The sequence below is a fragment of the Pleurodeles waltl genome, chromosome 10 (genome assembly GCF_031143425.1).
Source record: "Pleurodeles waltl isolate 20211129_DDA chromosome 10, aPleWal1.hap1.20221129, whole genome shotgun sequence".
Taxonomy (NCBI): domain Eukaryota; kingdom Metazoa; phylum Chordata; class Amphibia; order Caudata; family Salamandridae; genus Pleurodeles; species Pleurodeles waltl.
In genome coordinates, this window is record NC_090449.1 from 911,469,576 (window position 1) to 911,541,664 (window position 72,089).

The window sequence follows — 72,089 nt, forward strand, 5'->3', positions numbered from 1 at the left end:
CCAATGAGGAAGAGTGCAGGTGTCTAATGGATTGGTGGAGGTGTAGACGATGATTGATGTAATCCGGTCCTTGATTGTCTAGGGCTTTGAATACATATATGAGGAACTTGAAAATGACATCACTTCTGGATGGGGAGTCTGTGGAAGTTTCTGAGGTGGGGGTGTTGTGTGTGCACCTGGGAAGGTCCAGGATGTGTCTGGTGGCAGTGTTCTGTATTGTCAGGAGTTTCTTTAGGACCTGGGAAGACATGCCGGCAGAAAGAACATTGCCATAGTTAAGGCGCCTGGTGATGAGGACCTTGGTTACGGTTTTCCTTGTGTTGACTGGGATCCATCCAGAAGGTGTGGAAGTAGGAGGAGGTGGCTGCTTTGATCTGCTGCTTCATGGTCAGCTCACTGTGAAGAATGGTGCCAAGGTTGCGAACTTGGGCCCATATTTATACTTTTTTTTGCGCCGCATTTGCGTCACTTTTTGACGCAAAAGCGTCGCAAACCTACAAAATATTATTGTATTTTGTATGTTTGCACCGTATTTGTGGCAAAAAGTGGCGCAAAAAAATGTGGGCCTTGGTCTGTAGGCGTGGAAGTGGGTCCTAGTTCGGCTGGCCACCAGATATGGTCCTAAATGGAGATGTTTTTCCTTAAGATCAGGAATTCGGAAGTTGAGCTTCAGGCAGTTGGTTTTCAGCTACAGTGGCTATGGCTCTGGTAGTGGAGGAGTCTTCAGTAAGTGAGAGGATCAGTTGAGTGTCATCTGCGTAGGAGATAATGTTGAGTCTGTGGGATCTAACAATGTTGGCCAGGGAGGTCATGTAGGTATTGAACAGAGTGAGGCTGATGGGATGAAACTTGGGATATGCCGCAAATGATGCTCTTTGGTGCGGGGGTGAAAGGGGGTAGTAGGACGATCTGAGTGCGTCCTGTCAGGAAAGAGGCAATCCATTTGAGGGTGTTGTTTTGTATTCCGATGCTGTGGAGTCTGTTGATTGGGGTGTGGTGGGTGTTGATGTCAAATGCAGCTGAGACGTCGAGGAGGATCAGGGTGGCGGGATTGCTCTGATGTTGTCAGTGGCAGCAATGAGTGCAGTCTCATTGCTGTGGTTGGAACGGAAACCTGATTTGGAGGTGTTCGTTAGTTTGTTTTCTTCCAGTTAGCTGGTGAGCTGCTGATTGATGGCCTTCCTGAGAACTTTGACCAGGTAGGTGAGTAGAGAGATGGATCGGTAATTCATGTGTTCGTTGGGGTCGGTGGAGGGCTTTTTCAGGAGCGTTCTGATTTTCATGTGTTTCCATTTGATTGGAAAAACTGCTGAGGTGTTGGAAGTGTTGAGGATTACCGGTGAGTTCAGTGCTAATGGGGTTGGTTCCTAGGTTGAACAGCTGGTGGGGGCATGGGTCGGTGAAAATGTGACACTTTATGGCTTTAGTAGGAAAAGTGTTTCACGGAATCACTGCATCAACTTCAAAGCATCAAAAAATTCCCTATTGCAATGTGTTGTGTCTAACTTGCACCTTGCCTTTTTCACTAGCGATGCATCAAAAAATCAATGCTTTTGATGAAAAAGTGGCGCTTTAGGTAGAAACATGACACATCTACACAGGAAGTGATGCAATGGCTCAGCCATGCTGTAAACCAGAAACTGTGATTTGACTTGCATTGACAACTTTTATTGTCTGTGCTGGTTGTTGGAGATATTTGGAGTCTGCTCTTGAGGAGTGGTCTGTTTTTTGGTCTTGTTGGTGTCTCTGCTGTCCCTATAGTGTTTGTAAACTGACCTTTGTGTAACGTATATTGTATAGTTGTGTGTACTGGATTGTTGGGTCTGTTCATTTAGGGGTGCTGTAGTTTAGGGGTTGGAGAAAGGTTAGTTTATTTTTTGGGTGTGTTTATGGTGGATAGTTTGGGTGCTGGGGTGTCGGGCAGGGGCAGAGTGAGAAACATGTTGGAGGATGAGTTTGGTGGCCTGCAGAGGTTGTTGGAAAATTACTTGCCCAACATGGTCATGACACTCATGAGGAGGGATAGGGTGAAGTAAGGCGTTACCAAATTGATTGTGCCTTCAATGTCCAGCGGAGCATCCACCAACTGAAGCACCATTAGGTGAATGTTGTAAGCTATGAGGCCAATCTCCTGGATCACATGGGGATTGAAGTTGGTGACCCGACCAGTAAGTCCATATATACCATGAACTTGATGCTGTGTGTCATTTGTACACGTTTGATATTTCATCTTAATATGTAGGCTCATATATGTTATTCTGACAGTTTGGCTGTTAGAAATTGGGTCTCTAGTTTACACCTTGTCCAAGAAGGGGGCGCTATTGTAGTCAGAGTAAGTCACAACACAACCTAAATTATCCTATGCCCACCGTTCGGTAGCTTGGCACGGAACAGGCAGGCTTAACTTAAAAGGCAATGTGTAAAGTATTTGTGCAATAATGCATAGAGGAAAACAGTGAAAACACCACAAACCCTCCTCCACACAAGGTTAGAACAATAGATTTGTCTGAATGAAACAAGACTAAAATGAGAAAAATACAATATACACAAGTCAAGATATCACTTTTTAGAGGTTTCGGTAAGTCCTAATTCATAGGAATCTTTGGATGTGTCTCTTTAGCACAATGTACCTGGGAATGCATAAAAAATAAGATGCTTCAGGCCACAGAGGAGATGAGGCATCAGAAAGTAAAGTGGTGTGTCGATTTTTCCAGTGCAGGGGAGGTGATGAGTTGATTCTTTTCTTGCAGGAAGGGCAATGCGCTGAATTCTTGGTTCTTTAGTGCAGTGTGGGGTTTGATGACAAATTGATACCCAGGGACGATGCGTGGAAAATCCAAATGCCCTGTGCTGATGAATCAGGCACTATGTCGAGTCTAAAGGGGCTGTATAGGTTCTGTAGGCATTGCGTCAATTTTTCCAGTGCAGTAGATTTTCTCTCTTAGGTGAAGTCTTTCAAGACCCTGAGACTTCTTAACAGGAGGCAAGCTGACAAGCCATTGGAGATCACTTGTGAGGGTGAGACAAAGTCCTTCCAGCAAAGTCAGGGAGCAGCAGGCAGCCTGGCAACAAGCAGGAGGGCAGTCCTTCGTGAAAAGCCTTCCAGATGAGTGATTTGGGCAGCACTGTAGTCCTTATGACAGAGTCCATTTGTAGGTCCAGAAGTGTCTGATTGTTAGGGGGTCACAGACCCAGTATATATACCTGAGTGTGCCTTTGAAGTGAAGGAGACATTAAGGAGTGGTTTTGAAGTGCACCAGTTCCCCTTTCAACCCAGTACTGTCTGCCATAAAATATGTGGGGGTTATCAGTTCTTTGTGTGGGGGCAGGCTACTAACCTTTGAAGTATAAGTGAGAGCCCATCCACCCTTCCTGCCCAGGAAGACCCATCAGAATGCAGTTGAAAGCAGATGCAGCTGAGTGTTCTGTGTTTATGGATGTCTGGGTGGAAAGCACAAGGGAAGTTGTCAACCAGCACAGAAAAGACGTGGATTAGAGTCAGGCTGTAAGGCACAGAGATCGTTAAGTGCAGAGAAATGCCTACTTTCTGCAAGTGGCATCTCTAAAAGAGAAGTGTTAAATCCAACTTCACCAGTAAGTAGGATTTCTTACTACCATTCCAACCATAACAAACATGACAATGCCACACCTGTCAGGTCAGATCAGAAATTACCACTTAAAAGTATATAAAGGAATTTCCATGCTGGCCTGTGAGAGGGGCAGGATTCCGAATAGTGAAAAACTCCCAAAAACGTACAGGTACATGTCCTGCCTAATACTTACATAGCACCCTGCCCTATGGGCTACCTAGGGGTTACCTTAAGGTTGATCTAGATGTAATAAAAGGGGAATTTAAGGCTTAGCTAGTAGATTTAAATGCCAAGTCAAAGTGGCAGTGAAACTGCACAAACAGGCCTTGCAATGGCAGGCCTGAGACTTGTTTGAGGATCTTCTTATGTAGGTGGCGCAATCAGTGCTGCAGGCCCACTAGTAGCCTTTAATTTACAGGCCCTGGGCACATCTGGTGTATTTTACTAGGAGCTAATAGTTAAATTAAATATCTCAATTGGGTAGGAGCCAATCTTCCCATGTTTAGGGGAGAAAGCACAAGCACTTTAGCACTGGTCAGCAGTGGTAAAGTGTGCAGAGTCCTAAAATGAGCAAAACCGAGATCAGAAAAATGGAGGGAGGTAGGCAAAGACTTGGGGAAGACCACCCTAAGGCTGTCAGGTCTAACAATGGCCTACCTTTGGGCAGCACACTAAGATGAACAGTGAAAGCTGCAGGAGCCTTTTTACAGTGGCATGACCAGTGTAGAAACAGGCCATGCTGTGCCAGCCAGACCTATAGGTGCTGTTTGACCCATCCATTATTATGTATGGAGTAATGTCACTCAGCATGCTAAGTCATTACTGACTCTAAACTGTGTGGGCCACTTGGCATGTACGTTGCAGCAGAGTGCATTCATGTATCATCAGGTAACCGGTTAAGCTAGGTATTTGCTTTAACACCCATAATATTACAAATAAGTGTGCATTGGGACAAATGGTCCTGATACCTTGATGAGCCTGTGCAACTCTTGAAAGCTCATTGTAAAATTCCAGTACACTTGTTACATGTAAAGAACTTGGGGCCAGATGTAGAAAGCATTTTGCATGGCGCAAACTGGGAAATTCGCAGTTTGCGCCATGCAGAATGCGCATCGCGATGCACATTCAATCAATCAATCAATCATTGGATTTATAAAGCGCACTACATACCCGTGTGGGTTTCAAGGCGCTGGTGGGGGGGGAGCTGGAGTTACTGCTCGAAGAGCCAGGTCTTGAGGAGTCTTCTGAAGGTGAGTAGGTCTTGGGTCTGTCGCAGGTTGGTGGGGAGGGTGTTCCAGGTTTAGGCCGCGTGGTATGAGAAGGATCTGCCACCGGAGGTCTTTCTTCCGATGCGGGGGACGACGGCGAGGTTAGAGGAGCGGAGCTGACGGGTTGGGGTATAGAAGCTGAGTCTGTTGTTTAAGTAGGCTGGTCCGGTATCGTGGAGCGCTTTGTGAGCATGGGTAAGAAGCTTGAAAGTGATCCTTTTGTCCACGGGGAGCCAGTGAAGGTTTCTCAGGTGGTGGGAGATGTGGCTGTGGCAGGGTACGTTGAGGATTAGTCGTGCGGAGGCGTTTTTGGATGCGTTGGAGGCGTGGTAGGTCTTTCGCTGGGATGTCTGTGTAGAGTGCGTTGCCGTAGTCCAGCCTGCTGCTGACGAGGGCCTGTGTCACTGTTCTTCTTGTTTCTGTCGGGATCCATTTGTAGATTCTGCGGAGCATGCAGAGTGTGTTGTAGCAGGAGGAGGAAACTGCGTTGACCTGTTTAGACAAGGTGAGGGAGGAGTCGAGGATGAAGCCCAGGTTGCGAGCATGGTCGGTCGGTGTCGGTGGGGTTCCTAGTGCGGTGGGCCACCAGGAGTCGTTCTCGGCGGACGGGGTGGATCCGAGGATGAGGACCTCTGTCTTGTCCGAGTTTAGTTTTAGACGGCTGATTCTCATCCATTCGTCGATGGATTTCATCCCCTCGTGGAGGTTGGTTTTGGCGGTGCGCTGGTCTTTGGTGAGTGAGAGGATGAGCTGGGTATCGTCGGAGTAGGTGAGAATGTTGAGGTTGTGTTGTCGGGCCACTTGTGCGAGGGGGGCCATGTAGATGTTGAACAGCGTCGGGCTGAGGGATGAGCCTTGGGGGACGCCACAGATGATGTTGGTGGCTTCGGAGAGGAAGGGGGGGAGGCGGACTCTCTGGGTTCTGCCGGAAATGAATGAGATGATCCAGTCGAGGGCTTTTCCTTGAATTCCGGTTTCGTGGAGGCGTGATTCCAGGGTGCGGTGGCAGACTGTGTCGAAGGAGGCAGATAGGTCCAGGAGGATGAGGGCTGATGTTTCGCCATTGTCCATTTGGCGTCTGATGTCGTATGTGGCGGTTTGAAGGGCGGTTTCGGTGCTGTGGTTTCGTCTGAAGCCGGACTGGGAGGGGTCTAGGATGCCGTTGTCTTCGAGGTGGCTAGTTAGTTGTGTGTTGACGATTTTTTCAATCACCCGTGTTGGAAAGGGGAGAAGGGAGATGGGTCGGAAGTTTTTGAGGTCGTTGGGGTCTGCTTTGGGTTTCTTGAGGAGGGTGCAGATTTCGGCGTGTTTCCAATTTTCAGGGAATGTCGCTGTTTCTAAGGAGATGTTGATGACCTTCTGTAGTTGGGGGGCAATGGTGGCGTCAGCTTTGTTGTATACGTGGTGTGGGCAGGGGTCTGACGGAGATCCTGAGTGGATGGAGTTCATGATCTTACGTGTCTCTGTGTCGCTACGTTGGTCCAGGAGGTCAGGTGGTTTGCACAGGTGGAGTGGGGTCTGGCGTGGGAGTGGCGTCAAAACTGTTGTGGATTTCGTTGATCTTCTGGTGGAAGAAGGTGGACAGTGCGTTGCAGAGTTCTTGGGATGGAGAGATGTCGTTGACGTTGGCGCTGGGGTTGGAGAGTTCTTTCACGATGCTGAAAAGCTCTTTGCTGTCGTGTGCATTGTTGTCCAAGCAGTCTTTGAAGTGGGATCGTTTGGCTTGTCTGATGAGTTGGTGGTGCTTGCGGGTGGCGCCCTTGTGGGCTGTGAGGCTGTCAGGTGTGCGTTTGAGGAGACATTCCTTTTTTAGCTTCCGGCAGTCGAGTTTGGAATTTAGCAGCTCGTCGGTGAACCAGGTGGCTTTTATTCTGGCTTGGTTGTTGGTGGGTTTTTTGAGTGGCGTGAGGGTGTTGGCGCAGTCGTTGATCCACTGGGTGAGGTTGTTGGCGGCGGTGTCTGGGTCAGTGGAGTCGGGGTGGGTTCTGGACGAGGACGTTGGAAAGCTGGTCTTCCGTAACTTTGTTCCAGCATCGGCGGGGTGGTTGTTGGGTGCGATGGTACTCAGTATGTTTTTTGTAGGTGAAGTGGATGCAGTGGTGGTCGGTCCAGTGGAGTACGGTGGTATGGTTGAAGGTGATGTGGGCGCTTGAGGAGAAGATGGGATCAAGCATGTGGCCGGCGATGTGGGTTGGTGTGTTGACGAGTTGTCTGAGGCCGTGGTTGGCGAGGTTGTCAATCAGAGTAGTGGAGTTGGTGTTGTTGTTGTTCTCCAGGTGGAAATTTAGGTCTCTGGGGAGGATGTAATCCGTTGAGGTGAGTGCGTGGGTGCTGGTGAGGTCGGCGAGGGATTCGCTGAATGGTGCTCGTGGTCAGGGGGGTCTGTAGATGAGCGTTACTCTGAGAGTGGTGTTGGGCTCGGTGTGGATGCGGAAGTGTAGGTGTTCAGCGGTCTTGAGGGAGTCGTCGGTGTGGGTGTCGACTTTGAGGGAGGATTTGCGGGCGATGGCTATGCCTCCTCCGGTTCCATTGTTGCGGTCCCTACGGATGATCTTGTAGCCGTCCGGGATGGCTATTGCGATGTCAGGCACCTTTGAGTCGTTCCACAAGGTTTCGGTCAGGAAGGCTACGTCTGGGGCGGTGGAGTCGAGCAGGTCACAGAGCTCAATGGCATGCTTGCGTGCGGAGCTGGTGTTGAGGAGTATGCAGTGGAGATGGTTTGTTCCGGTCTTTGTAGGATTCCTTGTTCTGTCGCAGGCGAATTTGCAGGCGTGGCAGGCGAAGGGTCCGTGGGTGGTCCTTGGTGAGGACTTGGAGCATGCTGTGGTGCAGCCGGGGTAGAGGGCGTTGAGTTGGTTGGCCGTGTAGCAGAGTCTGGAGGCGTGGGGTCTCGCAGACCAGGGGTGGTGGCGCTGGGAGCGGACGGGTGCAGATGGCCTTGCCTTTGGCACGCCTTTGGCTGCCATAAGAGGAGGGGAGGGTGGGAGTGGCAGTTGGGAGGCGGGAGGGTTCATCCAATGAGAAGGCTGGGGGGTGGGGCTGCAGGGGACACAGCGGCAGGGAAAGGGAAGCGAAAACGGTGAGAGAACGAGGGGGGAGGCGGGAGGGGCCTCAGGGGACGCAGCGGCGGGAAAAGAAGAGGGAAACAAAAGAGAACGGCAAAGGTGGTGGTGACGCAGTGGGCAAAAGCAGGGAGCGACCTACCTGCAAGCAGGGTCAAAGGTCGCCATTCCCATTTTGCGAGTCAGTACCAACTCGCAAAATGGGAATGTGACTCGCAAAGAGGAAGGGGTGTTCCCTTCCTTTTTGCGATTCTCACCACGATGCAGAATTGCTTTGTCACTGCGAGCGCAGTCGCAAAGCAAGTCGCAGTTAGCACCCATGTCAAGTGGGTGCTAACTCATTAGCAAAAGGGAAGGGGTCCCCATTGGACTCCTTCCCCTTTGTGAATGTCGCCAAAAATATTATTTCAGAGCAGGCAGTGGTCCAATGGACCACTACTTACTCTGAATAAATGAAACCAAATGGTTTAATTTTTTTCTTTTGTATTACAACTCGTTTTTCCTTTAAGGAAAACGGGCTGCAATACAAAAAAAAAACTACTTTATTAAAAAAGCAGTCACAGACATGGTGGTCTGCTGTCTCCAGCAGGCCACCATCCCTGTGAGTGCAGGGAATCGCAAGGGGGTCCCAAATTGCGACCCACCTCATTAATAGTAATGAGGTGGGTCTTTGCGACCCCCTTGCGATTGACAGAAGGTGTCTGAGACACCATTCTGCGTATGATTTTGCGACTCGGAAATTGCGAGTCGCACCGACTCGCAATTTCCGAGTCGCAAAATCGTATCTTGCTACATCTGGCCCTAAGTGAACAATATAAGTAAGCATGGCTACTTTCAGATGTGTGTATCTTTGTGAAGAACAGGTATTTACATGAGCAGTTGCCAGAATTTTCTCTCAATGCAGTGTTGTCAGTCAAATTCGACTGTTCACATATCCATCAAATCAAGACAACCTTGAGCCGTGTAGAAACTAATGTTGGTCTTGTGCCTTGTCTGCAGTCTGTGCAACTCAAACGTGAAATGCCTGGTATCACTTGACTGCATTGCAACATGGCAGACATATGTCCATCATTAGGACATTCCAGCTTTGCCTCATGCTACACGTCCAATATAAAGACAATAACAGACAATTGTGAAGTCAATGTACTGTGCTTTGCATGTACACAGCGTACATGTTTATCTGAAACAGAGAAATTTACCATGTTCTTGTCTTCTAGGTGGCCCGACCTATACACATGTGGCGAAGTGGACAGCTTCTGTGATCAAAATGCTACCAGTGAATGTCACCTGATGGGTTCTTTAAGGATTGTGTGTGGCCATGTATGTAACTTGCAGTGAGATATATAAGTGGGCAAATAAAGCAGTCAAAATATTCCTGGCATGTAGATCCGCAACAGCAGTAGGATGTTTGAAGTAGAATAAAGCTGATGGTATGAAGGATGTTGTAATGGAAGTGAATGTGAACATCGAAATGGGGGAGCAAACTTATGTCTGTCTGTCTGATACACATTGCTAGTGTAAGCCTCTAGATGGCAACATAAGGCCAACCTAAGTGAGTCGACCACACAAGCTATGTTGATTCCTAGCTCACTGCAGACAGTATTGTCATGAGTTGATATTGGATAGGTCGCCATCCCTCACATGCCAATGCTGTTACATGGCTGACTTATGCCCTCATATATTAAAACCCCCACAAAAGTCAAATATTCATACCCTTGTAGTGTTTATTGCGGAATAAAGGCAATGGGTTCAGTAGCACAGGCACACTGTTGTCTGCATACAGTCCATTTCACAGTCGACCTACAGATGTTTTGCCGATACTGCCTCCCCATGAATTGTCCCCATCAAACCTATTCAAGAAATTACCTGCAATGTACAAGACAACATTCTCATAGATATAAGATGCAGAGCATTCATGCACACACGCATCACATGGCATAAGTATGAGTTGATGCGCATCTAGGTTTTATTCCATAGCAAAATGTATGGACATACACTTGACCATGTAAAAGATCACATGCAATATTTAGAATGCCATTACTTGAGCTCAGTCAGATTATTCCAGATACATCCATGAGTCAACACTGGAGGGGTGAAAAACATGTCTGTTGATTTGGAGTTAGCTAGCCACACTCCACCAATGTTTCAACTACCTGCCATTGAGTCATGCTTTTCTGCAATGTGTGTTGCCTTGTGTTCTTGCCAGATCAGTGAAGCATTGCTGAGGCACAATATGTGTACTAGCTAAACATTACTCTTTTCAAAGAGATGTTTGGCCATATTTCATACCACAATTGCATGCTGCCTGCTAATCCTCAGAGAGTACCTAGATGAACATTCCATGTGAACACAACATCATTGTTCCCAATCTGTCATTAATGTTTATATGTGTATATGTTTATGATGCCAGAAACAGCCATTTCATGTACCCTACAAGGGCAAGACATTAGATCTTTAGCATTGTAACTGTAGGAAAGGAAGATGTCTCTAATGATAGCTGGTCATGCTTGATGCAATGGATGTACATTGTATTGGTGGAACATGCCACTTGTGCCTCTAACACTTGTTCATGCATGTAATTATTGCTATATTTGATGACTTAAGCCTGGTCTGATATTTATGTCTTTCCTCTACAATAGCCAACATGAACCTGGAACATGAAAACACGAAGGCAGCCGGGACATGGTAATCATCACCCTGAGGCACATAAGTATAGGAAAGGCCGAGCACAAGGGCTGAGGGTTCACAAAAAGTTGATCTTGAGCCAGTAGTGGGACCTTCTAAGTACGCCCAGCACTTTCACCACCACCAGTCACCACAACACCAGGCCCAAGGACTGAAATTCAGCAGCAGACTCTGAAAGACAATGCAGAGGTATTTTAGCATAGCTTAGTTTTTAGAATAGGAATAATGTAGGTTATTTTTAGTAGTATTGTAGATGTTAATGTTTTGTAGTTGTTATTTGGGGATATGGGTGGGAAGGTCAATTAGTGGGTGGAGGGGTCAATGTTTATGTTCTGAATGAAAATATCAAAAAATAGGAAATTATATATATATATATATATATATATATATATATATATATATATATATATATATATACATATATATATCTATATCTATATTTCTACATATCTATCTATCTATCTATACATATTATATATTTAGCAAGAAATTTGAACTCCTATTTGCGTGATACAGGAGACTTATTGTTGCAACTGGAAGGCATACCCTGGCAGGATACCTACAAATTAGTAACGATGGATGTGGTCTCACTCTACACAAATATTGAACATCATGTAGGGATCCAGGCATGCAAATTTTTCTTTGACCAAAGGAATATACGTTTTTATCAACATAATGAGATGCTGTTGGAAATGATCAACATTTGTTTAACGAATAATTATTTCCTGTTTAATCAACAACTATACCTGCAAATAAAGGGCACTGCAATGGGTTTTTCTTTCTCCCCAAACTTTGCTAATTTGACAATGGGTTGGTTTAAACAGCGAATAGCTTGGGCAGAAGAGAATGAGACTTATCAACAAAAAGTAGTGACCTGGCTGAGGTTCATTGATGACCTTTTTCTGATCTGGGATGGCACTGAGCTACAATTTGATGAATATTTTAAGATTTTGAATTCTAATGTAGCAAAATTGAATTTCACCTATGACATCAGTGCAAAACGTGTGACTTTCCTTGATACAGAAATTTATGTCAAAGAGGGGACAATTCAAACCTCATTACATAGAAAAATAACAGCCACGAATTCTATACTACATGCTAATAGTTTTCACCCACCACGAACGAAGTGGAATATTCCTTATGGTGAATTCTTACAAATAAAGAAAATCTGTTCAGAACAAAAAGATTGTGAGGAGCACTTAAAATTATCGGAGGAGAGATTCCTGGCAAGACAATACCCGAACAAATGTTTAGCTGTAGCGAAGAAACGTTTGAAACAATCATCAAGAGAACAACTAATGCATGGTGGTAACCAAGGGCCAGATGTAGCAAGGCATTAGCGCCTCGCAAACGGCGAAAAACGCCGTTTGCGAGGCGCTAATGCCTGTGCGCGATGCAGAAACACATTTTGCGAGTCGGAACCGACTCGCAAAATGTGTTTCCGACTTGCAAATAGGAAGGGGTGTTCCCTTCCTATTTGCAACTCGCACCGCGATGTAAGTTGATTTGTGACCGCAAAAGCGGTCACAAATCAACTCGCAGTTACCATCCACTTGAAGTGGATGGTAACTCATTCGCAAACGGGAAGGGGTCCCCATGGGACCCCTTCCCCTTTGTGAATGATCACAAAAATAATTTTTCAGAGCAGACAGTGGTCCAATGGACCACTACCTGCCCTGAAAAATACCGAAACAAAAGGTTTCGGTTTATTTTTCAAAGTGCAGCTCGTTTTCCTTTAAGGAAAACGGGTTGCACTTTGAAAAAAAAAACCTGCTTTATTGAAAAGCAGTCGCAAACATGGAGGTCTGCTGAGGACAGCAGGCCTCCATGTTTGCGAGTGCCCATAGTCGGTATGGGGCCGCAATTTGCGACCCACCTCATTAATATTAATGAGGTGGGTCATTGCGACCCCATACCGACTCGCAGAAGGTGTCTGAGACACCTTTCTGCATGTGGTTTTGCGAGTTGCAATTTGCGAGTCTCTATGACTCGCAAATTGCAACTCGCAAAACCATACTTACCTACATCTGGCCCCAAGTTACTAAACATTCCAAACAACAGCAGTTGAGGTTTATAACTACATACTCTCAGAGTGCCACACAAGTTCGAAAAATGTTTGAGAGTCACTGGGCAATTTTACTTATGGACCCTACAGTTGGAGAAATTATGGGACAATACCCACAAATGACTTTTAGAAGAACAGCAAATCTAAGGGACAAATTAACACACAATCATTTCCAAATAAGAAAAACAAACTGGTTACAGAAACCTGTTTTTTGGAAATGCAGTAGCTGTAAGGCATGTAAAATTGGTGTGAACAAGAAAGAGTACTCTACAAATACTGGCATGGAAAGAGTGATACGCAAACATTTGAATTGTAAAAGTCGTTTCACAGTATATGTGATTGAGTGCCCTTGTGGGCTGAAATATATTGGCAGTACTATATGTGAAACTAAAAAGCGAATTTTAGAACACATTCGAGCAACTATCAATACAGATAGGAGCTATGCAACGGCGAGACACATGGAACAAAAACATGATAGCAAGTGGGAACTCATGACATTTTATGCAATTGATCAGGTACCAAAACTGGAGCGCGGTGGTGATAGAGAAAAGAAATTACGCCAGCTGGAATCCAGATATATACTGGATATCCGATCTCTCACTCCGTTATGTTTAAACCAGGATGAAGAGTTATTTGTACACCTATAAGGGTTAAAAAGCTTGCCATTTATCTAACTGAATTTCATCATTTTTAAGATGCTTCTCCTTGGGGGGTTTGTTTTGGCCTATATGTTAGTAAAGAGAAAAGAGAAGAAAACATTTTTCCATTTTTTTATTGCTGAGGGAAGAATTATAGGTTTTTGCTTCACCCTTCATTTTCCCTTCACTTTCCCACCCGTCATACTCTCCTCCTCTCCCTCTCCCCCTCCCTCCCTCCCCTTGTTCTTTATTTCTCACCTCCTCTCTCTGTCTTTCTTAGTTATTATTATGATGGACATATACATATTTTTGGCGCCAAAAATAGAAGTTTATTGCAGTAATAACATCAAAATAGACTGACATCAGAGGTGTAGGATTAAGTGTGGGCCATTGTTAAAATAGATTTTTGGGGATTGTGCTATTATAGGCAAGAAATGAATATGATCCTTATTCTATTAATAAAAAATTAATGAGGCTCCATGCAGTATGTTAAAACACCTCTAGAACTGCTCTAATATTGTTTTTCAATCAATTTAAGAAACAAAATTTTAAATAATGCATGTTAAAATAATTTAATTTATTTGACGAGATGTTATAAACTACATCTACCAGAAGACATAGCAAATGGGAAATTGAGGAGACAAACATCTCGGATTTTTGTAACAATATTATTGTTGGTTGAAGAACATTAGTAAAAAAAATAAAATAAAAAAAAAGTTTTTGTTTTTTCTTGCTAAAGTGTATATATTTTGTGATGTTAAGGAGCATTTTTTGAATTTTTGGATGTTTGGGTGCAATTTTAGTAGTATTTTTTCTGTTGAGTCTAGGTAGTTTATTTAAAGCGCCAAATGAGTACACAGGAAACACCTGTGAACAAGGTCCGGTGTGACCGAAACGCGTCAGGGGATTCCTGTCTTGTTTGTTTGTAATCCCACGAATGGAATAAAAGTTTAATTATTAATTGCACAACGACGGAGTGCGGTTCTTTTCTCTTGACAAAGTGAAAGAGAAATCCCCTTCTTTTGAAATACGGACGTCCTGCCTTCAATCAGCACCACCGGTGAAATAAGTGCGCCACAACACGCTTGTCAGGACATTTCTCCTCTTTATATATATATATATATATATATATGTATATATATATATATATATATATATATATTTGTGTATTTTTAAATGTTTATTTAGTTTATTTATAGGTGTCCTGTATATTTGCCTCTCTTTCCTAATGTGTATTAAGGGGGGTAGGGGCTGACGTTTAGGATGTCTGATGTGAAATATGTGTAGAGTTGGATAAGTTAAGGTTAGGCAGGTTAGGTTAGTTGTAAGCTAAGGTATAGGTCCATTCCTAACATTGGCAATAGGCACGCAAGTGGGGTAGCATTTTTATCTGGACAAGTGGGGAAACACTGAGTGGTAGGAATTTTGTGGATTCTTGCACATTCCTGTAGTTTATGTCACAGAAATGCAAGGAGAAATAGTGTTTGTATTCAATGTTTCACCTTTTCAGGTTATTCTGGGTAAGACAATTTTGGGGAATTCACACACGTCACACCTCTGTGGACTTCTCTGGGTGTCTAGTTTTCAGAAATGTCTGGTTTTGGTAGGTTTCCCTATATGGCCGCTGACTCCAGAACCAAAACTACAGGTGCCCACCTTACAAAACCAGGTTGTTTTGTGATAGATAAGATAATTTTGATATCTTTGGGCTCTTCCCTGTCGCAACCACTTGCCCACCCACACAAGTGATGCACTATTTTTCTCTGGAGACTTAGGGGAATGCTGGGTGTAGGGCATGTGTCGCTGACTGCAGATTTAAGTTCTTCCCCTCACTGAAATGCAAAACAATTTGCTTTTTAGGCAAAGTTTGAGCCAAGTAAGTCATGCACTACTGAACTCCCCTGGTTGTCTGTTTTTCAAAAATATGCAGGTTTGCCTAGGCCCCAGCTGAGCTAGGGCCCAAAATCCACAGCTACCCACAACGACATAAAAAACAAGGAGTTCATAGTAAGGACCATTTTACATCCACAGGTATAAATCTGGTACTAGTTTGTTAAAATGAATCCACAATTGATACTTCTTGGTTTTAGATGCCAGAAATTCTAGTTTGAAAGCCTAAATACTCATCAAAGTATCTGAATATTGAAACCAAGCCTTCTGTATGTGTGCCATTTAGCCTCTTGATAGTACCAACCGCATTATGGTCCATTCACATGCCCATTCATGCACAACATACAACACTTTCATACAGCAGGCCATGGGCCCAATCCAACAGATCAGTGCACTCACATCAACTTTCCACTGCAGACAAGGGCCCATCGCATTTATCTGCCATAGGATGGAATCAGTTTGGCTACATTTTACGACTTTCCAAGTAATCGCCTTATTCTTTCGAAACATTACTGAACGCACGCATAGAGATCCTTTACTAATGGCTCTCATGACAGCCATGTGGTGCTCAGGAAGACATGTCTTTCATGCGCCTTTAGCACACTCACTGTGCTAAATCCAACTTGTTCCATTTTGTGGGTGCAAGCTGGGGGTGTTTAAAGATTCCTTGGGAAGCTAAGGCAGACATGCTGGGGAATTTACATGAAGTTTCCTAAAGAGAATGTCATAAACTATGAAGAAGGGTAGTGTTTGGCACACAGGGAAGTCCGTGAGAACTAGCATATGTCCCACCCACCGTTATGTGGAGGTCCGTGACTACAATGCAGATATCATATAGTAAACGAACAGAGAATTAACATGGCAAGAAGGTCAAACATTGACCCATACATGTCATAGTAATTCAATGTGAGCACAGATAATGTCATGGCATGTGTATCTTTACTACCTTTAATATCTGCCTTCTACCTATGCAATATTCCTGGGAAAGCACACCTACTGTAAGCTATTCTTACCTGTTCATGACTCTGTCCCCATCAGAGTCCTAGCTAATCCTGTATGATTGCCATAGGAACCTATACTTATGCCTATGTCCCTAGCTACTTGAAACTCAAGAAAACATGTCTTTCATGCATCATCAGTGCACTTAGGCCCTGATTTATACTTTTTTTGCGCTGCATTAGCGTAATTATTTTACACATAAGCGGCTCAAACTTACAAAATACAATTGTATTTTGTACGTTTGCACCGCTTTTGCAGCAAAAAAACGTATAAATCAGGGTCTTACTGTGCTAAATCTAACTCCTTCCAGTTTGTGGATGCAAGTTGAGTGTGCCCGAGTATGCCATTCAATGCCTATTCCTCACTCTGAGTGCGCATATCTACCATTGAAACTAAGGTAGACATACTGGTGAGTACTGCCTAAGATGTCTAAAGTAAAAATCAAACAAATATACTGTGGGACTCATTCACTGACACTTCTCCTTGTGCTTTGAAAATGAAGCTACAAATTGAGCTTGCACACTTTCAAAGCAAGTAGAAATGTTGTTCGTTATGTCCCACGGGCATTTGTTTGACTTATTTCACGTATTCTGGTTCTCGTTGGCAATCAGGGTGGTCCTTATGCAGCATGTGTAAGTTCCCTAACAAGCATTTTAAATTTCAGCCACACCTTTAACATTTTGCCATACAGCGTACTCTGTTCCAATGTGGCATATGTTCTGTTCACTAGTATGTGCAGTTTGGGGACTATAATGCACATTATTAATCATCGAACAGAACATCTAAGACCTTCTGATGGTAGATGAAGGTGTGGAGCAGGTTGTGAGGAAGTCCATGATTTCCTGAAGTAGATGAACTAAACTTCAGTGGCTGTTTGCCTAACAAAGAAGTGGCCCATGGACGTTAGGTATCCATGCACAGCCAATGAAAGGTTATCCAATGGCAGCTCCACCTCAGTCAATTTCCCAGACATTTATTATAGTATGATACAACATAAAGCAAGTAGGAAAACACAGTCCTGGCTGAGAAGGGCCATGGAGACAGTAATAATAACACTCCTGCCACTTTCATGCATCAACACACACTTTACAATGACAACATGTCGATCCTTTTTGGGTATTTTAGGAATGCGATCAGCAAAGAGTCACTCCTGCAACCTTGCCACATCCTCCAGAACATATGAAGGAAGTGGAGGCTGCTACTTCTGTTGCAGCAGTGAGGTTTTCAATCACAGACAACTGGGAGTCAAGGAAAGACATGAGTCCTCCTGTGGTTGCCTGACGATAAACAACATATGCATTGTATGTTGCATCTGGATCAGGTGAGTAAACAGTTTCTTGTACCAAGTGTGAGTTTTGTGACTTACACTGTATGAATGAAGAACCTGGTCGCTCTTGTCCACTCCGCCCATCTGCTTTTTGTAATCAAGTATACTTGTGGGCTTGCAGACTTTGACCATCTGGCCCCAAACCGTGATGTGGGGAGTGCTCTCATCATGAATTGTAGTGAACACATACATGTCACAACAATCCGAGAACTTGACAGTGAGCAGTTTATTGGCTTACTGGACCTTGTTGCAAACAAAAACCTGCGGGAATCCTTTGCAGTGACAACAAACTATACCGCAGGCCACAGTGCCATCGAACAGCTCTACTCCAGTATAGAAATTGTTAACATAAAGGTTATAACCTTTGTGAAGGAGTGACTGGACAAGCTCCCATACAATCTTTCCTGTGACCCCTACTGCGGGAGGGAAACCTAAAGGGTTTAGCGTGGAATCTTTCCCTGTGTACACTCTCAAGCTGTAAACAAAACCAGTACAGCTCTCACACAGCATGTACAGCTTGATGCTATAGCAAGCTCTTTTGCTAGCTATGTACTGCCTGAACAACAGCCACCCTTTGTATAGGATCAAGGACTGACCAACTGCTTTATTCTTTCCAGGAGTATACATCTCTGGAAACCTGACAGACAAATGTTCCAAGACAGCCTGAATTTTGAACCTGTCATGGTCTGGATGGTTCCGGAGCAATGCAGCAGAATTGTCACTGAAATGCAGCATGTGCTGCAATAGAAATAAAACGACCTCCACTCATGTACGGTGCAATGATGGGGGTTACCCAAACCATGCAAATAGACCAGTAGGACTGCAAGGTGGGTTTCTGCACTAACACCATTTCAAGCATAAGGCACAATAATATCTTGAACTCCTCTAGCGAAGTGGGTGTCCACTGATGTGACCTAGAATGGGGATCTATAATGCCTCCATGCTCCCTTAGAAATTGTTTGACCCGCACGCTTGTTTGCTGTACAATTTGCTGAAGGAAGTCAACATCCAAAAAGAGATGGACGTAGTCAATTGGTAAAAAGTTGGCCATATCAACTTTACATCCAGTGTCATCAACAAAAGGTGGGATTTGGGGCTGAAATAAATTGAGGGGCTGCCAAGAGGGCACTCTGTCTTTGCTTGCCACTGCATGTGCCTTTCTCTGTGCTGGGCTAACCTGCTGCTGTGCCGCTGCACATACTGTACTTACGAAGTGATAGCTCAACTGTCCTCATCGTCTCCCTCAGAATCACTGGAAGAATCATTGGATGGGACTCCACAGACTGCAAATCACTTCCAGATTCTGCTCCATTGTCTTCTCCCTCAGATGCTCTCTCAGTATCTGCTGTCTCAGGCTCAGATCTTGCTTCAGAGCTGTCCTCCATAACCCAAGTTAAAGCTTGAGCAGCAGTCATCAAATGAGACACCATCTCTGCTACTGGCTAAACTGTCCTTCTAAAACACTAGCCTACGTAGAAGGCACATATGTTGTTTGCAAAATTGCTGGTGGGTATGTGTGATGTACGCAACAGTAAGGCCCATATTTATACTTTTTGACGCTAAACTGCGCTAACGCAGTTTAGCGTCAAAAATTTTTGCGCCGTCTAACGCCATTCTGAAGCGCCATGCGGGCGCCGTATTTATGGAATGGCGTTAGACGGCGCAATCAGACCGGCGCTGCCTGGTTTGCGTGGGAAGAAACCACGTAGACCAGACAGCGCCGGCGTAGGGGGAAAATGGCGCATGGGCGTCTTAAAATGGGGCAAGTCAGGTTACGTCGAAAAAATCGTCTTAACCCGACTTGCGCCATTTTTTAACGACGCCCATCCCCCATCAACATGACTCCTATCATTGGAAAGATAGGAGTCATGCCCCCTTGCCCAATGGCCATGCCCAGAGGACTTCTGTCCCCTGGGCATGGTCATTGGGCATAGTGGCATGTAGGGGGGCACAAATAAGGCCCCCCTATGCCACCAAAATAAAATATAAAAAATAAAAAATAAAACTTACCTGAACTTACCTGAATGTCCCTGGGGTGGGTCCCTCCATCCTTGGGGGTCCTCCTGGGGTGGGCAAGGGTGGCAGGGGGGGTCCCTGGGGGCATGGGAGGGCACCTGTGGGCTAATTTTGAGCCCACAGGCCCCTTAACGCCTGCCCTGAGCAGGCGTTAAAAAGTGGCGCAAATGCGCCGTTTTTAGCCACGCCAACTCCCGGGCGTCTCTTTTGCCCGGGAGTATAAATACCACGTAAAGGCCTGGGAGTCATTTTTTAGACGGGAACGCCTCCCTTGCATATCATTAACGCAAGGAAGGGGTTCACGCTAAAAAATGACGCACATTCCGGGAACTTTGGCGCTATTCGCCTCTAACGCCATAGTATAAATATGGCGTTAGTTGGCGTTAGTTTTGCGTCGAAATTGCGTCAAAAAAAACGACGCAATTTCGGCGCAAACGGAGTATAAATATGGCCCTAAATGTCAGCCACCTTGCTTCTTCCCTCAATAAGCAGGTTCTCTAAAGACACTGAAAAAAAAAGACAAACTATTACTTCACTTTGCCATATACTAATCATCACAGCCTCTAGTGTTGGTGGCACCCAGTGCAACAATCATTTCTGGTGCTCCCGTCCCATGACCTCATCCTTGTGTTTCCTCACTACAACCCAGCAAAAGGGCTCCACATTTCGCTAACGCCCCCCCTCTTACATATATTTGATTTGTTTTAAAGTGTTTGTAGTGGCTGTCTTTACTAATCAACTCAGCTATCCACATAAAATACAGATCTGTTCTTTGCAGCAGGCATGTTAACCCTATGTGCAATTATATGGCAAACCTATCACAAAATGTCAAGCTCTCTTTCTAGCAGGAACTAAGGCCCTCATTATGACACTGGTGAAGTGGCGGCGGTAGTCCGCCCGCCCAATTATGACACACAAAAAAAAAATTGCCAGAACACAGCCACAAATCTGACACCTTCAGGCCGAACAACGGTGGCAGAGAGGCGGTTCCACCACCATGGCAGAAAAAGACCGCGCTCCCCAATACGACCCAGAAATCAGCACAGGGGTCATAGTGTGGTGGTAAGCCATTGGTGGTCAGGACTGCGGCGGCCGTAATAGAACCTCCACTACAACACAACACTACATTGGCCAATTCGAATACCTCACACCTGAAACACATACACACACCACACACCCCCACTATAAAACACACAACAACACACAACCCACAACCCCTTGCTACGACAAACAACTGACATACATTGCATGACCACGCTGAAGATCTCACTGTACACAGACATCACAGACACCTCTATACCTCACACGCATCACACGTCACTCAAAATATTTTACACTCACACACACACATCACACTCATGTGTGTTTTGTCCTGACAAAAGCACACCCGTTTCACCGATGATGAATTAAGGAGCATGGTGGTTGAAATCATTAGGGTAGAGCCACAGCTGTTCGGGAAGCGAGTCCAGAAATGTCCATGGCAAGGTGAACTCAGTGGGAAGCCACCCTACACAAAGGACTACATACAGAAGAGGTGGAATGACCTGAGGGGGAAGGTCCAGTCCATGGCATCCAGACACCAAATCACCATCATGAAGACTGGCGGTGGGGCCCCACCTCCTCCCCTGGAGATCACATCATTGGAGGAGAAGATCTTGGTGATCCTGCAACCTGAGATTCTCACAGGAATCTCCGGAAGACTGGAAACTGGTAAGTCACCTATAAATCCCTTGTAACAAGTATACCTGTAATGCATGCATCACCCATCCCTTGCATGGCCACCCTACCCCATCAACACCAATCCTTAAGTCTAAACACCCAAATGCACCCAATGCATGTGCAACACAATGCATCGGCCTATAGCCACCTAAGAATGCACATTCCCCTCCCATAACTACACCTGAGTACTGAGGCATGACATATAGCACTCACCTTGCTGCCCCTGTAAAGTACATCAGACAGATGTGAATAACAATCCCTGTCATCCACAGATGCCACTGAGAATGTCATGAGACAACCAGTGCCAAGTGCAGCCAGTGCTCCACCAGAAGAAGACCCCAGTGATGACAGTGACACAGGGTGCCTGAAACTGGAAGACCCACCTGGCCCAGCTGAGCTCTCTGGGCAGTCCACCTCCACCAGCCTTACCCAAGCACCATAGAGCCCCCCACAACCTCTGCCACCACAACACCTGTCGCCCAACGCCCCCAAACCAGTGTCTCCAGGCCACATCAATCCATAGTGTGCCCACCTGTACAGGGACCTGAGTCAGCATCCACCACACAAGACAGTGAAGCATCTGGTGTAAGTGGGAGTGGACACACTGTGCCATAGACACAGGAACAGGGGGCTAGGGCCAGTGGGAGGACACCTAGGGGCCACTAAGTGGGGCAACCCAGAGAGCCACCTGCCTGTGAGCCAATAGCACAGGTCCTGGGACCATACAACCTTTCCCAGGACATGATGGGCCAGATCATAGACATGTTGGGGGAAAACCTGAGGTTGCAGAGGTTGTAGAAGGAATACCACCAGGAGACCATGCAGGAGTGGCATGTCAACATGGCCTCCATGCAGGAGCTCATCACAGTTCTGCGAGAGTCCTCAACCCACTACCTGGCCCCTTCCACTAGCCAACCTAATGACTAGCCCTCTACATCTGCTGCAGCTAGTAGGATGGTGGTAATGCCTGAGGACAAGCAGCTACTGAGCCACCCCCTGTAGCTGAGGAATCCCCATGCAAACGTGGTCACTGAGCCAGACATCCTGCAGGGACAAAAACAACCCCACTGCCAGGAACTGCCTCTCCAGAACTGTCTCCCTTGTGTGCCACAGAGACACCTTTTTGACTCTCTACTGCCATATCCCCATTTTCAAATGCCACATGGATACTGGACCTGTGCTACCAACTGCTTGACCTTACAGACTGATGTCATTGACCACCATGGTTCCACTGCTTTGCACCCTGTCCACCCTTTGGTATACACAATAAATACACTTACACAAAAGTTATGGTGTTTTGTCTTTACTCATTGTAATAGTGCAACAAACGTGTCACATGTGACCAACATTGAGTATCACTAGATGGTGAAGATGTGAATGTATCATCTTGATATCCGGTTCCCTTCAGCAAAGTCAGTGTCTACGCATCCCTGGGTCCTCAGGTAGTAGAGAGGGAAGAGTAGTCAAACATCATCCACAACACTTCTGCAATTAATAGCACAGAAGGTACATCACATGTATATTGCACTGTTGCCAACAACATGTACCTGCACATCATGATTGATACACAATTTACAATGTAGGTTTACACATTGATAGACAATCCAAAGCTATTGCACACAAGGCCACAACCCTGTGCAGGTACTGTGAGACAAGTTAATCATTGCATCTAACAGTAATGAACTGAGTAACAGACACTCATTGTAGTTGTATTAAACAGCTCACACCCTTGTATGCCAGGTGTTTACATCAATTGAAGTCACAAGAAGCAGCAAACTATGCAAAGGAACATATGATACCAGAATGTAGAAGTCACAAATGTGTGAAGAAGTAGATAGGATGTCTGAAGTATATGCGACACAGACAGATGAACTAGATAACATCACAGTAGGACTGTTGACCTACTTGTCAGACCACTCTTGTATTCACTCATCTGATACCCACATGAGATCAACACCTACTCATATCAGGAATGGATAAGGATGTACACCCAACCTGTACTCCAACATGATACATTGTAAATGCAGAGATGTACCTACTAGAAACTTAGCTGAAGTACTGCTGAATGAACTGGTCCTTGTGTCTACATCTTCCTCATCCCCATCTTTGTCACCCATATTTCCTTCTTCCTCTGCCACCAGATTGTCCCTAACTTCTTCCTCCTCCAGCAATGGGATATTCATCCTTAGTGCTAGATTGTGAAGCATGCAGCAGGCCAACAAAATCTGGTACACCTTCTGTGGTGAGTACTGCAGGTAACTCCCAGAGATGTGCAGACATCTGAACCTTGCCTTCAACAGCCTCAGGCCCTCATTACGACACTGGAGGTCAATGATAAAGTGGCAGTAATACCACCAACAGGCCGTCAGTAACTACCGCCAAATTATGACCATGGCGGAACGATCTGCGAAAGCCAGCTAATGTACCACACCGACCACCAGGGCGGAAACAACAGGCACCACGGCAGTAGCTATCTACAGCCAGGCGTGAGTCAAAGTTCCTCCCACCATATTATGACTACACAGTCCGCCACATTTTCTGGTGCAGTACCCATGACATCAAAAGCCTGGCGGAAACACTGCACAGAAGTGAAAGGACTCAACTTTGGAGACACAGGGAAGAACCACGCCGTCATAAAACCCAAACTGCAAGTCTTTCCGATGATATTCTACGTTCTGCTCCACTATGAACACCAACGCCGTACAGTCGCCTAGCACACAAGGGAGAGGGGGAGGAAAACGACAGTGACACACACACACACCATACACACTACAGACAAACACACCATACACGCAATCAGCTGCACAAGAAAACAAGTTAATCCCCGTAAATCGGCTGAATAATGCAAGGACAATAGGATTTTACTAAAATGATAGCAATAAGATCAACACTGTATAAATAATAATTAAGCCAAGGCTACCGATATGTACAAATGCACAAAAAAGGGACACTGCCCAGTCCTCAGTTCACGTGGGCCACATGGCCACAGGGCAAAGTCTAAGGCCCCACTTGTCACTTGCATCAACACACATAGAACACTGCAGGGGCAACAGTTGGCAAATAGGCAGGCACCTGGGGGGGGACCTCAGCCGGAAGCAGAAACAAGACTACTGGTTCTGGATAGGACAACATGCCCTGTGCTTGGTCATGGGGAGTGCAAGGCCACAATCTCTGGAGTGGGTGTCTTCCCCACTGGTTCTGGAGGGGCAACATGCCCTGTGCTTGGTCCTGGGGATTGATAGGCAACAGTCTCTCGAGTGGGTGTCTTCCCCACTAGTTCTGGAGGGGGCAACATGCCCTGTGCTTGGTCCTGGGAATTGATAGGCCACAGTCTCTGGAGTGGGTGTCTTCCCCACTGGTTCTGGAAGGGGCAACATGCCCTGTGCTTGGTTCTGGGGATTGATAGGCCACAGTCTCTTGAGTGGGTGTCATCCCCACTGGTTCTGGAAGGGGCAAAATGCCCTATGCTTGGTCCTGGGAATTGATAGGCCCCAGTCTCTCAAGTGGGTGTCTTCCCCACTGGTTCTGGAGTGGACAGGATGCACAGCAGCCTAAGTAGGCAGGATTACATTGCGTCTGCCTGCACAGCCCCTGCACCCTCCGATGGCTGCACTGTGGTGCTGCTGGTGCTGGTGGTGGGAGGCTCCTGCACAGCCCCTGCACCCTGTGATGCCTGCACAACCACGGTTGGTGGTGGGTGCTCTGTGACAGCTGCTGGTGCAGGCTCCTTCCCCTTCTTGCCTGCTGGTGCAGGCTCCTTCCCCTTCAGTATATGTGGCCTAGAATCCTTTCCACCATGAGTAGGTGCGGATGGAACTGGGTCCGTGGACTACGTGGCTGAGGTGCTTGGCTGGGTTCTTGATACCCTGGCCATATGTGCAGGATGGGGGGAGGGGGAGAGAAGAAGTCAATGGTGAAAAGGAAATGCTTTTTAGGGACATTGGGGCGGGAAGAGGGAGAAGTAATGGGAGTGGAGGATGAGGGAGTGGTTGTTGGAGGTGTCTGTCTGCTGGATTTGGGTGCAGGTGCATGGGCTGCATGCTGTTGTGAGTGCTTGCGTTTGTGTACTTTAGGGGGAGAGGACACAGGGGACGTGTGCATGGATGTTGTGGAGGTGTTTACAGTGAGGTGTGTGGTCTGCTTAGTGTGGTGATGATGCAATTAGTAAATGATGATGTAGTGCATGCAGGTGTGAGTGTAGACGTAACTAGGTGGGAGGAGGAGAAAGAGGGGGAGACAGTGGAAATAGTGGATGTTGTTGTGTCTGCAACTGGATGGTGTTTGTGTGAGTGCCTGTGGGATGAAGTGCGGTGCTTGTGTTTGCCTGACTCTCTTGGGTGTTGTTCTGTGTGCATGCTCGTCTGGCTGGGTGACTACAATGGGTTGGGGTACAGGGGAATGGGACTGGGAAGTGGTAGCTGGAGGGGTGACAGTAGAAACAGGGACAATGGCTGCCATCGGAGAGGAGGCCAGATCCTGGATCAATCTCTGTTGGGCCGCCATTCACTGTGAATGCCCTCCAGGAATGCATTAGATTGATTAATCTAGGCTGCCAGCCCCTAGATGGCAATCCCAATAGTTGACTGCCCTACAGAGATGGATCTCAGGAGGTCAATAGCCTCTCACTCAGGGCAGCAGGTTTCACTGGGGCAGGGCCTGAGGTGCCTGGTGCAAAGGAGATACCCACCCTCCTGGGTAAGCGGGCACGGGCAACTCGCTGAGGGGCTGCTGGGAGGGCGGTACTGGTATGGGGGTGGCGGCTGTACCTTTTTACTGGGGTGGTCACAGAAGTGTCCGCCATCACCAGGGAGCTTCCATCGGAGGAGGTATCTGAGTCTGTATTGTCCCCTCCATTCTTCGCCATGGTGCTCCCCTTGCCCTCCGTCCTACTGGTGCCAACAGCAGCGGTGGAATCTGCCTCCTGGATCCTGTGGGATGCAGCTCCCTCATTGTCAGTGCCTCTGCTCCTCCGCCAAATAATGCTCATGCACAGAAGGACAGGATAACAAAACAAGAAAGGGAGGAGAGAGACAAAGGATGCACTGAGTCAATGGCTGCACCAACACCACCGTTGACGTACACAGCACCCTCAAACACACGGAACAGGCCTATGCACTATGCATTGCACCACCACTGATATTGCTAGCCACCAAGCCATGAGGAGGGGCACACACAGCCAACTGCAGCACACCTGGGACCCATGCAGACCTGGGCAGTTGTGGATGCTTACAAGCTAAGTAGGCAGGATTATCCCTTCAGACACCTAGCCACCAGAGGCCCTTGCTGCTATGTCAGGCCTGGCCTAGGGGCACACAAGGACACACAATGGCCACCCGGATACCTCCCCATCAAGTGTAAGTTGCAATGATAGCCTCTGTACTCACCCTCTTGTGGCTGCTGTGATACCCTCAAGCACCCATCCAGATCTGGATAGGCCACCACCAGTATGCAGGCCATCCGGGGGGTCAGGATTCGACAGGCACCCCTTCCTCATTGGGAGGCCACCCCCAGCAGGCCCTCCGCCGTCTTCCGTGCCCAGCATCTCAGGTCCTCCCACCATTTGCGACAGTGGGTGCTCCGTCTGCCATAGATACCCAGGGTCCGCAAGTCCTTGGCGATGGCATGCCATATACCCTTCTTTTGATTGGTGCTGACCTGCAGATGCAATACACACAGAAAAACACCATTAGACAAACAGTCCAGCCAGTTACACATATGGCCCACCATACCCGTTTATAGCACTATTGGAACACACATAGCCCAGCAATCAATGTGTCCCCAGCCAGGAGGACATCCCTCCCCCTTACATGGAGCAGTCTCAAACACCTCTAAACATGCATGCCACGTGCATCGTGCCCACAGTGTACTCACCTGGTGGTCTGGAGGCCCATACAGCAGTCCGTAATGGGGTAGGACCCCATACACTAGTCTCTCCAACTCCTCCGAAGTGAAGGCAGGGGCCCTTTCCATGTCACAGCAGCCTCTATGGAGGGTCAGGTAGCAAGTGAGGTATATGATAGAAAATGGCGGTCACGTCAGTGCCGGTGCATACCGTCACCGCCGGCGTAGATCACCATTGGCCACTCTACCCCATAGGGCCCAATTTTAACCAATGAGGAATTGCACAGAGGTTCCCTACCACCTCCCGGCCCGGTGCCCAACATCAGTGGAATTACCTCACTTCCATCTGTCCCTCCACACAGGACAGGTGGACGCCATTTCAGGGTGGGGGACAGCCCTATGGAATCATGCTGCGTCACAGGAGAAATAGGCACATACTGGACAAATCACATTAACCCATTACATGTTTCCAGAATGAAAACTACGGTTGTTGCTCCATTGTTCAGTTTGTGACAGGCTCCTCGGTCCTTTGTCCCATAGATTCCCGTTGCTGCGGATGAATAGGAGATGGAGACATGCCCCAGTGTACAGACCTCTGGTGGACTTGGCTACACTGGAGGACAGGCACATTATCCTCACATAAAGACTTGACAGGGCCACAATCACAGAGCTCTGTGCTCAATTGAAGCCTGACCTGATATCTGCTATCTGTCAGCCCACTGGGATCCCCCCCTGTTGTGCAAGTGCTATCTGTACTCAATTTCTTGGCAACTGGTTTTGACAGTGGGTATGGCAGCAGGAATGTCCCAGTGAATGTTCTCAATAGTGCTGACAAGAGTTTTGTCTGCCCTGATAAAACACATGTGCAGCTACATTGCTTTCCCCCAAGTTGAGGATTTGGCTTCAGTGAAGGCCGAGTTTTATGCAATGGGACATATCCCCCAACATATTTGGGGAGATTGATGGTACACATATAGCATTTGTACCCCTCCTGAGTGTCCCCCTTGTGCCCAATTGGTTTTGCCCTGCCAGTTTCACTTTTGAATGTTAGTGCATGGTGGGATTCTTAGTTCTCTATGCTGTGCCTGCTTTTGTGATGGGTGTCCATGTAGGGCAGTGAGGGGTGCCCATGCATTGGTACAATATGAAGGGATTGGGATTGGGATAAGTGTGATGTGATGGTGGAGTGTGTAGGATGTAGTGGAGTGATGGGAGTGAGGGTAAGGGTGAGGGGGTGTGATGTGATAGCATACAGGTAGGGGGGTGATAATAGTAGAGTGTTGACTTACCAGAGTCCAGTTCTCCTCTGACTCCGACCAGGCCCTCAGGATGCAGTATTGCCAAGATTTGCTCCTCCCATGCTGTGAGTTGTGAGGGAGGAGGTGGGGTCCACGCTAGTCCTCTGGATAGCGAGCTGGTGTCTTGCTGCTATGGTAAGTACCTTTCCCAGTAGGTTGTTCCACCTCTTCCTGATGTCATCCCTTGTTCTGGGGTGCTGTCCCATGGCGTTGACCATGTCCACGATTCTCCACCATAGCTCCATCTTTCTTGCAATGGATATTTGCTGCACCTGTGCTCCAAATAGCTGTGGCTCTACCCTGACAAGTTCCTCCACTATGAACCTTAGCTCCTCCTCTGTGAAATGGGGGTGTCTTTGTGGTGCCATGGGTGTTATGTGAGGTTTGTTGGTGAGGGTGTGTTGGGTAATGTATTGGGGTGTGGGATGTGGAATGCATGAGTGGTGTATGGGTGTGAGTAGTGTGCGGCTCTGGTTGTCTCAGTGGTCTTGGTGTCTCTCTCATTGCAATGATTTGTAATCGTAAAGGGTTGTGGGTAATGTGTGTGTTTTATAGTGGTGTGGGTGTGTGGGTGTGGTGTGTGCATGGGTGTCAAGTCTGTGTTGTTTGAACTGGCCAATGTGGAGTTGTTTTGTCTGTGTGCGTCCATTGTGATTGTGGCGGTATGTACTGCCAATGGTTTACCTCTATTGAATATCCGCCGTGGTGATTCATGGGTCATAATGTGGTGGGAGTTGTGCTGTTTGCGTAAGGGTGTGGGTTTTGATACTGCCAATTTTTCACTGACCTGGCGGATTTGTGTATGTGGCTGAATTCTGTCGGATTGGTGTGTGTGTGTCATAATATGGTGAACGGATATCCTCTGCCGCAGTGGTAAGTTGACATCCATCAGTGTGGTGGTAAGCATGATATACCGCCAATGTTATAATGAAGGCCTGAATGTCCTTTCTATCACACTTTTTGTCCTCCCATGAGCCTCATTGTACTGTTCTTCAGCCCTGGTCCTTGGATTCCTCACCGGTATCAGTAGCCGGGAGAGTTTGGGCCAACCTGAATCACCTGTACATAGGGTAAACTAACATTTACAATCCACTATGTCACATAGAGACAGAGTAGGTAGGCTGGGGTAACAGTAATTACATGTACACTAATCATACTCACGGGGAGGTAGGCCCTCACTCTTTGTAGAAGCGCCATCAACCATAGGACACTGCTATTCCTGAGGATGTTCGAATCATGGACAGACCCTCGAAACCTTGCAATAAATCTGGGAGATGTACTGCTCTCTGCACATTAATGGAGTGAAAGCTCTTACGGTTCCTGTACACTTGCTCATCAGCTTTGGGTGGTATTAATGCAATGTGGGTGTCATCTATGGCTCCAATCACATGTGGGACATGCCAATAGCATAGAAACCAGCATTCACACTGGGCAAATCTACAGTTTGGGGAAACTGGATGTAGCTTTCTATGGGGGTCATTCTGACCTCGGCGGTAAAAGGTGCTTACCGCCGGTCAGAAGACCGCCATAACACCGCCGCGGTAAACCGCCACAGTCATTCTGACCCGCAACTGGCAAACCGCCAAAAACCCGACATCAACAAAAGTCCGCCACACCAAAGGTCAGCGAAAAACTGGCGATGACCAAACCTCCACCGTCACGCCAACAGAAAAATGCCCATGCCATTACGACCCACGAATCCACGCGGCGGTCTTTCAACCGCGTTATTCCATTGGCGGTACACACCGCCGCGGTCAAAATACACACACCTTTACAAAACACAGCCACATTGGACAATTTAAAACACACACACCTGATACACATACAAACAACACTCCCACACACCCTATACAATATAAAACACACACCCACATCACCCACAAACCCCTTTGGAAAAAAAAATCAACAACAAGCCCGAGATAGACAGCACTGCTTAGACAACACCATCACACAGAGGCAAACCACACCATCACCCACACAATATACACGCATAAAACCACACATCACCACACTCACCACACTCTACAACACATACACCACCCCACACCTCATCCACATCACCCTATGGCACCCCAAAGACACCCCCGGTTCTCAGACGCCGAACTCAGGGTCTTGGTGGAGGAAATAGTTCGTGTAGAGCCCCAGCTCTTCAGGGCACAGGTGCAGCACACCACAATTGCTAGGAAGATGGAGCTATGGCAAAGGATAGTCGACAGGGTCACCGCTGTGGGACAGCATCCACGAAATCGGGATGACATAAGGAAGCACTGGAACGACCTACGGGGGAAGGTGCGTTCCATGGTATCAAGGCACAACATTGCGGTGCAGAAGACTGGTGGCGGACCCCCACCTACTCCCCCAGAATTTACAGCATGGGAGGAGGAAGTCTTGCACATCCTGCATCCTGATGGCCTCGCAGGAGTATCTGGAGGAATGGACTCTGGTAAGTCTAATCTTAACTACTTCTTCCCACCCCCTCCCCACCTGCATCCCAAATCATACCCCCACCCTCACCCCCACCCCCATCACACCAACTCCCTGCAAATGCCTCACCATCACAACCCACCCATCCCAACACCAAGCCCTGCATGCGACCACAAAGCATGGACACCCATCACCAAAGCATGCCCACTGCACACACACATCACCCCCACAAGCCACCCACAGAAAAGCCCCCACAAGGGAATGCCTGCACTTGGGTACACGGCCACCCACTCATTACACGAAATGCCACACACAGAAGCAATAACCATACCCTTATACCCCTGCAGGACCCGAACGCCACCACACCGCCACGGAGGGTCCAGATATGTCCATTCCACCCCCAGAAGAGGCCCCCAGTGATGACAGCAGCTCTGTCTCCCTGGACCCAGATGACCAGCCCGGCCCATCGGGGACCTCGGGACAGTCGGTTCCCCACAGACAGCCACAGGCTACAGCAGACCTAACCCCCTCTGGGAACACCAGCACAGCTCCCACCCAGCGGGCCCATGCCTCTGTCTCCAGGACACGTCAATCAGCGGTGTGTCCGCCACTACAGGGCACCCAGGTTGACCCACCACCCCAACAACAACAGGGACCTGGGGGCAGTGGTAGTGGGCACACCGTCCAGGGGACAGAGGCCCAGGAACACAGGGGAACTGGGAGGGCTGCTGTGCGACGGGGGGACAGGCCAAGGGAACCCACTCTCCAAGAGGCCCTCTCCTCCATCATGGGAGCATACCACCACTCCCAGGAGACGATGGCTACGGTACTGGCCAGGTTCCAGGAGATCCAGGCACTGCAGGAGGAACAGTACATGGGGTTCAGAGAGGAACTGAGGAACATTAGTTCCGCAATGGGGACCATCTTCGGGGCCCTAAACCAGATAGTCACCACATTGCGGGACCATGTGGCACCCCAAGGGCCCCTGTCACTAGCCTAGACCAGGAACAGCCTACCACCTCCGCCGGCGCTAGTGGACAGGAGGCCCCCACACAACGACAGGCCACCAGAAACCCACCTCCTGCAGAAGAAGAACCACACCGCAAGCGGAACCTGAGATCTCACAAGAAGACAGAGTAGGATGCCAAGACCCCCGCCAGCATAAGATACCCCCTGATGTCATCCCACTGTCCCACATTGTCACCCTGTCCAACCTCAAACTGCCCCTGCTCCATCCTTCCACAGGCATATGGACAATGCACCTGTGAGACTGAGAACTGGACTCTGCCATGGACATTTCTCCACCCCCACCCATCACCGTTTTACAATCATGTACCTAAATGTAGCACTTTAAATAAATCACTTATTGCACTCCAAAAATCTGGAGTCTACTTGTATTCTTAACAAATGTATTAGACATAACGGTGCAAAAATGTTCAGTTACATTGTGATGACAACATACCACTGTCATACAGCTGTAGTCCATGGGCAAACACAGCAGAAGTCACGCAGTGGGGCATACAGCACTGAAAAGGGAAGGGAAGGGAAAGTCACAAATCAGTTAACAGGAACTGGGTGGAAACACCGACAGTAGAGAGGCAGGAGGCTGTAAGTAAATGTAAAATGGCATGGTTGATTCTTACCTGTGTGCTACTGAAAATACTGTTGTATCACTGTGTCCCTGTTGTCTGTGTCGTCCCCGTCGTCTTCCTCCTCTTCACTCTCCACAGGCTCCACAGCTGCTACAACACCACCCTCTGGACCATCCTCCTGCAGAAAAGGCACCTGGCGTCGCAAAGCCAGATTGTGAAGCATACAGCAGGCCACGATGATATGACACACCTTCTTTGGTGAGTACATTAGGGATCCACCTGTCATATGCAGGCACCTAAACCTGGCCTTCAGGAGCCCGAATGTTCTTTCTATGATCCTCCTAGTTCGCCCATGGGCCTCATTGTACCGTTCCTCTGCCCTGGTCCTGGGATTCCTCACTGGGGTCAATAGCCAGGACAGGTTGGGGTAACCAGAGTCCCCCAGCAGCCACACACGATGTCTCTGTAGCTGTTCCATCACATACGGGATGCTGCTATTTCGCATGATATACGCGTCATGTACTGACCCAGGGAACTTGGCATTTACATGGGAGATGTACTGGTCTGCCAAACAGACCACCTGGACATTCATCGAATGATAACTTTTTCTGTTCCTGTACACCTGTTCACTTCCTCTGGGGGGAACCAAAGCCACATGGGTCCCATCAATGGCACCTATGATGTTGGGGATATGTCCAAGGGCATAGAAATCACCCTTCACCATAGCCAAATCGCCCACCTCAGGGAACACAAAGTAGCTCCGCATGTATTTCATCAGGGCAGACAACACTCTGGACAAAACCTTAGAAAACATAGGCTGAGACATCCCAGATGAAATGGCCACTGTTGTTTGAAATGATCCACTTGCCAAAAAATGGAGTACTGACAGAACCTGCACCAGAGGGGGAATCCCTGTGGGTTGGAGGATGGGGGACATCAGGTCTGGCTCCAGCTGGGCACACAGTTCATGTATAGTGGCTCTGTCAAGCCTGTATGTCAGTATGATATGTCGTTCTTCCATTGTCGACAGGTCCACCAGCGGTCTGTACACAGGAGGATTCCTCCTTCTCCTCGCAAGCCCCAGCGGACGGTGCCTAGGAAGGACAACATGGAGCACAGAGTCAAGCAACCCACAGGTACGTTCATACAGTTTGCACAGTACACGATTATCTATGCATTGAATGGCTTGTATGAGTGGCAATGCAAGGCCTAGGCCTGTGTGACGCAGTAGAATTTAGGCCATGTGGGCCCTTGAAATGGCGGCTGCCTGACCTGTGAAGTGTGACAATGGGCTGTGAGGTCAATGCGCTGGCGTGGCACACCGTGGCGGTAGGCGGTCGAAGACCGCGGTGCTAAGCCGCATTGGTTAACATTGAACCCTATGGGTTTCAGGAGCCAATGCCGAAGTGCGCCGGCGGTCGCGGTACGCACCGCCGCGGGCGTGACCGCCATTTTCTAACTGCTTAATCACTCGAGACCTGATCATCCACAGGAGAGGACCTATACTGCAAGTGCTGCTGTGACCTCGGTCTGGGAGATACAATGGCTGCTGCGACTGGGGAAAGGGCCCCTGCCTTCACATCTGAGGAATTGGATAAACTTGTTGATGGGGTCCTCCCCCAGTATGCGCTACTCTACGGTCCTCCAGACCAACAGGTAAGTACACAGGGAGCACGTTTTATGGGCTATGCCTGTGTTGAGTGGGGTGGATGTAAGATGGTGGGGAGGTGAGCGAATGAGGAGTGCAACGCACGACAGATGAGAGCATGTGCCACATGGCAAGGTTGGGGAGGGGGGGCCACTCACATCGACCATGCAGAAAAGTGATGATATTTCTTTTCCCACCCTGTACATGTCACATAGGTCAGTGCCCATCAGAAGATCGAAATTTGGCGTGCCATCGCCAAGGACGTCCGGGCCCTGGGGGTCCACAACAGACGGGGAACCCACTGCCGCAAGAGGTGGGAGGACATCCGCCGTGGGAGCAGAAAGACCGCTGAGGCTCTGCTGGGGATGGCCTCCCAACGTAGGAGGGGTGCCAGCCGCCAATTGACCCCCCTGATGTCCCGGATCCTGGCGGTGGCCTACCCCGATTTGGATGGGCGCGTGAGGACATCACAGCAGACACAAGGGGGTGAGTATCAGCCCATTCTGCTATCTTTGCGCGCAGTGGAGGTGTCTGGGTGGGGGAGGAGGGCTGTGGCTATCTCTAGGCCGGGGCGCTTTCTGTAGGCTAGGCCCCTCCGTTAGGCATGGCCCTGTGCCCCCGACCCCCACCTCTGTAGGGTGCTATGTACAGCTATCCATGGTCCGGCCTCACCTATGTGTGCATTTGTCATCCATAGACCTGTAGGCCAAGTCACAATAATTGAGTAGTGTACCCCGAGTGCGCGGCGTAGTGCTGGGGGCTTCTGTGTCTGTCCTCTCCGCCAACGGTGTTGCCAATGCATGCACTCAACCTGTCTTTATTCCCCCCCCCCATTTTCTTTGTATTCCTGTTCATGTGAGCATTAGCATCATCAGGCGGAGGAGAAGTGGCATCGGCGCACGAGGGAGCTGCATCTCACATGGCCCCGGAGGGCCATGCAACCGACTCCGAGTTCACCAGTGAGACGGAGGGCAAGGGGGGCTCCACAACGGGGACCCGTGGAGACGTCAGCAACACCGACACGTCCTCGGAAGGGAGCTCCCTTGCGGTGGCGGCAACATCCGTGCCCACCGTTACAACAGGTACAGCCGCCACCCAGCGCACCAGCTCCGCCCTCCCAGCAGCCCCTCAGCGTTCAGCCCGTGCCCGCTCGGCCAGGAAGCCGGCCATCTCCTTCGCCCCAGGCACCTCAGGCCCTGCCCCAGTTACCCCTGCTGCCCTCAGTGAGGAGGTCATTTACCTCCTGAGGACCATCATTGTTGGGCAGTCTAACCTTTTGAATGCCATCCAGGGTGTAGAAAGGGAGGTGCATCGGAGCAATGCATACCTGGAGGGCCTTCATTCGGGTCAGGCTGCCCATCAGCGATCGTTCAACGCTCTGGCCTCAGCACTGACGGCAGCCATTGTCCCTGTCTCCAGCCTCCCTCTTCAAACTCCCTCCACCCAGTCCCAGTCCCCTGTTCCTCTGCCTATCCCATCCACACCATCAGACCAGCCTGCACACACCTCAACACCCAAGGGCAGCTCATCCAGACATAAGCACCACAGATCACACAAGCATTCACCCAAGCAACATCCAGATGCAGACATGCCAACAGTCACTACCTCCTCTGTGTCCCCACTTCCTCGTCTCCCTCCTCCCTCCCTGTGACGTCTCCACTCACACCTGCATGCACAACATCAGCACACCCTCCAGACCAGTCCGCACACGTGCAGTCACCTCCCCCACTGCCATTTACACGTCCCCTGTGTCCTCTCCCAGTGTGTCTGTCACCCCCTCTTCCAAACAACACAAACACAGGCAGCCACCCACCCAACAGCCATCCACCTCACGACAGCCTCCTTCACAAGCACCTGCACCCAAAGACACCACACTTGACTCTCCTACAACCACATCCTCTTCCTCCACTCCCATACCCACTGCACCTACCCTTCCCACTGCTCCTAAAAAGTTTTTCCTGTCCAAAATTAACCTCTTCCCATCACCTCACCCACCCCCTCCATCTCGTAAGAGTCCAATCAGCACCTCAGCCACCACCAGCCCTGCATCTACTAGGACCATAGTGCATGGCTATTGGAGTCCACCAGCTCCTAGGGCAGGAACATCGGCCAGCAGCAAGGGGACAGCCAGCCCACCCCCTGGGAAGAGGACCAAAAAAGCGAAGAGCCGGCGCGACAAGCCTGAGACAGCTGCCACCAAGGACAGTAGCCTTGCCCCGTCACCTGGCAAATCATCAAAGGGAGGCAAGGGCCCCAGAGATTCAGCGAAGGAGGGCAAGGGCAACAGGGCGGACAAGTCAGGCAGCAGGTGACCTGACCAGGAGGGCCCCACCAGCCCCATTCTGGGTGTGACGGAGGACACCCACGGGCCCAGGACTCCATCACAGGAGGGCCCCGCAACCGAAAGGTCGGATGGCGACTGAGCGGGAAGTATTGGCCAGGTCTGGTTCCCTAGAAACACAAGACAAGCACCGCTGAACAGGGGCCGCTGTGAGAAGCATCGCTGAACAGGGGCCGCCGTGAGAAGCACCGCTGAACAGGGGCCGATGTGAGAAGCACTGCTGAACAGGGCCCCGCCAAGACAAGCACCGCTGAACAGGGCCCTGCCAAGACAAGCACCGCTGAACAGGGGCCGCCGTGAGAAGCACCGCTGAACAGGGGCCGCCGTGAGAAGCACCGCTGAACAGGGCCGCGCCAAGTCAAGCACCGCTGAACAGGGCCCCGCCAAGACAAGCACCGCTGAACAGGGGCCGCCGTGACAAGCACCGCTCCGCTGGGCCCTTCCTGTCAAGCACCGCTCCGCTGGGCCCTTCATCTCAAACACCGCTCCGCTGGGCCCTTCCTGTCAAGCACCGCTCCGCTGGGCCCTTCCTGTCAAATACCGCTCCGCTGGGCCCTTCCTGTCAAGCACCGCTCCGCTGGGCCCTTCCTGTCAAGCACCGCTCCGCTGGGCCCTTCCTGTCAAACACCGCTCCGCTGGGCCCTTTCTGTCAAACACCGCTCCGCTGGGCCCTTCCTGTCAAGCACCGCTCCACTGGGCACCGCCGTCTATGTACTGCTCTGCTGGGCCCTTCATCTCATGCACCGCTGGCCCATTGGCAGTGCCGGTTCTGTGTCGAGCAGGGCTTCACGAAGCACTCTGGCCACCATGCCTCCTCCATGACCAGTGGAGTCTGTAATCCAGCTGATGGACTGTGGCTTTGCACTTCCCAGGATGGCTCAGTGGACAACCCACCCACTGTAGAGACTTGAGAGACTGTGGCTTTGCACTTCCCAGGATGGAACAGTGGGCAACCCACCCACTGTAGAGACTTGAGAGACTGTGGCTTTGCACTCCCCAGGATGGTACAGTGGGCATGGAGGCCCCTCGTGGATCTGGCGACGTGGACTCATGTGGCTGAGGTGCACCCCCTTCCCTTCCCCCTGAGGTGCCTGTAGTTTTATCATCTGATGCCCCAGCAGTGTTTTCTCCAATGGAATCTGGTCTCGTGTGTGGGCTTTGCCCATGTGTTTGTGCACATTGGCCCACGAACGATGGAACTTTGGCTAAATGTGCAGGACTTATAGCCTATGTATATATTTTTAACTATGTTCTTTATTTAATATGTATATTTCATATTTCATATTTCACATTACTTCATTTGAGCTATAATATACTTCTATTTTAATGATTATTTTATTTTGTCTTTGCATTATTCCGTGGGGTTTGGGGGTGTCACTCTGACTTGTTGCTCTACATTGGTGTGTAGGTATTTGGGGGTGGGGGTGGAGGGGGGTGTATCGCGTATGTGTGTGCCCGTAACCTTTCCTCCTCCCCCCTCCCCTGTGTCGTAGGTACAGTACTCACCGTTGTCGTCTGCGCCGGCGTTCGTGCTCCTGGTAGAAGAGCAGGTAGACAATAGCTGGTAGGATGTTTAATTTGGGTTCCATGCTGCCCAGATTCCTCGTGGAGTGTATAGAGGTGAGCGTTTTCTGGTTCGTAGTCTGTTTCCGCCGTGTTTTTATCGGCGGGGCTCCCGCCCCGGAAAAGGTGGCGGATTGGTGGGTTGTGATTGGGTGGGCGGTACATTGTCTGCCGCCTGCCTGTTGGCGGTGACCGCCACGCTGTTTGTTTGTCCCGCCGTGGCGGTCGGAGTGTTAAAGTGGCGGGCTGTGATGACGGTTCCCGCCAGGGTCAGAATTCCATTTTTTTGACAGCCTGCCTGTTGGCGGGTTGGCCGCCGCTTTATCACCGACCGCCAGGGTTGGAATGACCCCCTATATGTTTCACTAAGGCAGACAAGACATTCCTCAATACATTGCTGAACATTGGTTGAGACATGCCTGTTGCCATTCCCACTATCCTCTGGAATGAGCCAGTGGCCAAGAAGTGGAGGATGGATAGTGCCTGCACAGTTGGAGGAATGTCTGTAGGTTGTCAAATGGCTGGCAGCAGATCAGACTCCAACTGGGTATCCAGCTCCCTGATTGTAGCATGGTTCAGTCGATAGCTGGAGATGATGTGGCTTTCTTCCATCATTGCCAAGTCAACCAGGGGCCGGTACACAGGCGCATGCCTCACCCTCCACTGTGGTAGACATCTACACATGGCATACAATACAAGAGTGTCAATGATTACACTTCATGCATCCTACTATACGGTCACAAACGGAGAATCAACATCACATCTGCTACCACTTGTTGCATGCAAAGCAGACTTCAAAGTGCCAAGCTGTTGAAATACTCATGTTAGTTGCACATACATCTGGGATTTTCAAAGGATGACATGAGTAAGATGGTTATCTGTCACTGCTAGTGTACAGTCAACATCAATAAGTAAGTTTAGTTCCAATCTGTCATGATGCCTTTTTCTGTATCTGTACACACTCAAAGTTTCTACTTCCTGCTTTAAATGTACACAGTCCCAGAGCGTAACTTATCACATGTCCATGATAGAAATATGAAGTGAGGCTTTTGTATTATGTTTTATTAACAGTAAGAGTGTAAAATGGCTGCTGCCTGTCCTGCATGCAGGGGACAGATGTCAGTGAGCTCATTCCACCGGCGTATGCCGTCATGGTGGTAGGCGGTCAGAACCACCGTGCAACTCCTTATTGGTTAACATTGATGTCTATGGCATACAGGGACCAATGACGATTACTGCCGGCGGTGACGGTGCAGACCGCTGAGGTCGTGACCACCATTTTCTACAGTGTATCTCACTTGACTCCTGGCTCTCCAGCCATCAAGACCTCCACTGAGTGTGCTGCTGTGTTGTGTTCCTGGGAGCCATAATGCCGCGTGTGGTATAGGGCCCCCGCCTTCACAACGGAAGAACTGGAGAAACTTGTGGATGGGGTCCTACCCCTGTACACAAAGCTGTATGGGGCTCCAGAACAGCAGGTAGGTGGCATTATGGTAATTTTTGTTGCTACATGTGTATGTGAGTGTGGTTTGATATGTGTATACAGGATGTTCCAGTGGAGCATGTACCTATGGATATGATTGCTAGGAATGTTTTGGAAGTGTGAAGTCATGTACGATGCTGATATGTGTACTGCTAGTAGGCCTATGAATGTCATAGGTTTTTGGGTCTACATTAATGTGCCTTTCCTTCTGTGTCTCCGGTGAAGGTCAGCGCCGATCAAAAGATGGTTTTGTAGAAAGCCATCGCCAAGGAAGTGCGGATCCTGAGGTTCCAAATCCGACGGAGCACCCACTGCAGGAAGTGGTGGGAGGACCTGAGCTGCTGGGCCCAGAAGACCACAGAGGCCCAGTTAGGGCTGGTGTCCCAATGAGGAAGGGGTGCTTGTCCGATTCTGGTCCCCCTGCTGGCCCACATATTGACAGTAGCCTACCAGGAGTTGGATTGGTGCTTGAGGGCAACACAGCAGCCACAAGAGGGTGAGTTCCAAAGTACATTTCCTGTACTGATTCCTGTAGACTGGAAAGGGTGTGTTCGCCATGGGATGAAGGTTGTCTAGTGTAGCTATGACAGTTAATGTAGGTAGGATACAGTTGTGCTGTGAACATAAGTAGTTGTGATAGGTGAGTATCTGTGCAAAAGGTTGCCATGGCATATGTACAGTGCCAAATTGCAGGATATGACATGGACATACAGGAGCGTAAGTTTGTTCCAATACATATCTATTCTATTCATGCCCATTATAGGTGACACAAGTAGGTATGACAATGTACAACGGTTATTGTAGAGGGTTCATGATTGTGTATGCACATCAGAGTGTATGCACAGTGGGTGTGGGGAAATGTCTATTGAAGTTGTAGAGAGTGCATTCAGGAATTTTCAAAGAGTCATGTTGTTGAAATGTCTAAATGTGCAATGGGGATTGGTATTGACCCTATGCTCCCTTCTGTTGTACCCCTCCCCTCCTTTTTGTACTATCCTGTCCTTGTGTGTATTAGCATCAGCAGGTGAAGGAGTAGGGGCACCGGCGAGTGGGGAGGTTGAAACCTACAGCACCCAGGAGGCAGAGACCACTGAAGCTGAAGGGACCAGTGGGTTGGAGAGAGAGAGGAGCACCATGGGGGAGACTAGAGCAACCACCACTGATACTGATTCCTCCTCCGATAGAAGCTCCCTGACAATGGTACAACTTCCTGGGACCATCCTAGCACCATCATCGTAAGCCGCCCCTCTTACCAGCACCACTCTCCTAGTAGCTCCCCACACAGTTTCCCGTGCCCGCTCACTCAGGAGGGTGGGTGTCTCCTTCACTGCAGGCACCTCTCCCCCTTCTCCAATCAGCCCTACTGCCCTCAATGCTGAGGCTATATACCTCCTGAGGTCCATCCCTGTAGGGCAGGCAACCATTGTGAATGCCATCCAGGGCCTGGCATCCCAGATGGAGCAGAGTAATGTCTACCTGGATGGTATTCTCGGTACCTTGACTGGCCTATAGAGATCATTTCAGGCTCTGGCCTATTCATTGATGACAGTCAGTGTCCCTAGTACTTCAGTCCTCTGTCCCGCTACCTGTGCCCCATCCCAAAGCCCTTTCACAGCTAAGATACACATATAGACATGCACTCACCCAAAGCAACAGACAAGGTACGCAAAGTCAAACACAGGCACCACAAATCACATCACAAGCATGCACACACTCAACACACAAAAAACAGACACAACATTAGCTACTACCTCCCCTGTCTCCCCAGCACCTTCTCCCTTACAGTCACATCACCACTTACAACTGCCAGCACTGCATGATCACTCCCAGTTCCTGTCACCACTTCTGTGTTGCCCTGAGTCACCACAACATCAGACACTCATACATGCACCCAAAGAACCACATCCACACTCACCAAAACCATCACTGACACATGCAGCACACCAAACTTACATGAAGACACCAACTCAACATACATCTACATGGCCTGTCTACCCTCTCCCAGCCTCTCCCCCCTCCTCCCAAAACACATAAAAGCCAGCACTCAGACACTCAGCATTCTTCGACGTCACACATACATACTCTGCATGCATCTGTACCTATATCCAGCACACCTATACATCCTACAATCACTCCCTCTACCTCCATTCCCAAACCAGTTTTCCAATCCATCCCCCTTGTTCCTAAAAAGCTTTTCCTTGCCCGCCTTGACTGTTCCCTGAGCCTGTCCCACCCCATGTTGCCCCTCACCATCATGGTTCCCTCCCCAGGCCAAGTTCCTCCACCACCAAGTCCTCCCATGACCCTCCTTCTTCCTCTGCTGCCCCTCCACCTGCAAAAAAAGCCTTCCCCATCCTCACAAAAACACCTGTCCCAAAACATAGCTCCAAAGCCCCTGTCCCTCCAGCCAGAGCAAAGGTGAAACCCCTAGCCCTTCCCAAACAAAAGCCAAAGAACCCCCCTTGCAAGCCAAAGCCCAAGGACCCCCCTTCTAAACCCAAACCCCCACCCCATCCTAAGACCCTTGAGGTGCCTGCCTGCCCCATTGATGCCCCTACCTTGTGGAGCCCATTAGGCTGTCAGGAGTCATGTTGGGAGCACAGTTATGCATATTGGACATTTGGACTGCTTTTTGTTGCACATTTGCATCTGATTTTTGGCAATCTGCCTGCTTTTGCACAGCAGACAACATTCGGCTAAAAGTGGGCACCCAGAGAATCTGAAGTGAAGCATCCCATATGGTGAATTGCTGAGGGTCAAACGTAATTGTAATACTGAAGAAGCATTTGATAAACAACAAAAGAATATGATTATTAGATTTAAACAAAGGGGTTACCCTAAGTGGGTGATTAAGAAGGCCATCAGCAAAGCCAAAGGGGTAGAAAGAACACAGACCCTGTTTGATAATAAACCAATGAAGAAAGGTGAGGATACTAATGAGAGTAGAATCATCATGACTTATAATGAGGATGCAGCACACATTGTCGCGTGGGCTCTCATTATCCTAAATGAGACTACTGGATTTCTAGGTAGCAGGATCGTTCACAGTGTGAGGGACTGAGTCTGACCCACTTGGAAGGACCTCTGTCACCCTAAATCCGGTTTTGCTCCGGCTAACTAGCAGTGCCTCATCTCTCCCAAGGGGAAGGGATGATTTGGCAGCCGAGTGCATGACATCTTAGAAATTCTCAGGGAAGTCGTGGTCACTCAGATCTAAACCAGCTCTCTCATTTACAGTACGATCTCATATACAAATGACAAAGGCAGTTTGAGTTTTATAGATTGTTTTATTAAAACGACTGCATTTTAGATATTAAGGCGTGAGCTGCAATAACCAGAACCATACAACACAGTAGGATTGAAATAGTCATGAGGAGAGTGAAACATAAGAATAACGCTATCATGGTGTTAATAATTTCGACTCTCTCTCAGCTAGTACTATTTCGAGCACAGCATGTTAAGCTTCTAACTTGCCTTTCAGATTCCCTGGGAAGCCATAACCCCTCATACCCGAGCAAAGGCCTGTGATCTGGTTCAGCATCTGCAACAAGGCAGTCAGCGTCTAGTTGTGGTTCCCTGGTCGGAATCTCCCTCTTCCGTGTATTGGGACAAGGAAGTGTTTTTATAACTAACATGTCAGTGTGATCACAAAATGTCCCTACGCAAGAATGCCAAAGATTAAACTCCTACCACGTCTATCGGCAATGTACCAGACTGTATCCTTGACTAAAGCACAGAGTGAACAAGAATGTGTTATTGAGGACTCCAGTGCTGAAGTAGGCTAAACAGTGTGATATAAAACATAAAACAAGACTGTAGAACTGGGTATTTGAAAAATAACAGTACGAAGCCGAATAAAAAGCATTTAGAGCAAAGTGCACAGAGGCTCTAAGCTGCGAGCAAAGAAATAAAATACATCCAGGGCAAAGTGCACAAAGGCCCAAAAGCCTGAAGCTAATGCGCAACGGATACATAAAACTGACCACACTACACCCTCCCCTTGTCGGTAGCAAGTGGTTCTAATAATAAAAAAATATGCCCCAGATGCAAAATAATACTCCAAATATATTTCAACAAGTTCAGAGGACAGCAAAGTAGAAAACAAATTTATATTTGGGAAGCATGTGACATTAAAGCCAAATTTGATACTATGTCAATTTCAATTAAAAAATCCAATTCTTAGACAGAAGCCACGGAAAGCAGGAGATTCTCCACTTCGACAGATGTCAACATCGGAAAATCCGCGCCAAAAACTATCATGGAGCAGGTGTTTTCCAAAGCCCCAAAACCATCCAGGCCGGCACCCCGTGCAGGGCCTTTGAATGAGACAATACCATCTTCCTCCAGGAAGGGAATCTCATAAACGGCCTCACGAAGCAAACGCAACCGCAGTGCACAAGTCTGGGAATGAGCCCTAATCGGGAACATCAACAGATCAGTATCGACCACTGGGGGGCGCTGCAGTGAGAGACAGAGAGCCAGTGCATATTCAAACGAGCACCAAAGGCACCGAAACACGAGTAGCACACAATCCAAAACCGGTCGGAATGACAGAGACCAGTCACACTCCAATTGTCTCAGGAGTGTTGCTCCAAAATGCTGCATCATGCGTTCACGACACAGCTGCACTGACAAGAGCGCCAATATGGGATCTCGTCGCGGTGGGACAGCCATTGCGGAAGAACAGCAGCAACAGCAAAACACCAGCCAACAAAGCCAAAGTAATCGGAAATCCCCCAAAAATGCTTCCGAAAATAGAGTGAGTAGCCGAAGGTATTAAACCGAATATGGAAGAGAAGGTATGAGCAAAACCAACACCAACGGATTTGAAAAAATGTGCAATTCCAGCAGTGCTGGACACATTAAATATACGTCCCACGAGTTCACCAAAGTGACTCGGAAAGTTAGTATTTAAAAGGGACTGTATTGCCACCTGAAGTGCGTAGGTCTCGCTAGCAGATGTAAGGGCCACATGCTTTTCAGTTGACTCAACTTGTCGAAATTCACCTTGGAAGTAGCAATATGAGGCCAGATGTCCGCTACCTCCTTAATTCGAGTGGGGGGAAACAACACATTCCCGCAGCACGTAACGGCCTTGGTGACAACGACCACATAAACTATTCCGGCACGCATGCCACAACAGGGTTCACCGTTAAGAAGGACGTAGCTGCCATTTGAAAGCACCTGGACAGTGTTTTTAATTACCGGGACTGGAACTCCCTTAAGATAACAAGCTAAGTTAGCAATCGAGGCATTGCACGGCCCGTGCAAAGACAGCTGTTTACAAACCATTGAATGGCTGACAGAAGTTTCGCATTCGCTACCGCTAAGAAAAACCTCCCTCATACCATTAAGACATCTGTATAGAAAGGGAAGCTTCCACACCTCATGTATGTAACTGTCTCCCAACCGTTCATATCTACCCATCGGAATGTGTTTTAAACAAGAAGTAAATTGCAGAGTGGAGATAGGCAAATGAATAACCCCGTGAATCAACCACTCTGCTGATGGAATCTCAGCCACAGTAAAAGGCAATTTCTCCAACTTTTCAATATTTAACATAACATACGTCACTTCCTTCTTAGCCATTAGTCATTGTTGACGTGTCAAATTAAAGGAAATGTATATCTCCCTGGCACGAATGTGCTGCCACGGAACGCGAGCTGCCTTCAATGTCTGTAGAGTCCAACCCAACTGCATGTGGACCGCGTTTGACTCTGCCCATGATACAAAGAAGACATATCCGATTTAATAATGTCTATAGCAGAGGAAACAACGTTATCAATTGTGTGTACACGGTCTGATAGGGTATGCATCCCATTATCCACAACAGACAAAGCTTGAATCAAATTTTCCTGATCAATCTGCCTCAACCGGGCCGCTGCCTCTTGCTGGGAAAGCTTCCAAATCTCATTATATACTTCATACAAAAAACATCTCTTCCGTGGTACTCTTGGTCCTGACAAAAAATCTTGCAAGTCAGTATCATTAGACAGTAACATGAGATGTGTCTTAACTGCATCCAGCGTGGATGACTTCAACCATTGTTGACAAAGTTTCCCCACGCTGTATGTAGTAATGATAACAGCATGGTCTGGTGATATGTAGCGAGGGTCTGCCCTACTAGTCCTGAATCCCCCTGAAGAGGTGACAAAACGTTGATGACAGCTATTAGTGTCTATGGGCCACAATAACCACCCGCCTGGACGTGTCAATGAAGTGTTAAGTGTACCATTCTGGACCCAGTCTGTAAGCTCACTAAACGTGGCATTAATATATTGCTGCCAATTTTTCATTTTGGAAGGGACAGGTATGCCAGGCAAATTCAATTCCCTAATTGTTGCTAAGCCCAAACAGCTAGTCTGTTGTACAGTGTCATTTTAGAAATTCATCTGGACAGGAATAATACATGCCCTAAACAATGTATCCCTACCCCGCATTTGCCAATTTTTCGTTCCCCAAACCCTTTTCAAACCAACAGTTTTGGACCAGTATTCATACCCCTCAAAAGATAGTTTGGACACAAACAAATTTGAATATATCAATTTAGTATCAGTCAATAACATTTGCTTATTAGCATGCGGAGTAACTCTAAAATAATACGTTCTTAGCACTTTTTGATGATGCCCAGAAAAATACGCAAATTTGTCAGAATAAGTTTTAGAACTCCCCTGTGGAGGAGTCGGGCAATGTTCCCATTGCATATACTCAAATATTGATTTAGGGTTACTGGCTTTATGAATAAAGTGGTGTCCATAATAATTGTAACAAAACGTGTCACCATAATTATCTCTAAACTGGTAAGCATCTTCATTTTCATAGACAGTATAAAACTGTAATTCTGTCAACATAGAATCAACTGTCTTCACATCCCTATCATGAAAAACAATGCCTGGTATAACGATATCATTCATTGACAATTTGAGAACATACGGTATCTGAATCATCTCAGTGGGACCATATATATCAAACATCACTCTATCCCACACAATCCCATCCGGAATTGGTACAGCAGAAATGTTCACAAAGGACAAGTCTCTTCGAACCATATGTGACGAAAAATGCGGTTTCAACACCGTCTCCACGTGCTCAATGTCAGATCATTCAGGAAGAAAATGACCATGTATTACCAGAAAAAAAGGTAACTACAAACCCCAGCCACAGGAAAAGAGTCATCACAGTCATAAAAAGCCACAGATAGTTCCAAGGAACAACAAAATATGTATGTTTGAGCCAACACAGCAGCTTACGTGGACCCAGGGCTGATGTTAAAGAGGACGAGGAGTCTGACACGGTATCATCAGTGGTATTGAAGCAGCCAGAGGCAGTTCTCGCAAAAGGTGCAATCGTAAACAAAGATGCAGATGGTGGCTCTCGCCTTGGCACGCTATAAACCAAATTTTCAGCAACATCAGTAGAACGTACAGCAACTTGATCAAAGGATCCGAAATCATTCGCTGTCTGTGGAACAATTGCAAGATCAGCTTCCACCCTCCCCAAGCTCGGAGAGGAAATAGCGTCGGTGCAAATCACCTGCAGCGGAACTTCTTCCTCAGTAGTGAGAGGGATTCCGGAACTCCTGGGTGTTCCTCTTGGTCTGCTGTGCAGAATCGGCCACTCACCTGTACATGCATATGCCTTCTCTGCCACTCCTCATTTAGACCCAGGGACTCAACTTACTGTCACACACAGATGTAAAATAGATCATTCATTGACTCTGATGTGCCTATGACACCAACAATATGTGTGACCATGTCCAATGTTGTGACATGTCTGGCTGTTATTGAGGGCAATGGATCAAGCTGTACCCCACATGGTATTAGTGCTGGAATTGGTAACATATCTACTCAGGTTTGCTACTTGACTGGGTCCATCCACCTAGTCCCCAACCATTGCTGACTCCTGCCTTTTGTGGCGGTAGACTAGTTTTTCACGTCCCTTGACAGATAACTATTTTACATCCTCCAACTGAGACATGTGCCATGGTGAGAACATTTCTCTTCAGAATTTCTCTTGTCACATGCTACGTCTTAACCCAGGACCAAATCACATGTATGCTGTTGTACCCCCATTGACTATTGTCTATCATGCCTTCCTATCTGTAACACAGGTGTGACACTGTTAGACACAGCAGTGCATCTATCCTGGTCTGGCTGCCTTGCAGTACACATATCTATTCTGACCGCATTGCTATGCAATGGCTCCTCATTCAGACACAGTGGCAGTTCAACCTACTCATCCAGCAGGGCAACACAGCAACTTTGGTTTTGACATGCATGGTCCTCTGATGGGCATCACTTGCATTAACCCTGACCCAGTCAGATTTAGTAAATGACATGAGTTCTGGTGTTCCCTACCATGGCAATGACACCTCTGTGGTCTCACCACGCATGTCAGGGCAGCCGTGTGCTATGTGTTGCCACACTAGTTAATGTACATGAGTTATTAGTATATTGCTATGTGTTGATACTTTACACATCCCACACCTGACCACCCTCTCAGGTGAACTGTTTCTCATTTGACAAGCACATGTCCTTGGTTTCTGTTACAGTGCATATTTGTGTTTATGAGCCCAGGTAAGACACAGTGGCCTCATAGTGCAAGGTGGCCTGCATTGTTACCCTCAGGTTGTATAGGGTACAGGTGCCCATTCATGGTGTGTTGTTCTAGTCCATGGGAAATTTTTTCATGCAGCTTCCACCACCGGTATGTTACCTTTTGTGACACACTGGTGGAGCAAGCTACAGACCCATTTCTACAAGGCCAGAACAGGCCACTTTGCATGTCTTTTCCTGGCCTTGTCGCTATGGAGTGAGGCAATGCAGTGGATGTCTCTGTGTTGCCTTAGTCTGCATCAGGAGGCCTGCTATTGGCATTGTAGTGGATTTTCAAAAGCAAAACACATGGGTTTTGTTATATTCCCAGATTTACAAGGATCAGTGAACCTGGGAATGCACCTAATACCTCCCCTGGAGAGCCATAACAAATAGTGATATATTTTATTCTTCTTGTTTTTTTTCCTTTTTCTATGTTTGCTGCATTCTGCATCTCACATAGGATGAGGACAAAGCCTCTTTGTGAAGGAAGTTGTCCCTTCCTGCACAGGGAAAATCTTGTCTGCAACGCAGTCATCCTTCCAACGTGGTGCAAGGGTGCTTGAGTTTAGAGCTAGGCAGTCCAGTGTGTGTCAGCACAGTGGGAGAGGATGGGATTGCCCATTATCTTGTCAGTACAGGCCATTCCTCCCCTTTCCTCCCCTTTCTATGTGGCACAGGGCAGCTCAGCAAGGTGACTTGCATCGCTGTCCTGCACCTCTTAGCTTCTGATTGGGCCCCCATGTTTTTTTCTTTGTATTGGATGACCTATAGTTCTGGTAACATGTGCTGTGCATTGCACTACATGTGCCAGTATGCACAGGTTGACCTGGACTGGTGCTGCACATGTCATTGATGAACATGCCAGAGCCTAACTGAGCTGTCCAGCATTTTACAGGGGAGTTTGAGTGACATTTCTATGGTATTTCACAGGACATGATCCAGATTTCTGCCCTTTGCCCTGCAGACAGCAAAACGGAGTGATGGGACATAACTAACTACACAGCGCAATATGACCCCATTGCCCGTTTCTGGTTATTTACCCTGTGTCTGTGGTTGTTCCTCATGCGCTAGACTGTCATGCATGAGGACTCTGGGCACAAGCTTGTCTGGGATGACAGCTGCCACCCACTCCTCCAAGGCATACAACTCTTCCTGGGGCATTAGGCTCCCTCCTCTGGACCACATTTCTGCCTTCAGGTTGTTGACCAGTTTCTCCTTTGTCTGGCACTTATTATCATGCCAGCCCTTCTTGCAGTCGGTGATGATCCTCTTCTCCTGTCCTGCACTGTTGACTTTCTCCACTATGGCCTGCCAAATGGCCTCTTTCCTCCCTAGTGGCAATTTTAAAATGCCACAGAGCTGATGTTGGTGCTCGGTCTCCTCAGTGATCAAGATTTCTTATTCGTCACCCCTGAAGTTGCACTTTCTCTTCTTCCTCCTCTGGGATTCTGTGTGGACATTCAGGCTGGTGCTGGGGTTGGTGTCCTTGCTGCATGTTGCCTGTTCCACGTCTGCTGTTGGACCTGGCTCTTTTTACAGGGTCATTCCCCAAACTTTTTGCCTTCTCCTCATTATTTTTTGGACCCTTTTTGGCTGACTTTATGACTCTGGGCACTTTACCACTGCTAATCAGTGCTAAAGTGCATGTGCTTTCCCTTGGAAACTTGAAAACTTGGTATGATTGGCTTATACCTAATTGGCATTTTTAATTTACCTGTAAGTCCCTTGTAAAGTGGTACCCAGGGCCTGTACATTATATGCTACTAGTGGGCCTGCAGCGCTGCTTGCTCCACCCACTGAAGTAGCCTTTCAAACATGTCTCAGGCCTGCTAGCACAGGACCTGAATGCGCAGTATCCTGCTACAAGGACCTGGCATCTAAATTTACTTGCCAGGCCCAGAACTCCCCTTTTACTACGTGTAAGTCACCACTATGGTAGGCCCTAGCTAGCCCTAAGGGAACGGTGCTAAGTTTGTAGAAGGCAGGACATGTGCCTTGTAATGTGGCCTGTCCTGGCAGTGACAAACAGCCTATTTGGTTTCTCACTGCTGTGAGGGCTGCCTTCTCAAAGGATTGCATTGGAAATGCCCACCCTTATATCTAGTGGGTATTGTCTGAGTTATCAGGGGTAGCGTAGGCCTATTTGGTATGGTTGTAAGGGTGTTGAGAAATTCTGCTTACTGTTGTAAGTGGGTTTGTATTACTATTACTGAAATACAACTTCTAGAAAGTGAGCATTTCTCAGTGCTTATCACTCTGGTGTTTTGCAGCTTGACTCCAATCCACGTCTGGGCAGAGTGACAGTTGGGCTTTGTGCATACTTTTCAGACAGCCTGTACATAGGGAGGGGGAGGTGTCACAGACTGAATAGTCTTCCTGGGCTGAGAGAAGGGAGAGGCAGGCCACATCTGCATCTTTAAAGGCTGTGCCCTGGCCTCACACAAAAGGGTCATTTACCCCCAAAGGATGTTTGGAGCCTGTGCTGGAGGAGAGAGGGTACTCCCAGAACCAGTTCTAACTGGTTGTAATCTCCTCTCCCCTACCTTTGTGAAACACACTGTAAACTGAGTATAAGTACAGGGGATTTTTCCCCACAATTTAGACATTCTTGGAACACCAGAGGCACTTCTGGAACTGGACACAGAATGCTGCTGAATGGACTCACCAGCACCCACCTTCGACTGCTGCTGCTGTGCTAACCTGTGACCGGCTAGGTCACTAGGAGGATCTGACACTATCTGCATCCCTTGTGCTGGCCTGTTAGCTCTGTGCTACCCCCCTTCTGTCTCCAGTGACAGGGTGCTGTGGTCCCTGACCCCTGCAACTACATCCAGCTCGAGGAGTTCTTCAACGCTTCGTAGAGCGCCTGGAGGACACATTTCTGTTCTTGCATATAGTGTCTTGTGAGTGCTTCACTGTGCACCCCTCCTGCGCTTCCAGAGCACGTTGCTGTGGAAACTCATCACGCGACCTGGATGTAGCATGCTGTAAAGCACATGCCGAATTCAAGGATCACTGCCGCAGCCCAGGCAGGCTGCTTCCCACAAATGTGTGTGACACGCTGGCCCTGAACTCCAGGGGCACCCTTGAACTCAGAAAAGGAGCGAGCGCACTCATATCAGGGGCAAAATGTGCTCTGAAGAGCGCCTCTGGTGCACAATCAGGCACCTACTCTGGTGTCTGCTCAACACAGCGGTCCGGGCGCACCTTCCTGAAGCCAACGGAGGTGGGTGGGGGAAGGAAGCCTCATCGGAGGCTCTCCGCACCACTGAGCCCCATTCCCCAGAGATCGTGAGTGGTTGGACGCCTCATTGGAGGCCCCCGCGTCGCCAGGTCTCTTCTTCTCCCCCTTTGTGGGGTTTTGGTTCTTGTCCCCCTTTTTCGTGGAGGTGCTCCGCTAGAGAAAATGGAGGGAGGGTGTCGCCCCCACCCCTCTAATATAAATGGCCCCTGTTTTCCACATAGGAGCACCGGGGGCCCCCATAACTATCTTCTTGGCCCTAGGAAGTGCCTCTACATCATAATACAGTTACTTAAAGGACATACATATTTTGTATGCTCCTAGTATGGACATTATTGATTTATATGTCAACCTGTTTGTTTTATGATGTGCTACATATATGTGCTGATGCTCCTTTTATGGGCAGGACCTGTTGATGTGTTTTTTATGAAATAACCTATGCTTTCTAATTTTCCTCTTATGGGCATTTATGTTAATACCACGATAAGTGTATTGGTTTTATAATGTGATTCCTGACTACTGCTTATGTTGCAGAATGCTGAGAACTTACCTGTTCTAATATGACTACTGTTTATTCTTGCAGAATATTAGTAAACTGTGTAATGTTCTGACAACTGCTAAGGTAGCAAGGTATTTCTGACATTTAATTTTAGTCCAATTATGTTTTGTGCAATACCGTTTATTTTTACATAGCTCAGTGTTGTGTTTACTTTGTGGTGTATATATTGTATCACGTGTGTTGTGTGTTTGTGCAAACACTATATACATGGCCTGACTGCTCTTGCCAAGCTACCAAGGGGGTGAGCAGGGGTTATCTTGGATGTCTAACTCCCTTGCCTTGACTGGTGGGTTCTGCCTGGCTTAGGTACACACCCTAGCCAACCAGAAACCTCATTTCTAACAGCTGCCTACTGTGAAGTGTGGCAGTTTTTTTTTAAGAGTCATTTTTTAAAACTATTTTTGACATATTCCACACAAAATTGTCGGAGGGCTGATTTGCATCAGTTTAAGTGTCGCAAGTCAGCCCTGCATCACTTTTTCAGCAGGAGCATCAGATTTTTCTATGACATAGCACACACAGATGTATCATTTTTTACAATGCAGCCAGGATCCTTAAACCATAGTGTGCCATCCTGTAAGCACGATGCATCCATTGTGTAGGATTGTGTAGGATTCTGTCGTAATGAAGCACAAATTATTTTGGCTCAACGCTGCTGCAACGCAGTGATATGTCAATTATTGTAAATGAGGACCTCAATTTCTAAGAAATACCTGCCTTGAATGCCTCTGCTTCCACCTTGAATGCTCGAGAAATACAGAATGTTGTAGCACAAAAAACAATTACACTTCCTTATAGCAATCATAGACCACCACTTTCAGATGAACTTTACTACCTCTCATCAACTATTAGGCTGTTATTTTTACTATGCTATGCAAGCCTTGAAAAAGTCAATTGGGTGAAACAAACACACAAAAAGGTGTGCTTAGTTCTTTGTTCACAGAGGCATAACATGACATACCACCACACCACACTTCAGTATGATTGAGCTGGGAGGGCCATGATGAACATTGGATGGGCAATGAATGTGAGTGGGTTACTGGGCAAAAAATTAGACATTTTAGATACTGATATATGTCACTGAATGAGCTACATGATTTGCTTCCACTGCTAAAAGAAGGGTAGGAAAGGTAGGATGCAGCTGGTATGCTGCAGCCTCCTGTTCATGTTCAGCAGCAGATACATTCCTATTGTCACAAAGGGTTACTCTTTTGATACTTTTTATTATTTCAAAATAGCTCCTAGCTTTACTCTTCACGAAGCTAGGTAGTTTACAAAGCATGCATAGCACCATGTTCTGCAACTTGGTACAACCCATATAAAACAATGGTCAAGGTTGCTTATTATTTATTTTCACCCTATGTATATTGCCCTGTCTTTCCTCCCTTTATATCCTATTTTTGTTGTTGCTCTCTCTCGCTCTATTTATATCTATATGTGTGTATATACACTAAACAAAAACATGATCGTTAGGTTGACTTTTTATCCACACAAAACCATAGAAATTCAGCAGTTATACTTATTCTTATAGTTATACTTATGTTAAGAAACTATAACTTGTGGCTTAAAGTTGCTTAATGGCATGAGTTTTAGGGGGTGATTCCAACCCTGGCGGACGGTGATAAAGCGGCGGCCAACCCGCCAACAGGCAGGCGGTCAAAAAAATGGTATTCTGACCCTGGCAGGAACCGCCAACACAGCCCGCCACTTTAACACTCTGACCGCACGGCGGGACAGACAAACAGCGTGGCGGTCACCGCCAACGGGCAGGCGGCAGACAATGTACCGCCCACCCTATCACAACTCACCAATCTGCCACCTTTTCCGGGGCGGAAGCCCCGCCGATAAAAACACGGCGGAAACAGACTACGAACGGGAAAACGCTCACCTCTATACACTCCACGAGGAAGGAGGACAGCATGGAACCCGAATTAAACATCCTACCAGCTATTGTCTACCAGCTCATCTACCACGAGTACGAACGCCGGCGCAGACGACAACGGTGAGTACTGCACCTACGACACAGGGGAGGGGGGAGGAGGAAAGGTTACGGGCACAAACATATGAAACACACACCCCCCACCCCCCCCCCAACTATCTACACACCAATGCAGAGCAACAAGTCACAGTGACACCCCCCAAACCCCCCGGAAAAATGCAAAGACATAATTAAATTGAGATTTAAAATTTATGTATAAAATAGGTTCATTGAAGTCATGGTAAATTTGCAATATGAAATATAAAAAATAAAGAAAGAACATTGCGAAACCTATAAACATAGGCAATAAGTCCTGCACAGTCAGTTAAATTTCCATTGTCCATGGGCCAATGTGTACTAACACATGGGCAAAGCCCACACAGGAGACCGGATACATCGGAGAGAACACTGCAGGGGCATCAGATGATAAAACTACAGGCACCTCAGGGGGAAGGGAAGGGGGGGCACCTCAGCCACAGGAGTCCACGACACCAGATCCACGAGGGGCCTCCATGCCCACTGTACCATCCTGGGGAGTGCAAAGCCACAGTCTCTCAAGTCTCTACAGTGGGAGGGTTGCCCACTGTGCCATCCTGGGGAGTGCAAAGCCACAGTCTCTCAAGTCTATACAGTGGGAGGGCTGCCCACTGTGCCATCCTGGGGAGTGCAAAGCCCCAGTCTCTCAAGTCTCTACAGTGGGAGGGTTGCCCACTGTGCCATCCTGGGGAGTGCAAAGCCACAGTCCATCAGATGGATAACCGACTCCACTGGTATTGGAGGAGGCATGGTGCCCAGAGTGCTGCGTGAACACCAGCTCGACACAGAACCGGCACTGTCAATGGGCCAGCGGTGCTTGAGACGGCGAGGCCCAGCGGAGCAGTGCTTGAGACGATGGGGCCCAGCAGAGCGGTGCTTGACAGGAAGGGCCCAGCGGAGCAGTGCTTGACAGGAGGGGCCCAGCGGAGCGGTGCTTGTCTTGGCGGGGCCCTGTTCAGCGGTGCTTGTCTTGGCGGGGCCCTGTTCAGCGGTGCTTGTCACGGCGGCCCCTGTTCAGCGGTGCTTGTCTTGGCGGGGCCCTGTTCAGCGGTGCCTTTTCACGGCGGCCCCTGTTCAGCGGTGCTTGTCTTGGTGGGGCCCTGTTCAGCGGTGCTTGTCTTGGCGGGGCCCTGTTCAGCGGTGCTTGTCTTGGCGGGGACCTGTTCACCTGTGCTTGTCTTGGGGGGGCCCTGTTCAGCGGTGCTTGTCTTGGCGGGGCCCTGTTCAGCGGTGCTTGTCTTGGCGGGGCCCTGTTCAACGGTGCTTGTCTTGGCGGGGCCCTGTTCAGCGGTGCCTTTTCACAGCGGGGCCCTGTTCAACGGTGCTTGTCTTGGCGGGGCCCTGTTCAGCGGTGCCTTTTCACGGCGGGGCCCTGTTCAGCGGTGCCTTTTCACGGCGGCCCCTGTTCAGCGGTGCTTGTCTTGGCGGGGCCCTGTTCAGCGGTGCTTGTCTTGGCGGGGCCCTGCTCAGCGGTGCTTGTCTTGGCCGGGCCCTGTTCAGCGGTGTTGCCTTGGCAGGGCCCTGTTTAGCAGTGCTTGTCACGGCGGCCCCTGTTCAGCGGTGCTTGTCTTGGAGGGGCCCTGTTCAGCGGTGCTTGTCTTGGCGGGGCCCTGTTCAGCGGTGCTTGTCTTGGCGGGGCCCTGTTCAGCGGTGCTTGTCACGGCGGCCCCTGTTCAGCGGCGCTTGTCTTGGCGGGGCCCTGTTCAGCGGTGCCTTTTCACGGCGGGGCCCTGTTCAGCTGTGCCTTTTCACGGCGGGGGCCTGTTCAGCGGTGCCTTTTCACGGCGGGGCCCTGTTCAGCGGTGCTTGTCTTGGCGGGGCCCTGTTCAGCGGTGCTTGTCTTGGCGGGGCCCTGTTCAGCGGTGCTTGTCTTGGCGGGGCCCTGTACAGCGGTGCTTGTCACGGTGGCCCCTGTTCAGCGGTGCTTGTCTTGGCGGTGCCCTGTTCAGCGGTGCTTGTCTTGGCGGGGCCCTGTTCAGAGGTGCTTGTCTTGGCGGGGCCCTGTTCAGCGGTGCTTGTCATGGTGGCCCCTGTTCAGCGGTGCTTGTCTTGGCGGGGCCCTGTTCAGTGGTGCCTTTTCACGGCGGGGCCCTGTTCAGCGGTGCCTTTTCACGGCGGGGCCCTGTTCAGCGGTGCCTGTCTTGGCGGGGCCCTGTTCAGCGGTGCCTTTTCACGGCGGGCCCTGTTCAGCGGTGCCTTTTCACGGCGGGGCCCTGTTCAGCTGTGCCTTTTCACGGCGGGGCCCTGTTCAGCGGTGCCTGTCTTGGCGGGGCCCTGTTCAGCGGTGCCTTTTCACAGCGGGCCCTGTTCAGCAGTGCCTGTCTTGGCGGGGCCCTGTTCAGCGGTGCCTGTCCTGTCTTTCTTGGGAGCCAGACCTGGCCAAGACTCTCCACTTAGTCGCCCTCCGACCTTGCGGTTGCTGGCCCCTCCTGTGATGGAGTCTTGGGCCCGTGGCTGTCGTCCGTCACACCCGGTATGGGGCTGGTGGGGCCCTCCTGGTCCGCTCGCCTGATGGCTGACTTCTCCGCCCTGCTGCCCTTGCCCTCCTTCGATGAAGCTCTCTGGCCCTTGCCTCCCTTTGATGTTGTGGCAGGTGACGGTCCAAGGCTACGGTCCTTGGTGGCAGCCGTCTCAGCCTCCTCTCGCCGGCCCTTAGTTTTTCTGGTTCTCTTCCCAGGGGGTGGGCTGGCTGTCCCCTTGCTGTTGGCCGATGTTCCTGCCCTAGTAAAAGGTGGACTCTAATACCCGTGCACTATGGTCATACTTGATGCAGGGCTGGTGGTGGCTGAGGTGCTCTTAGGACTCTTACCAGATGGAGGGGGTGGGTCAGGTGAATCAAAGAGGTTAAGTTTTGAGAGGAAACGTTTTTTAGGAGCAATGGGAAGGGTAGGTGCAGTGGGAATGGGAGTGGAGGAAGAGGATGTGGTTGTAGGAGAGTCAAGTGTGCTGTCTTTGGGTGCAGGTGCTTGTGACGGAGGCTGTCGTGAGGTGGATGGCTGTTAGGTGGGTGGCTGCCTGCGTTTGTGTGGTTTGGAAGAGGGGGTGACAGACACACTGGGAGAGGACACAGGGGACGTGTAAATGGCAGTGGGGTGGTGACTGCACGTGTGCGGACTGTACTGGAGGGTGTGCTGGTGATGGAAGTACTGGCTGATGGTGGTGTGCATGCAGGTGTGAGTGGAGACGTCACAGGGAGGGAGGAGGGAGACGAGGAGGAGGGGGACACAGAGGTGGTAGTGACTGTTGCCATGTCTGCATCTGGATGTTGTTTGGGTGAATGCTTGTGGGATCTGTGGTGCTTATGTCTGGATGAGCTGCCCTTGGGTGTTGAGGTGTGTGCAGGCTGGTCTGATGGTGTGGATGGGATAGGCAGAGGAACAGGAGACTGGGACTGGGTGGAGGCAGTTAGAAGAGGGAGGCTGGAAACAGGGACAATGGCTGCCGTCAGTGCTGAGGCCAGAGCGTTGAATGATCGCTGATGGGCAGCCTGACCCGAATGAATGCCCTCCAGGTATGCATTGCTCCGATGCACCTCCCTTTCTACACCATGGATGGCATTCAAAAGGGTAGACTGCCCAACAATGATGGTCTGGAGGAGGTCAATGACCTCCTCACTGAGGGCAGCAGGGGTAACTGGGGCAGGGCCTGAGGTGCCTGGGGTGAAGGAGATGCCCGCCTTCCTGGGCGAGCGGGCACGGAGCGTAGGCTGAGGGGCTGCTGGGAGGGCGGGGCTGGTGCGCTGGGTGGCGGCTGTACCTGTTGTGGCGGTGGGCACGGATGTTGCCGCCACCGCAAGGGAGCTCCCTTCTGAGGACGTGACGGTGTCGCTGACGTCTCCACGGGTCCCCGTGGTGGAGCTCCCCTCGCCCTCCGTCTCACTGGTGTACTCGGAGTCTGTTGCATGGCCCTCCGGGGCCATGTGAGTTGCAGCTCCCTCGTGCTCCGATGCCAATTCTCCTCCGCCTGAGGATGCTAATGCACACATGCACAGGAAGAAAAAGAAAATGGGTGGGGGGAGAAAGAAAGACAGGTTGAGTGCATGCATTGGCAACACCGTTGTCGGAGAGGACAGACACAGAAGCCCCCTGCACTACGCCGTGCAATCGGGGTACACTACTCAGTACTTGTGACTAGGCCTACAGGTCTATGGACAACATAGGCACACATGGGTGATGCAGGACCATGGATAGCTGTACTTGGCACCCTACAGAGGTGGGGGGCGGAGGCACAGGGACATGCCTAACGGAGGGGACTAGCCTACAGAAAGCGCCCTGGCTTAGAGTTACCCACAGCCCTCCTCCCCCACCCAGACATCTCCACTGCGCGCAAAGATAGCAGAATGTGCTGATACTCACCCCCTTGTCTCTGCTGTGATGTCCTCACCCGCCCATCCAAATCGGGGTAGGCCACCACCAGGATCCAGGACATCAGGGGGGTCAAGGTACGACTGGCACCCCTCCTACGTTGGGAGGCCATCCCAAGCAGAGACTCGGCGGTCTTCCTGGTCCCGCGGCGGATGTCCTCCCACCTCTTTCGGCAGTGGGTGCCCCGTCTGTTGTGGACCCCCAGGGCCCGGACGTCCTTGGCGATGGCACGCCAAATGTCAACCTTCTGATGGGCGCTGACCTATTTGACATGTACAGGGTGGGAAAGGAAATATCATCACTTTTCTGCATGGTAGATGTGAGTGGCCCCCCCTCCCCAACCTTGCCATGTGGCACATGTTCTCATCTGTCGTGCGTTGCACTCCTCATTCGCTCCCCTCCCCACCATCTTACATCCACCCCACTCAACACAGGCATAGCCCATTCAACGTGCACCCAGTGTACTTACCTTTTGGTCTGGAGGACCGTAGAGTAGCGCATACTGGGGGAGGACCCCATCAACAAGTTTCTCCAACTCTTCTGAAGTGAAGTCAGGGGCCCTTTCCCCAGTCGCAGCAGCCATTGTATCTCCCAGACCGAGGTCACAGCAGCACTTGCAGTATAGGTCCTCTCCTGTGGATGATCAGGTCTCGAGTGATTTATCAGATAGAAAATGGCGGTCACGCCCGCGGCGGTGCGTACCGCGGGGGTGTGTACCGCGACCGCCGGCGCACATCGTCATTGGCTCCTGAAACCCATAGGGTGCAATGTTAACCAATGCGGCTTCGCACCGCGGTCTTCAACCGCCTACCGCCACGCTGTGCCACGCCAGCGCATTGACCTCACATCCCATTGTCACACTTCACAGGTCAGGCAGCCGCCATTTCAAAGGCCCACATGGCTTAATTTCTACTGCGTCACACAGGCCTAGGCCGTGCATTGCCACTCATACACGCCTTTCACTGCATTGCGATTCATTTACTGTGCAAGCTGTGGGAACGAACCTGTCGGTTGCTTGACTGTACTCCATGTTGTCCTTCCTAGGCACCGTCCGCTGGGACTTGCGAGGAGAAGGATGAATCCTCCCGTGTACCGACCGCTGGTGGACCTGTCGACAATGGAAGAACGACATATTATACTTCGATACAGACTTGACAGAGCCACTATACATGAACTGTGTGCCCAGCTGGAGCCAGACCAGATGTCCCCCATCCGCCAACCCACAGGGATTCCCCCTCTGGTGCAGGTTCTGTCAGTACTCCATTTTTTAGCAAGTGGGTCTTTTCAGACAACAGTGGCCATGTCATCAGGGATGTCTCATCCTATGTTTTCTAAGGTTTTGTCCAGAGTGTTGTCTGCCCTGATGAAATACATGCGGAGCTACATTGTTTTCCCTGAGGAGGATGATTTGGCTACAGTGAAGGGTGATTTCTATGCCCTTGGACATATCCCAAACATCATTGGTGCCATTGATGGGACCCATGTGGCTTTGGTTCCCCCCAAAGACAGTGAGCAGGTGTACAGAAACAGAAAAAGTTATCATTCGATGAATGTCCAGGTGGTCTGTTTGGCTGACCAGTACATCTCCCATGTAAATGCCAAGTTCCCTGGGTCAGTGCATGACGCGTATGTTATGTGAAATAGCAGCATCCCTTATGTGATGGAACAGCTACAGAGACACTGTGTGTGGTTATTAGGTGACTCTGGGTACCCCAACCTGTCATGGCTACTGACCCCAGTGAGGAATCCCCGGACCAGGGCAGAGGAACGGTACAATGAGGCCCATGGGCGAACTAGGAGGATCATAGATAGGACCTTCGGGCTCCTGAAGGCCAGGTTTAGGTGCCTGCATATGACAGGTGGATCCCTAATGTACTCACCAAAGAAGGTGTGCCATGTCATCGTGGCCCTGCTGTATGCTTCACAATCTTGCTTTGCGACGCCAGGTGCCTTTTGTGCAGGAGGATGGACCAGATGGGGGTGTTGTAGCAGCTGTGGAGCCTGTGGAGAGTGAAGAGGAGGAAGACGACGGGGACGACACGGACAACAGGGATACAGTCATACAACAATATTTTCAGTAGCACACAGGTAAGAATCACCCACGCCATTTCACATTTACTTCAGGCCTCCTGCGTCTCTACTTTCTGTGTTTCCCCCCATTTCCTTTTAACTGAATTGTGGCTTTCCCTTCCCTTTTCAGAGCTGTATGACCAACTGCGTGACTTCTGCTTTGTTTGCCCATGGACTACAGCTTATTGCCATTGGTATGTTGTCATCACAATGTAACAGAACATAATTGCACCGTTATGTGTAATACATATTTGAAAAATACAAGCAGACTCCTGTTATTGTAAGTGCAATAAGTGATTTATTTCAAGTGCTACATATAGGTACATGATAGTAAAACGGTGATGGGTGGGGGTGGAGTAATGTCCATGGCAGAGTCCAGTTCTCAGTTTCACAGGTGCATTATCCATATGCCTGTGGAAGGATGGAGCAGGGGCAGTTTAAGGTTGGACAGGGTGACAATGTGGGACAGTGGGATGACATCAGGGGGTATCTTATGCTGGTGGGGGTCTTGCAATCCTACTCTGTCTTCTTGTGTGATCTCAGGTTCTGCTTGCGGGGTGGTTGTTCTTCAGCAGGAGGTGGGGTTCTGGTGGCCTGTCGTTGTGTGGGGGCCTCCTGTCCACTAGCGCAGGCGGACGTGGTAGGCTGTTTGTGGTCAAGGCTAGTGACAGGGGCCCTTTGGGGTGCCACATGGTCCCGCAATGTGGTGACTATCTGGTTAAGGGCCAGGACTATGGTCCCCATTGCGGAACCAATGTTCCTCAGTTCCTCTCTGAACCCCATGTACCGTTCCTCCTGCTGTGCCTGGATCTCCTGGAACCTGGCCAGTAGCGTCGCCATTGTCTCCTGGGAGTGGTGGTATGCTCCCATGATGGTGGTGAGGGCCTCTTGGAGAGTGGGTTCCCTGGGCCTGTCCCCCCCCCTGTTGCACAGCAGCCCTCCCAGTTCCCCTGTTTCCCTGGGCCTCTGTCCCCTGGACGGTGTGCCCACTACCACTGCCCCCAGGTCCCTGTTGTTGTTGGGGTGGTGGGTCAACCTGGGTGCCCTGTAGTGGCGGACACACCGCTGATTGACGTGTCCTGGAGACAGAGGCATGGGCCCGCTGGGTGGGAGCAGTGCTGGTGTTCCCAGAGGGGGTTAGGTCTGCTGTAGCCTGTGGCTGTGTGTGGGGAACCGACTGTCCAGAGGTCCCCGATGGTCCGGGCTGGTCATCTGGGTCCAGGGAGACAGAGCTGCTGTCATCGCTGGGGGCCTCTTCTGGGGGTGGTATGGACATCTCTGTACCCTCCGTGGCGGTGTGGTGGCGTTCGGGTCCTGCAGGGGTATAAGGGTATGGTTATTGCTTCTGTGTGTGGCATTTCGTGTGATGGGTGGGTGTCCGTGTACCCAAGTGCAGGCATTCCCTTGTGGGGGCTTTTGTGAGGGTGGCTTGTGGGGGTGATGTGTGTGTGTGGTGGGCATGCTTTGGTGATGGGTGTCCATGCTTTGTGGTCGCATGCAGGTCTAGGTGTTGGGATGGGTGGGTTGTGATGGTGGGACATTTGCAAGGAGTTGGTGTGATGGGGTGGGGGTGAGGGTGGGGGTATGTGCTGACATGCAGGTGGGGTGAGGGTGGGAAGTAGTAGTTGGAATTGACTTACCAGAGTCCATTCCTCCAGATACTCCTGCGAGGCCGTCAGGATGCAGGATGTGCAAGACTTCCTCCTCCCATGCTGTGAATTCTGGGGGAGTAGGTGGGGGTCCGCCGCCAGTCTTCTGCACCGCAATGTTGTGCCTTGATACCATGGAACGCACCTTCCCCCGTAGGTCGTTCCAGCGCTTCCTGATGTCCTCCCGATTGCGTGGATGCTGTCCCACCGCGTTGACCCTGTCGACTATCCTTTGCCATAGCTCCATCTTCCTAGCAATTGTGGTGTGCTGCACCTGTGCCCCGAATAGCTGGGGCTCTACACGTACTATTTCCTCCACCATGACCCTGAGTTCTGCGTCAGAGAACCTGGGGTGTCTTTGGGGTGCCATGGGGTGGTGTGGATGAGGTGAGGGAAGTTGTATGTGTTGTGGAGTGTAATGTGTGTGGTGGTGTATGTTGTTTTGTGCGTGGTAATTGTGTGGGTGATGTTGTGATTTGCCTCTGTGTGATGGTCTACTCTAAGCAGTGCTGTCTCTCTCTGTCCTTGATTCGCAATTGTGGTCGTAGGGGTTTGTGGGTGATGTGGGTGTGTGTTTTATATTGTATTGGGTGTGTGGGAGTGGTGTGTGTATGTGTCTCAGGTGTGTGTATTTCAAATTGTCCAATGTGGTTGAGTTTTGTACGGGTGTGTGTATTTTGAGCGCGGCGATGTGTACCGCCAATGGAATACCGCGGTTGTAAGACCGCCGCGTGGATTCGTGGGTCGTAATGGCATGGGCGTATTTCTGTTGGCGTGGCGGTGGACGTTTGGTCATCGCCATTTTTTCGCTGACCTTTGCTGTGGCGGACTTTTGTGGTTGTCGGGTTTTTGGAGGTTTTTAGGTAGCGGGTCAGAATGACCGTGGCGGTTTACCACGGCCGCGGTGGTGTAATGGCGGTCTTCTAACCGGCGGTAAGCGCCTTTTACCGCCGAGGTCAGAATGACCCCCTTTGTGTCTTCAGAGAAGTATAACTACAACTGCTGACTTTATATGGTTTTGTGTAGGCCAAACAGCAACCTAACTATAACGTCCCTGTAACCTTTGTTTGTTTCTGTGAATTTCACAGTTTTTTTCATGCAAAGTAATATATAATTACTGTATGCTAATAGAAGCACCATCAGCCATGTGTGGAGGGGTTTTGCCAAAGGGCCTGGCCTGCGATGAGGCTCTGTGGCCAACCCTCCCCGCATGCACCCAACCCTAAGCTGGCCTCAGGGAACTCTAACATGTGCCCTTGCCATGCAATGCTAACTACCCAAGATATTACATCACTCATGACATTTTCTTTGACATAATTAATAATATCACTCTAAAATTTGCATTAAAATTATTGTTGAGAAACTGAATGGCGAGGGCGCGAGTTATAGTTACCTTAGGGCACAAGTTACTTTAAATTACTGTAATTATAATAGCTGAATTTCTATAATAGAATGACAAAAAAGCTGTAGACTTACCCCCAAAGAGTACGTTTACCATTGTGAATATAGAGCCCACAGTCCCCGGAGCGCAGTGCTCTAGTGTTCAGTAGGCAGTTCCCTGTTCCCACTCGCTCTCATTACTGTTAGGAGTTATTCTCCATTCACTATGGATGACATTAAGGTTAGGCCCCACTAGTAGTTTGAGTCTCTGAAGTCCCACTCCGATTCTTTTAAAACTCAAAAGTGTTCCAGTGCCCAAAGACTATGGCCCTCATTATGACATTGGCGGTAAGTCCTGCTTACTGCCATGCTGACTGCCGCTAACATACCGCCGGCGCAGCAGATTACTGCTACCCATATTATGACACACACTTACCAATCCGTCACTATACAGCGACACACAGAAGTCCGCCAGCCCAAAGTTCAGTGATAAACTGGCGGTACCAAAACCCACACCGTTACGGCAACAGAACTACGCCCACAGCATTATGACCCACGAATCACCACAAAATACACATACTCAAACAAAACAACACTACATTGGACAATTAAAACTACAAACACCTGACACAAATATACACACCAAACCCACACACTCACACCACTATAACACACCCTCACACACTACCCAAAAACCTTTATGACTAAAAATAAATGCCAACTGAGGGAGATAGTCCCGGAGCACCCACAGAACCAGAGCCACAGAACACCATCACCCATACACCATCCACGCACCTTACAGCACACACCCCAACACATCATCCCACACACCCTCACAGACACCACTCACACTGCACCCATGGCACCACAAAGACACCCCAGTTTCTCAGAGGAGGAGCTAAGGGTCATGGTGGAGGAAATCTCCAGGATAAAGGCACAGCTATTCGGATCACAGGTGCAGCAGACATCCATCGCTAGGAAGAAGGAGCTATGGAGGAGAATCGTGGACAGGGTCAACGCCGTGGGACAGCACCCAAGAACAAGGGATGACATCAGGAAGAAGTGGAACGACCTATGGGGAAGGTGTGTTCCGTGGTAGCAAGACACCAAATAGCAGCACAGAGGACCTGCGGTGGACCCCCACCTCCTCCCCCACAACTAACAACATGGGAGGAGCAAGTCTTGGCAATACTGCATCCTGAGGGCCTGGCAGGAGTAGCAGGAGTACTGGACTCTGGTAAGTCAAATCTTTATTACTAACACGCCTCCTACCTGCATGCCATCATAAACCCCCACCCCTACCCTCACCTCCACCACCTCACATCCACCCCACCATCACAAACCACCCATCCCAATACCAAGCCCCGCACGTAACACCAATACAGAGACCCCTATCACAAACCTGCATGGACACCCATCACTAAAGCATGCACACTAGAGACAATCACCTAGCCCAACAAATGACTACTCACACAAGGCAAAGCTGGCAGGACAATCACAACCATAGATGGCAACACACCCATGCACAAGATGTCACATGCAGAAACAATAACACTGCATTTACATCTCCACAGGTCCTCCACCCAACGTCAACTGAGAGGAAGTGCCAGCAACATCCAGTCCCCCCACAGAAGAGGCCCACAGTGATAACAGCAGCTCTGGAAGCCTGTATCTGGAGGACCAACCTAGCCCATCAGGGACCTCCAGACAGTCGGTTACATAGCCACAGTCCCATACCACCACAGAGCTTCCCCCCCTCAGGAAACACCACCACAGCACCCGCCCAGCAGGACCATACCTCTGTCACCAGGACACGTCAATCAGCAGTGTGTCCACCACTACAGGGACCCCAGGACACCCCACAAACACAGGGCAATCAGGGTCCTGGGGTCAGTGGCAGTGGGCACACGGTTCAGGGGACAGAGGCACAGGGCAACAGGGAAGCTGGGAGGACTTCTGTGCGACAGGGGGAGGACAGGCGCAGGGAACAGACTCTCCAGGAGGCACTTGCAGGGATCCTGGGAGCATACGACCATTCCCAGGAGACAATGGGTCAGATACTGGACAAGTTGCAGGAGACCCAGCGGCTGCATGAGGGACAGTACCTGGGGATCAGGGAGGACCCCAATGACATCAACACCACCCTGGACACCATTGCAGGGGTGGTGGAACACCACCATGCCCCTGACACTAGCCACACCGATGAACAGCCCTCCACCTCCGCTGCCGCTAGTGGACAGGAGGCCCAGGACCAACAGGCAACCAGCACCCCTCCCCCTGCAGAAGGAGAACCACCCCGCAAATGGTCCCTGCGATCCAGGCAGAAGCCAGAGATTATTGCCAAGACCCCCGCCAGGAAATAGGACTCTCCTGATTGTCACCCTTGAGTCCCACTCTGTCACCCTGTCCACCTTCAACTGCCATTGCTCCACTTCTTATGCCCCCTTGGACAATGTACCTGTGATACAAATAGACTGGACTCTATCCTAGACTTTTTCTCCACCATTACCCTAACCCATTGCACATACCCCTCTGCTTACTGCCACTTAAATAAACACCATTAAAAAAAAGTATGGAGTCTGGCAAATGATTGAACTATGTATTTGTTGAACAAGCTTTGAACACTGCAATACAACTGCACATGAATGTATACATAGGAATGACCTGTAGTGGGCTGCAGTCAACACACCAGGAGCCAGAGTGGGACACAGATATCTGAAAATGGAGATGCCAAAGGGTACAGTAAGTGGCACTAGAAAAGGTAGAATCTGCCTGCCATGTACAATGTCAAACACAAAACTGTCAATGTAAAGTGAAGTTACGGTATCTTACCTGTGTGTCACTGGAAGTACTGTCGTATTATTGCTGTTCCGTTGTCCTCATCCTCATCCTCTGCCTCCTCATCTTCACTGTCCACATGGTACACTGCTACCACACGCCCATCTCCAGCCTCATCCTCCTGCAGAAAAGGCACCAAGGAAAGGTTATGCAACATGCAGCATGCCATGATGATCTGGCAGACCTTCTTGGGTGAGTAGCACAGGGATCCACCAGTTAGATGAAGGCAACAAAACCTGGCATTCAGGATCCTTCTTGTACGCCCATGTGCCTCATTGTAACGTTCCTCTGCCCTTGTCCTGGCATTCTCCACTGGGGTCAGTAGTCATGAGAGGTTGGGGTAACCAGAGTTATCTGCAAATATTGAGGGACACCTGTTAGACACACACTAACCCATAGGGCCAACACCATACTCATACACCAACATCCGCTGGTTGGGAACCAGGGCGCACCTATTAGCCACACCCGGTGCCTCCGGAAATGAGCCATCATATTTGGGAGGCTGCTATTCTGCAGGATAAAGGCATGGTGCACAGACCCAGGATACTTTGCATTGACATGGGAGATGTACTGGTCCGCCATGCACACTATCTGCACATTCATGGAGTGAAATCTCTTTCAATTTCCGAACACCTGTTAATTTCTACGGTGGGGGACAAATGAAATATGTGTACCATCAATAGCCTAAATTATGTTGGGGATATGTCCTATTGCATAGAAGTCAGCTTTCACTGTGGCCAAATCCTCCACCTGGGGGAAGACGATGTAGCTGTGCATGTGTTTTATCAGGGCAGACAACACTCTGGTGAGCACTATTGAGAACATTGGCTGTGAGATTCCTGCTGCCAAGCCCACTCTCACTTGGAAGGAGCCAGTTGCCAAGAAATGGAGCACAGATAGTACTTGCACAAGAGGTGGGATCTCGGTGGGGTGACGGATATCAGATATCAGATCAGGTTTCAATTGGTTACACAGCTCTGTGATTGTGGCCCTGTCAAGTCTATAGGTGAGGATAATGTGCCTGTCCTCCGTCGTTGCCAAGTCCACCATGTGTCTGTACATGGGAGAATGTCTCCATCTCCTATTCATCCGCAGCGGTTGTAATCTAGGGAGCAAAACGGGGAGCAGCTGGTCGTTATTCCACATTTTCAAACACTATACTGCATTTCATGTTGTGACTGTAACAGAATATTGTTGGATAGGCCCAAATGGTGTATATGTGTATTGTGACGCAGTTAGGTGCCACGACCAGCCCCCCCCGAAATGGCGTCCGTCTGGCCTGTGTGGATGGAAATGTGGAAATGAGGTAAATCTGCTGACGTTGTGCGGGGGAGGTGGTTGAGTACCTCAGTGTTGGAAGGGTCCTGGGCAGCATGCTGCATGTATGGTGGGAAATGTCTGTGTGTATGGGGATGTGAGGGCTATGGTGGGACATGAATGTAACAGGCCCGATGGTCTGACTGATACCTTTTTCTATGTGCATTTTTCTGCAGGTCAGCGCCCATCAGAAAAATTGTATATGGCATGCCATTGCCAAGGACGTGCAGACCCTGAGGGTCTATGGCAGGTGGAGCACCCACTGTCGGAAACGGTGGGAGGACCTGAGACACTGGGCAAGGAATACAGCGGAGGCCCAACTGGGCATGGCCTCCCAACGAGGAAGGGGTGCCTGTCAAACACCGACCACCCGGATAGCCTGCATACTGCCGGTGGCCTATCCGGAGGTGGATGGGTGCTTGAGGACATCACAGAGGCCACAAGGGGTTGAGTACAGTTTTCCAATATACTACTTGTGCGTGGTGGGTAGTTTCCAGGTGGGGGGTGTGCGCCTGTGGGTGCCCCTAGGCCAGGCCGTACATTGCAGAGTAGGTCACATGTTGGGCAGGGTATGATGTCAACCAACTCCAACCAAGCTAGTAGGCATCCACTACTGGGCAGGGGTCTGTGGGTCTCAGGTATGCTGCTATTGGCATTAGGTACTCCTGTCCATGGCATGGTGACTAGCATTGTGGCTGTTAGTGCATTGCCTAGTGCTTAGGGCTGTTCCCTGTGTGTGTGTGTGTGTGTGTGTGTGTGTGTGTGTGTCGTGTACGCCAACGGTGGTGTTGGAGCAGCCATTGACCAATTGTATCCTTTGTCTCTTCCCCCCTTTTTGTTTTTGCACCCTGTCCTTCTGTGTATTAGCATCATCTGGCAGAGGAGCAGAGGCACCGGCGACAGAGGGAGCTGCATCCCACATGGCCCTGGAGGCCAAATCCACCGACGGTGAGGGCACCAGTGGGACGGAGGGCAAGGGGACAGTTCGGACAGTGATACTTCCTCCAATGGAAGCTCCCTGGGGGTGGCGGACACCTCTGTGCCCACCCCAACTACAGGTATAGCCGTCACCCACGTACCAGCACCACCCTCCTAGCAACCCCTCAGTATGTTTATCGTGCCCGCTCACCCAGGAGGGTGAGCATCTCCTTCACCCCAGGCACCTCAGGCCCTGCGCCAGTTAGCCCTGCTACCCTTAGTGAGGAGGCTATTGACCTCCTGCGATCTCTGTTGGGCAGTCAACCATAGTGAATGCCACCCTGGGGCTGGTAGCCCATTTGCAACAAACAAATGCATTCCTGGAGGGCATTCACTCTGGTATGGCGGGCCAACAGAGATCAATTCAGGCTCTGGTCTCCTCTATGATGGGAGCCATTGTCCATGTTACTAGCCTCCCCCCTCCAACTTCCTCTACCCAGTCCCATTCCCCTCAACACCAACCTATCGAAAGCATACAGGCAGACCAGCATGCACACAAGACAACACACAGCAGTGTCTCATGCAAACACAAGCATCCCACAAGCACACATCATCCCACAGGCACTCACACAAACAAAACACCATCCAGATGCAGACATACCAACATCCACTGCCTCCACTGTGGCCCCCTCCTCCTACTCCTCCAGTTCCCTCCCAGTAACGTCTCCACTCACACCTGCATGCACTACATCCTCATCCACTACCTACATCACCATCACTCCTATCACAACACACCCCTCACTGGCAGTCACCACATCCACGCACACATCCCCTGTGTCCTCTCCCACTGTGTCTGTGCCCCCTTCTCCCAAAGTACACAAACGCAAGCACTCAGACACCCAACAGCCATCCAACTCACAACAGCATCCAGCCCATGCACATGCATCCAAAGACAGCAGACACCTCCTACAACCACTTCCTCTTCCTCCACTCCCAAACCTTCTCCTTCTTCCCGCCCCAATTTCCCTAAGAAGCTTTTCCTCTCACTATTGACCTCTTCCCTACCCCTTCCTCCCGTCCTTCATGTCGGGCCAGGGTGGTCAGAACCCAGGCGAGCACCTCAGCCACCCAGTCCATGGCCACAGTAGTGATGAGAGCTACTGCAGGTGGGAGAGGATCCCGGGAACCAGCCAGGAGCACTGAAAGTGTGCCTGCACCAGATGCATTAAGGAAGGGCAAGGAGTCACCACAACCTGCGAAAGGGAAGGGCAAGGAGGCACCACCAGCTGTGAAAGGAAAGGGCAAGGAGGCACCACCAGCTGCAAAAGAGAAGGGCAAGGAGGCACCACCAGCTGAGAAAGGAAAGGGCAAGGAGGCACCACCAGCTGCGAAATTGAAGGGCAAGAGACTTGCACCTCCAGGCAGGAAGGACAGGAGGCCTGGTGCTCGGAATCATTCAGAGCCCCCACCACCAACCATGGCGGTTCAGCCGTCCGAGGCTGCAGGGGATGGGCTGGAGCCTCCCCCCACCACTGCTAGCACCGCCACCAGCACCACTGCCAGCAGCAGCAGCCCCAGTGGAAAGCCGTCCGAGGCTGCAGGCGATGGGCTGAAGCCTCCCCCACCACTGCCAGCCCCGACATCAACCCCACCACTGCTACAAATGAGCAGCCACCACCGCCGGCGTACAGTGTGTACTCCTGCCTCCATGAGCTGTAGTGCGTCCTTGACCCTGGAAATCCTGTAGGTGTGAAACCCAGGTGAGAGACTGCGAGCTTGCACTCACCAAGATCTGCATCACAAGGCACAATGCCCCCTCCAGAACCAGTGGAAGAAACCATCCACTCATCCCATCCTTCCCAGGGTAAAGTACATTGGGCACAATGCCCCTTCCAGAATCATTGGAAGAAGCCATCCACTCACCCCATCCTTCCCAGGATGAAGCATACTGGGCACAAGTCCCCCTCCAGAACCAGTGGAGAAGCCATCCACTAGAGAGACTGTGGCCTTGCACTCCCCAGGTCCAAGCAGCGGGCAAACCACCCACTTGAGAGACTGTGGCCTTGCACTCCCCAGTACCAAGCAGTGACCAAACCACCCACTAGAGAGACTGTGGCCTTGCGCTCCCCAGGACCAAGCAGTGGCCACACCATCCACTAGAGAGATGGTGGCCTTGCACTCCCCAGGACCAAGACGTAGGCAACCCACCTATTAGAGAGACTGTGGTCTTGCACGCCGCAGGATAAAGCACAGGGTATGTTGCCCCCTCCAGGACCAGTGGCGTTGTATCATCTTCCGGCTGAGTTGCCCCCCGTTCCCCGTCCCCCTGAGGTGCCTGTGTTTTTTGACCCGATGCCCCTGCAGTATTCTCTCCGTGTTGTTGCAGGAGTGAGGTGGGGCCTTGGCCTATGTGTTGTGGCCCTGTGGCCCACGGACATTGAGTACTGGGCGGTGTCCCTCCATTTGTAAATATGTATATACTTTTGAATATTGATGAACTTATTCATGTTCTTGAATGTGTTGTGGCCCTGTGGCCCACGGACATTGAGGACTGGTCAGTGTCCCTCTATTTGTAAATATGTATATACATTTGAATACTGATGCAATTATTCATGTTCTTAAATCGTATTACACTCACTTTCTTCCAAACATTTTGTTCTTGCATTATTCCTGAGGGGTACAGGGTGGATATGTAATGTTAGTCATATGGTTGTGTGTATGGTGTTGGGGTGGGGGTGTTCCATGTTGCGTGTGTGTGTCACTCTCTTTTTCCTCTCCCCTCCCTTGTGTGCTAGGCGGCAGTACTCACTGTGGTTGTGTCCGCCGGCGTCAATGTTCATAATTCAGGAAAAGGTAGACAAGCATGGGAAAAATGTGCAACTCAGGCTCCATGGCGTTGTGGTTCTTCCCTGAGTCTCCAGAGGTCAGTCCTTTGACTTCTGTGTTCTGTTTCCGATGTGCTTTTGATGTTGTTGGTACCTCCCCAGTAAAGGTGGCAGATAGGTGTGTCGTAATAGTGTGGGCCGTACCTTGTCTTCTGCCTGGCTGTTGGCGGTTACTGCTGTGGTTCTTGTTGCTACCACCGTGGCGGTCAGTGTGTGAAAGTGGCTGTCTGCCTGAGCGGTTTTCACAATGGTCACAATTCCATTCTTGTCACCGCCGGCCTGTTGGCGGTCTTACTGCAGCTTTATCACTAACCGCCAGGGTTGTAATGAGGGCCTATATGTTAGAACAAGCTCCCCCAGGGCCTTCCAACCCAAGATCAGTCTTACCAACTCCTGCAGGGGTTATGCGACTTGACGCTCGGAGAGTGTGTCAAGAATGGATGTAGCATATGTGGTTGGTGAGTAGCACTTTTGAGGGGCAAAGACTGGGTGTCCACGGTGCTTCCTCCAGTGAGACAGTAAAGGGCATATTGATGAAAAGTGGCACTGCACACAGTATAGTGTCACTTTTCTTGCATTCCTCAGCCCCCCCAAACCCCACCATGTGTGCGCCGCATTTAAAAAATGGCACACCATGGCAGTAGTTAGAGGACTAGTGTCAGACTTTTTATTGCTAGTCTGGCGCTTTGCAGGATTAGCATCAAAAATTCTGATGTTAATCCTCAAAGCACCCAAAGGCCCATTGTAACCAAGGGAAGCCTACTTTTAATGCTTGCTCTGAGAAGGCATTCAAAGTGCCAAAAAAAGG